This window comes from Macaca thibetana, chromosome 11 (assembly GCF_024542745.1).
Source record: "Macaca thibetana thibetana isolate TM-01 chromosome 11, ASM2454274v1, whole genome shotgun sequence".
Taxonomy (NCBI): Eukaryota; Metazoa; Chordata; class Mammalia; order Primates; family Cercopithecidae; genus Macaca; species Macaca thibetana.
This window is the reverse complement of record NC_065588.1, coordinates 87,480,650-87,549,687: the sequence shown is the minus strand read 5'-3', so window position 1 is coordinate 87,549,687 and position 69,038 is coordinate 87,480,650. Positions and strand designations below refer to the sequence as shown.

Sequence of the window (69,038 nt, the reverse complement as noted above, 5' to 3'; positions counted from 1 at the left end):
AGTGAATCCAGAATTTCTGTATAGAAGGAGTGTTAAAGTTTTAGGAGATCACAAATTCAACTCATCTTGAATATAGACCACTGCCCAAGGAAATAAGAGAGGACATAAATAAATGGGAAAACATTCCATGCTCATGGATAGGAAGAATCAATATCATGAAAATGGCCATACTGCCCAAAGTAATTTATAGATTAAATGCTATCTCCCATCAAGCTACCATTGACTTTCTTCACAGAATTGAAAAAAACTACTTCAAAACTCTTTAAAAAGAGCCAACATAGCCAAGATAATTATAAGCAAAAAGAACAAAGCTGAAGGCATCACACTATCTGACTTCCAACTATACTACAAGGCTACAGTAATCAAAACAGCATGGTACTGGTACCAAAACAGATAAATAGACCAACGGAACAGAACAGGGGTCTCCAAAATAACAATGCATGTCTACAACCATCTGATCTTTGACAAACCTGACAAAAATAAGCAATAGGGAAAAGATTCCCTATTTAATAAATAATGTTGAGAAAACTGGCTAGCCATATGCAGAAAACTGAAACTGGACCTCTTCCTTACACCTTATACAAAAATTAACTGAAGATCAATTACAGATTTAAATGTAAGACCTAAAACCATAAAAATCCTAGAAGAAAATCTAGGAAATACCATTCAGGACATAGGCATGGGCAAATACTTCATGTCTAAACACCAAAAGCAATGGCAACAAAAGCCAAAATAGACAGGTGGGATCTAATTAAACTAAAGAGCTTCTGCACAGCAAAAGAAACTATCAGCAGAGCAAACAGGCAACCTACAGAATGGGAGAAAATTTTTGCAATCTATCCATCTGAAAAAGGGCTAATATCCAGAATCTACAAAGAACTTAAACAAATTTACAAGAAAAAAACCAAAAGGCCCATCAAAAAGTGGGCAAAGGATGTGAACAGACATTTCTCAAAAGAAGACATGTATGTAGCCAATGAACATATGAAAAAAAGCTCATCATCACTCATCATTAGAGAAATGCAAATCAAAACCACAATGAGATACCATCTCACGACTGTTAGAAAGGTGGTCATTAAAACGTCAGGAAACAACAGATGCTGCAGAGGATGTGAAGAAATAGGAACGCTTTTACACTGTTGGTGGGAGTGTAAATTAGTTCAACCATTGTGGAAGATAGTGTGGCAATTCCTCAAGAATCTAGAACCAGAAATACCATTTGAGCCAGCAATCCCATTACTGTGTATATACCCAAAGGATTATAAATCATTCTACTATACATACACATGCGCACATATGTTTATTGCAGTACTATTCCCAATAGCAAAGACTTGGAACCAACCCAAATGCCCATCAATAATAGACTGGATAAAGAAAATATGGCACATATACACCATGGAATACTATGCAGCCATAAAAAGGATGAGTTCATGTCCTTTGCAGGGACATGGATGATGCTGGAAACCATCATTCCTAGCAAACTAACACATGAACAGAAAACCAAACACTGCATGTTCCCACTCATAAATGGGAGTTGAGCAATGAGAACACTTGTACGCAGGGAGGGAAACATCACACACCAGGGCCTGCTGGAGGGTGGGGATCTAGGGGGAGAGGTAGCATTAGGAGAAATACCTAATGTAGATGACAGGTTGGTAGGTGCAGCAAACCACCATGGCACATGTATACCTATGTAACAAACCTGCACATTCTGAACATGTACCCAGAACTTAAAGTATAATAATAATAATAAATAAAAGAAAGTGATGGAACATACATGTCAGATTTATTGTCAATAAAACTTAGATTGGAAGATGTGGCTTAAGTGAATGACCAGTTAGGTTTGAGAATACTCTCTGTTTGTTATATCCATTCCTATTCCCACTTTAGGTGTTAGAAAAGCCCACTCAAGAAAAAGTTTGAAATTTGTAGAGGACTAACACATTTACCAATGATCACTGCCTCCTCCAGTTCTGAGGTAAAGAGGGAAGGAAATATGATGAAATAAATAGAGAAGCACTCTCAGTGCATATACACTCAAAATACTTGAATTCCTCCTAACTTTGCACAATGCCAGGAACACATTTAATATGTGGTAGTTGCTATTACTACAAGGCACAAATGTTCTAATTTTTCTATTCAGAAAACTATGTCTTCAATAGATAATGTGATTTGTCCAAGTATCAGATAAATAAGGATTCAAATCTGGATCAGACTCTGGTAGGCACACAAATGGTCTCCCTAAAGATACCTATGCTCTAATCCCTAGAAACTGAATATATTACATTACATAGCAAAGGGGAAATAAGGTAGCAGATGAAATTAAGATTGCTAACTAGCTGACTTCAAAACAGGAAGCATATCTAGGTGGACTCAATGTAATCACAAGGATTCTTTAGTGTAGAAGAAAGGGGCACATGAATCAATGTCACAGCAATGTTCAGTGAGAAAGACGACATCAACTGTCACTGACTTTGAAGAAGGATGAGGGCTATGAGCCACAAAATGTAGGTAGCCTATAGAAGCTGGAAAAGGCAAGAAGACCGATTCTACTTTAGTTTCCAGAAAGGAATGCAGTCCTGCCCACACCTTCATTTTAGACCAGTGACAGATTTCTGACCTCTAGGACTGTAAGATAATAAATTTGTGTTGTTTCAAGTTACTTAGTTTATGGGGGAATAGAAAACTAATAAAGACTGCAAAGACAAACACTTCTTCCCCAACACTGCACTGTCTCCCTGTATCCAAATGGACAAGGATTGAATCAAAGGCTCAGATCTAAGGACTGGATTAGAAAGTGAGGAGGTGGCAGAAATCCTCGATGTTGTGGAGGAATGGAAGGTAATTTGCTACAGATACACTTTGAAAAATAGAACACAGGAGACTTTGATGACAGAAGTATGAATAAGTGAACCCTCTTACGTCAGTGAAATGCCTGCTTTTGGAGAAATTGAATAAAATGGCAAAGAAAGAACATTTCTATAACATTTTTTCATGAACACATTTTGCTTCACAATCTTAAACCACACAGTCATTCTGTGGCTCCCTCAGTAAAAACTGGTTACAAAAATAAAGATTACTCCAAAACAATGTATCATGTCCATTTAACTCTACCTTTCAATCTAACACTAAACCAAACCATTTTTTGAAAAAAAAAAAAAAATCCAAAATTAAGACTAACTTGTTCTATTTTAGAAACTAGTAAAAATGGCTATTAGCAGTTTAGGTTAATTATGGCCTTTGGGACAGAAGCAGTCCTTCTGAATTGGAGGGCCTTATGCACACCGATTTCACTTTGTATTAGATTAGGTTAGTGCAAAAGTAATTGTGGTTTTTGCTATTACTTTTAATGTAAATTGGGCCTTTTATTTGGGGTCTACCTGGCAAGGGAACCAGTGCCAACCAGAGGATGTGAAGTGCCATGGATTTCAAGTGGGGGGGCATTAGGAAATTGTAAATAATTTTGATCAGCCTTTGTTTTATTCATGGTAATATATGGTAATGTATTCTATGTTTGTATTCTATGACACTTTTTTTTTTTCATTACTTTTTAAGAACCAGTTTATGGAAGATGGCATACTATGCTTTGACCCAGAATTCTGGATGCTCAGAACACATCTTGTCTGCTCACTTACTCGCATCTGACCACCATTGTCTCTCCTTTGTGTCTGAGGTTAGAACTTTCGCAGAATTCAAAAGAGCTTCTGTCCCCTAAGACCACTACCATCACCTTCAGTCAGGACGTGGGGTCCTGAGGTGGCGACTTAAGAGTCTGAGATTTGTTTCCCTACCAATGTTTCTAAGAGAAGCAATTTATAAAACACATGTGGAACACACTCTTCTATGAAATGCACATTCCCTGAAGTGAGTGCATGTGATCAGCAATAAATATTTTCCTATGCATTCATTCACTGAGTCGCTTCAAAAAATTGGAGCAATCATCCAGGAAAAACACATGCAGCATAAATAAAGGTGGTATTAATAAACAGAAGAGGTTGTTTTCACAAAATTGCAGCTATTTCTGAAGAACTGAAATTTAAATATGGTCTCCTGGCTCCAGGAAAGCCTTACTCAGACCAGGCACATTGGGTATTTCAAGGTTTTCTTAAACATGGGCTTTGTATTTTAAAATCTTTAACTTGCAGATTTCCTTCTATGTAAATGAAATCTCTTTACATACAGGCAAAGGGCCTTTTCTCTGACAGTAATCACTAACTCTACTGGCAACAAACCCTCTGTTCTTGTATTGCCCAGTTTCAGAGAACATAGCTTTTCAGATCACTTTGCAAGCTTTTACAGATTTTTTTTTTCCTAATTGAAGTAAATGAAGAATGCTGAGAGCCAGTTGTCTCAGAATTAAATTTTATTTTATTTTAATAATAGCGTAATACCCTAATTTTGTCTAGACTTACCTAAAATATTCACCTTTTTTTCTTTTTAATAGAGCCATAAGTTGCTTTATGAGCAGTAGTAGTATCATGTTCAGTACTGGCACAAGGCTTTGTGAAGGGAGCTGTGGTGGGAAATCAAAAGGAGTTCATTTTAGGTAGGTGAATTAGAGGGGAAAAAAATACCCTGTGGGCTGATAAAGGCAGATTCTCTCACCCATGTATAGACACCCTGAGCCAGCACCTAAACTGTCCAAATGCAACCAGAAGCTTTGCTAAGTAAACCCTCAGGAAGTACTTTATTTGCTTTCCTTTCTTAAAAGGACTTTTGAGAAGTACTTGCTTTGTTCTTTTGTCATGTAAACAGAAGTTGTTATATGCTGGTAAGCCTCTGGCTGAAGGAAAGGCAATAAATGTAAAGTATTATGTAAATAAGAAAATACAAAAACACCTCAGTAATTAGAGATAAGTGTTGGTAGCCTTGGTGAACCATAGGGGCCTACTAAAAGTGCTATGAAGAACAGCAGTAATCAATGACTCCTGTGAAGCACTTTATTTATAAAAACCTTTCCCTCTGTGGTCACTGTATCACTAGATCTTCCTAATAATTGTAGGAAGGAGTTGTTGCTTTCTCATTTTTCAAGTGCAGACTCTAAGACACAAAATACGCACGCTGGTAATAGTATATACAAAGGCAAAGTTCAGACTTTGCAAACTGGTGGACTATGTGGCATATGTTCCCAGTGTTATGTTTTGTTTAGACTTTCAAGTGTACCCCAAGAATTTTAAGCAAAAATGTTAAGTTGGCAAATTGTATATAAAAATTCAGATATTTATGTTTGTTATTTTTAAAAAGTGCCAGAGTGTTGGAGCTGAGTAGTAGCGACTCTTTTAGAAAACATGTGTCTCTTTCAGGTGGCCACAGTCTCTGCAATTAACTCAACAGAGGCAAATGCATCTACATCAGCCATCTTCAAGCAAAAAGATGGTCCCACCAGTCCCCTTTTCTCTAATTCTGGAAATTAAAATTTTCTCTGATTCACTTACCCAATATATATATGTGTATTGAATGCCTATTACGTACATCATTTTGAGCCTGGGATAGAGGAATAATCAAGGCAGAACATGTTTCTGCCCTCATGGAGATGTACATTGTAGTTTGTGGAGGTTTTCGTGGGGCTTAAGAGATTCTTCTATTCTATTTCACTGTAAAGGCCACATGCAATCATACTGAAATATATTCATTCATTTAATACACCGTGGCGTTTGGGACTATTAATGAATTATGATATTTCAGGTGCTAGGCACATCTATCTAAATGTCTAAGCCCAACAATAATTCTCTGGGATGGGGTATTAGTTTCTTTATTTTAAGCATAATTTTACAAACCAAATCTCAGAGAGGAAAACTTGCTCACAGCGTCTCAGCTGTGAAGCAGTGAAACTATGATTCATATTCAGGTCTGATAAACACAAAATACCATCTTTCTTGTAGTAACTAATCATAAGCTGCATAAAGCCATTAGCTCTTGCTTCAACATTTTGCCCGGAAGTCAACTTCCCAAATCTGTAAGTTCATTGGGTCCATTTACCATCTTCCAATTTATAGCAGTAAATTTTGATTAGAAGTGGGTAACATAGTTTGCCATTTTTCTAGCTTCCTGTATTATTATCTCTTCCATTTTTGAGCTTTTTAAAATCTGTTTTTTTTGGCTACCACTATTTAGTCCCAAATTCAATACCCAGTATTTTAGTCATTTGTTATAACAATAACATTTGCCCAAGTCCTGCCCCCTCCAATAAAGAATTTACCTAGAAAATTTCTGCTTTATCACAGAAACTGTCCCTCATTAGCCATGTAAAACCAATGTACACATACTTGCAGTGGTTAAAAGAGAGTAAGGAAACAGATACAAAATCAGATTTAATAACCTTGAGTGATTAATGAATATTACCTTCATTGATAATGTTAACCATGCCATGTAGAATATGTAGCTGTCAACAGATTTTGCTTTAAATGAATGAATGCGAGAATAATTAGACTCTAAAGAAATTAATTTCCAAGACAGTAAACTTAATTAAGTGTCTGGCAGAGCTGTTTTATGGCTGTTGCAATTTCTTATGTTCATAGATGGAAATTCTCTTAAAACAAATGAATTACTTTCTGCAAGCTATTTTTTTCTTAAGAATAAAAATTACTTCTGAATGCTAATCTTCATCCACACTATAAATCAAGGAATTTTGTGTTTTCATGTCAACCAGAAAAAAGCAGCTTGAATAATATTTACAGTTATCTTCGGGGTATAATTTAATACAAGTGAAAACATGAAGTAATGCATTCCTCCAAATACATAAATTATGTGTCTTTATGATTCATAGCTCTATATTCCATGCAACATTATAAGAAAATGAATTTCTTTTAGAGAACAACCAGGTTTTATCAATAATTACATACAAAAAACAATGAGGGGTAAAAAAGCGATCAAATGATAATCTATTTTGGAGATCTTAGATTACAATGACAACTGTTCAAAACAGTACTATGAAACACCTGAACCCATCTATTCTTACATTCTCTCACTAAAACCTATAAAAGTTTCAAAAAATACAAATTGTACATGTACAAAGATGAATATATTCCTTTTCCTCTATGTTTCCATGTATGATAATCAAGGTCTACCACGGAGGCCACTTGTAGTAGGAACATTTAACACTGAATTTGAGATTCACAGTTTCCCAAATCTCAACTCTTACCATGATCTCCAAATAATCTCTCATATATATAGTCACAGAGATACACTGGTAGAATTCAAAAGAAACTATAATCACACCTCTCCATCAACACAACTAATTTCAAATTTTATTTTTATATATCCTATAAAATGAAAGAGATACTGTTATCTATCAAACTTTTAGAAACTCTGATAATATGGCTTTTATTTAATGGAGTTCATTTTACTTTATTTTAGTTTTAGAATAGATATTGGTAAGATCATGTAACCAGTTTTCAAACTGATTAGCATCAGAGTCCTAACTGTCTATGTGTTGGTTTATTCCACATATACTTGTTTAGTACTTATAGAGTACCCACTGTGCTAGGTAATAAAGGTAATAGTGCACTATCGTTATTCTTGAGAAGTGTATTAAGTGCACTCTCTTTTAATAAGAGAGAGACATATGAATAAACAAACACAATGGAATGTCATAGTTGATTTGAGACAATTCTGTGTTAAGAACCTGATGGTGTAAATGACAAAAAGGAGTAACGGCTACTTGTAAAGATCAAGACAATGACGAACATCAAATTAGTCTTTATAGAGAAGTTATTTTTAAATGAGTATTAAAAACCAAGTGAATTTCATTAATTGATGGAAGAGAAAAACATGAGCTAGGAGGAAGTACGAAACTGTGATGCATTTGGGACATTTCAGGTGGTTCACTATGACCAGTGAGTTACATAGGACATGGAAGAACATAGTAAGAAATAAGACAAAAAACCTAAGCAAACTAACATTAATCTCATATTCCAAGTAGTGTGGTTTGTTTCAGTATTGTCCAATAAGGTAACCACTAGCCACATGTATCCACTCAAATTTAAATGTTAATTAATTAAAGTTAAATATAATAAAACACTAAATTTGCAATCACCTTAATCACAGTTTAGGTGATTAAGTGGCAAGTGATCACATTTGGGGCAGTAAAATGTCAATCACTTCCATTATTGGAGAAAGTTCTATTTAATAGCACTGAATCACATAGAATGGGAATCCCAAATTTTAATGCTTACAGAGATCAGATGAGTAATAAAAAATGAGTAAATCTGAATTGACTTAAATTTTAAGAGTAGGAACATTTTTAAGCAAATAAATATATAACTATTGGGTCATTGTGAGATCTTCCAATTGCTCAAGAAATTAGATAAATTAAAATCATTGAGCCAAAGGTTATATCCAAAGTTTAGCCTCTATTTATGATCTTTGTACAGCATTTCAAGAATTTTAAGCAATAAATATCATAAGAACAGTCTTTTTTCTTTTTCTTTTTTTTTTTTTCTTTTGACAGAGTCTTGCTCTGTCACCCAGGCAGGCTGCAGTGCAGTGACACAATCATGGCTCACTGCAACCTCCACCTCCCAGGTTCAAGTGATTCTCCTCCCTTAGCCTCCTGAGTAGCTGAGATTACAGGTGTGTGCCACCACACCACATCTGGCTAATTTTTGTATTTTTAGTAGAGACAGGATTTCACCATGTTGGTCAGACTGGTCTCAAACTTCTGACCTGAAATGATCCACCCGCCTCGGACACCCAAAGTGCTGGGATTACAGGCATGAGGCACCATGCTTGGTCTATGAAGACATTAATAAGTCACACATTTCACTCTGGTAGCTTTATGGATGATGGAGTGGGGGAAGATAACATTGGAGGCATATTATAACAACAGTTTATTCGAGACATAGTGACAGAGAACTTCAGTCAAGGGAGTGCCAATGGGAATAAAGAAGAGATAATAGACAAATATCACATGAAGAATCCTCAGGCCACTGAGAAAGAACAAGGTTGAAGGCATCACACTTCCTGATTTCAAAATATATTACAAAGTTACAGTAATTAAAACAGTATGATATTGGCATAAAAACAGACATATAAACCAATGAAACGTAATAGAGAGTACAAAAATAAATCCATATAAATAAGTTAAATTGATCTTTGATAAAGATGCCAAGAATGCAGAATGGGGAAAAAAACTGGCCTTGGAAAAACTATGTACCCACATTCAAAAGGATGAAATAAGACCCATTATCTTATACAGTATACAAAAATCAACTCCAAATTGTTTAAAGACTTAAATATAAGACCTGAAACTCTTGTCTTGAAGAAAACACGGGGAAAAGCTTCATGACATTGGTCTTAACAATGATTCTGGGATATGACAAAAAAGCACAGGCAACAAAAGCAAATATGTACAAGTGGTATAGCATAAAACTAAAAATCTTCTGCACAGCAAAGGAGATAATTAATGGAGTGAAAGGACAACCTATGAAGTCAGAAAAAAATATCTGCAAACTACATATCTGATAACATGTTACTATTAAAAATATATAAGGAACTCTTCCAACTCAATAGTAAGAAAACAAATAACTGATTTAAAAATGAGCAAAGGACTTGAATAGCCATTTCCCAAAGAAAATATACAGATGTCCAATGGATACATGAAAAGATGCTCAACATCATTAATCATCAAGAAAATCTATATCAATACCACAATATTATTAGGTTCATGCAAAAGAAATTGTGGTTATATTATTACTTTTAATGGCAAAACCGCAATAACTTTTGCACCAACCTAATACTTCACACTTGTTAGGGTGGTTGTTGCCAAAAAAACAAAACATAACAAATTTTGGCAAGCATGTGAAGAAATTGGAACCTTTGTGTACTGTATTTGCATTCCTATGTTCATTGCAGTATTATTTAAAATAACGGAATGTGAAAATAACCTAAATGCTCATTGACAGATGAGTGGGTAAAGAAGATGTGGTATACATATGCAATGAAATATTATTCAACTTTAAAAATGAAGGAAATCTTGCCATATCCAACAACACAGACGAACCTTGAGAATATTATGGTATGTGAAACAGTTCAGACATAGGAGATAAATACTGCTTGATTCCATATATATGAGGTGCCTAAAGTAATCAAATTCTGTGAAACAGAAAGTAGAATTGTGGTTTTCTGGAGGCAGTTGGAGGCAGAAATGGCGAGTTGCTATACAAGAGATATAAGTTTCAGTTATGCTAGGTGATTAATTCCTAGAGATCTGCTTACAATGTTGTGCCTATAGTTAGTAATTCTGTACTGTACACATAAAAATCTGTTGAGAGTAGATCTCATATTACATGTTCTTACCACTATATCTATGTAATCTGTATTTATATCTGTATCATCTATCTGTTGATCTAAGAATAATGAAAAGAGAAAAGGAGACTATAGCAATAGAATTTTGGAATCTAAAAAGGAAAAGTTCACCAATTTAAAATAAATGGCATTTATGGTTTCAGCAACAGCATGTAAAGAACTTGGAAGTCATTTCCATCCTTATCATTTTAAAAATCTAAACAAACTGAAATACCAATAATCTTTCTTGGCTCCAGTAGAAAACTTAAGTTTCAAGGCAAAATGCCACATAAAATATAGATAGATAAGTGAATTTGAAGAGTCACCCTGAGATCTGCTTAACTGGAGCAAAAGTCACTGGAGTCCTACCTGGGTATAAACACTTCCATGGTAATTTTGATTGGTTGCTGGAAGTTGAATGTGGACTAACGTGAAAATGAGAAACTCCTGGGTTCTGTAGTCTTAGGGGGGAGACTACACTTTCATGACTTTTTCCTTTAGAAACTTTACCAAGTTCTCAAGTTGAAGATGTAAGTAAGTGTCCCACACGGCTCTGGAATGGGCAGAGGTCATTGTATAAAAAGTCTGGAGTGTTCTCTGTAACAAAGAACTACTATCCAGTGGAGAAGTCGTTACCAGGGTTGTATCCTAGCTGAGGGTAGTGGTTTTCTGCCACTCGAGCTCCTTTAGCCTTCCTGTTTCATCAAGGAGGTAGGAAGCTATACCAGGAGAAACATACTTGAAAAGACCAGTAAAACTAAAAATTAATTGAGAAGAGAATGACTTATCTTCCCTATTTCTTATTAGGCTCAACAGTGGATTACAGCTGTAAGCTCTGTGAAGCACATACCCTCTCTGAGGAGGAGTATTTAAGGAAAGTCAAGGCCAAGCAGGGAGACAAAACAAGGACAGTAGGGGAATTTAAGACTTTGTCACTTAAAGTCAAATCAAATATTGATACAGTTCAATACCTAAGAAAATTTACATATATCCTCACACTTAAAACCTATTTACCTTCATTCCTATCAGTCAATAAAAAATGCTTAGTTTTTAATAAAAAATGACAAGGCAGAAGCAAAAAACAAAATGCCTAAAGAGGCAAGTAAACATCAGAACCAAACTCAGACATGACACATATGTTGGAATTTTTTTTCAGACAGGGAATTTTTAAAAAGCTATGATAATGTTACAAGCTCTACTGGAAAACATAGACAATATGCAAGGACAGTTAGGTAATGTAAGCAGAGAGATGGAAACCTTGAGAAAGAATCCAAAAGAAATGTTAGAAATTGCAAACACTGTAACGGAAATGAATGTCTGTGACACATTCATCAGTAGACTAGATACATCTGGGGAAAGAATCAGTGAGCTTGAAAATGGGTCTACAGAAAATTCCTAACCTGCAATTCAATGAGAAAAAAGAATTGAGGAGAAAAAACAATAAGTGAGTTTCAAAATGTGGACAATTTTTAAAGGTGTAACATACACATAATTGGAGTACCAGAAGAAAAAAGAAATATTTGAAGTGATAATACCTGAGAACCTTCTAAAATTAATGATAGACACCAAATCATAAATTCAGGTAACTCAGAGAATATTAGACAGGCTAGATACCAAAACAAAACCAAAAACAAATCTAGGCAAATCATATTCAACTTTGAACCCCTACTTCCCCCTATAAAAGACAGAGAAGAAAATATATCTTAAAACAATTGAGAGGAACGTGCTGCATCCTACCTACAGAGGAACAAGAGTACAGTGGAATTCTTGTCCCAAAGCAGGTGATATGGTTTGACTGTGTCCCCACCCAAATCTCACCTTGAACTGTAGTAATCCCCACGTGTCAGGGCCGGGTGGAGACAGTTGGATCATGGGGGCAGTTTCCCCTGTAATGTTCTCATGTTAGTAAATAAGCCTCATGAGATCTGATGTTTTAATAAATGGAAGTTGCCCTGCACAAACTCTTTTGCCTGCCATGTAAGATGTTCCTTTGCTTTTCCTTTGTCTTCCACCACTATTTTGAGGCTTCCCCAGCCATGTAGAACTGTGAGTCCACTAAACCTCTTTCCTTTATAAATTACCCAGTCTCAGGTATGTATTAGCAGCACGAGGATGGACTAATTCAGCAGGCAAGGAAGAATGTAGTGGGATAAATATTTAAAGCATTGAAAGAAGAAGAAAAAGGTCAGACAATAATTCTACATCCAGCATAATTATCCTTCAAAGTGAATGAGAGAGAAAGACTTTCTCAGCCAAAGAAAGATTTAAAGAACCCATGGTCAACACACCTGCATGCAAAAAATGTTAAAATTTTTCTTTAGGCAGAAATAAAATTATATGAGTCACAAACTTTGATTAAATACACAAAAGAAGAGCCTCAGAGATAACAAAAAAGATAAAATATTTTATTTTTCTTATTTTCATTTGATCTAAAATTAACCATTCCTTAAAAATAGTAATAGGCATAAGTTATTGTGTGATTATAGCATATGGGAAAGTGCAATGAATGAATATCATAGGGAGAGGAAGAAGGAGTTGGGAATAATCTGTTATAAGGAACCTGTACTGCAAGTGAAGTGTCATAGTGTTATTGAATGAAAATTTGATTAGTTAAAAAGTATGTTGGAATCTCTAAGGTAATCATCAAATATATATACATATATATTCTAAGACAGGAGATTAAGTGGAATTATATAAGATGCTCACTTAAAACCAGAGAAAGTGGGAAAGGAGAAAAAGAAAAAAAATGCAACAAAAAGGACAAAGTTACAAACATATTAGATCTTAACCCAACTATATTAATAATAATTCTCAATATGAATGGTCAAAACACCACGTAAAATACAGATTGTCAGAGTGGATAAAAAAGCAAGAGCTAACTTTTGGTTGTGTAATATAAACCAAATTTAAAAATAAATAGATCGGTTCAAAGTATAGGCAAGGTTGAAGACACATCAATGCTAACAATAATCAAAGGAAAGCTAAGGTAGCTGATTTAATTTCTAACAAAGTATACTTAAGAACAAGGAAAATTATCATGGATAAATGAGGGCATTATATAATGGTAGAGTCCATTCTAATTTTTTCTAAATGTGTATATGTCCCAAAACAGTGTCAAAAAACATGAGGCAAAAGCTGACAAAACTGACCAATCTACTATTATAGCAGAAAAATCTACTATTATAGCAGAAACTTTCAACACTTCTCTCTTAATAACTGATAGATCATCAAGCAGAAAATCAGAATATATTTAAGGTGAACATCACCATCAATCAACTTGGGCTAATTGACATTTATAGAATACTCCAATCACCAATAGCAGAGTATACATTCTTCTCAAGCTCACATGGAACATTAATCAAGATTGACCACATTCTGGAACATAAAATATGCTTTAACATGTTTAAAAGATTAGATGACATGCAAAGTATTTTCTCAGACCCAATGGGATTAAAATGGAACTGAAACAGAAACATAGTTGTCAAATTTCCAAATATTTGGAATTAGACAACACACTCTGAGTAACACTTGGGTCAGAGAAGATATCTAAAGAGAAAATTTAATAAATATTGGAAGTATTGAAATCTGAATGAAAATACAACATATAAAAATCTGTGGGATGCAGTGAAAGTGGTGCTAAGAAGGACATTTGTAGTATGAAATGCTTAATGAGAAAATAAGAAATATCTCCCTTTAATAGCCTTAATTTTGCTTGAGGAAACTAGAAAAATTGCTTCTTTAAGAGTCAAATAAAAATAAATTGACATGTTAAATGTAATTTTATACATTTTTGTTTATATATTCTATTTTATATTGCATCCCTTCCTTCAGAGATGTTTATAAATGTGAGAAATTCATATATGCTTTCTTCATATGCATATTATAAAATGACTGTTGAGAACTATTATATTTTTATAGACCTTTTCTTAGTGGTAGGAGGTTTGGGTAAGTATCAGCTACATTTTCACTCAACCCTCAAAGGGTAGCATGTTTAAAAACCCCTACAATATATCACACTTCATTATACTTTATAACAAAATGCTATAATATAGTCCATTTGGCATTTATATCCTATGAAAAATATATAAACATTCAAGTATAAATCTGTTAGCCAAGTCTATTATTTCGATATACTATCAATACAATGTAATTTGATAGTATATTGAATATAAGATGAGTTCCAATTTGAGATGAGTTCATTTCCAGATCAAAAGGTAGAGCGGACCAACTGTGAGATGAGAAAGCATCATGTATTTCTTTTTGTCCAGATTTCCCATCTGAGCTTTGGGAGGCTTTTCTACTATCTCCTGCTAGTTCTGAATATTTCCCTTGGATCTTCGCACCCTCAGAGCAGTGCTCCTCTAAGGGATGCTCCTCTTTGTACAGAAGATTTGTCATTTTGCAACCTAGATGGACCAGGTTATGCAGAGGGAAGTGGGATGGTGGGAGGGCACTAGACGTTTTGTTTTATTTTAATTTATATTATTTTAATTTATAGATTATAATTCCATACATTTTGTGGTGTGATGTGATGTTTTCACTATGAATAAAATGTGAATGATTGAATTAAATGAATTAACATATCTATCACCTCACTTTTGTGGGGAGACACCTGAAATTTACTCTCTTAGCTATTTTGAAAAATGTAATACATTATTGACTATAGTCACACTGCTGTGCAATATAGCTCAAAAGCGTAGTCCTCAATTGAAATTTTGTGCCATTTGACCAGCATCCCTCCATTGCCTCCTCCCCACAACCTGCACCCCCAGCCTCTGATGACCACAGTTGTACTCTCTACTTCTACGAATTTAACATTTTTTATTCCACATACAAATGAGACTATGCAGTATTTGTCTTTCTGTTTCTGGAGCATTTCACTTACCATAATGTCTTCCATGTTCATGCATGTTGTCACGAATGACAAGATTTTCTTCTTTTTTAAGGCTCAATATTACTCCTTTGTGTATATATACCATTTTATTTATTTATCTGTTGATGAAAAATTACATTGATTCTGTATCTTCCATACTTATAGTGTTGTAATGAACATGAGAATACAGACATTTTTTTGACACACTGATTTCAATTCCTTTGGATATATACCCAGAAGTGGGAGTGCTGGATTGTATGGTAGTTCTATTTTTAGATTTTGATAAACCTCTATACGATTTTGAGAAGTTTGAATGTTCGGGGTCCATATGTAGTAGAAGTAACACATAAGACATAAGGTTAGTAAAACCTTTAGATGACTGTTTGTATTAGGCTATTCTTGCATTGCTTCAAAGAAATACCTGAGACTGGGTAATTTATAAAGAAAAGAGGATTAATTGGCTTACAGTTCTGCAGGCTTTCCACGAAGCATGATGCTGGAGTCTTCTTGGCTCATGGGGAGGCCTCAGGAAGCTTACAATCATATAATCACTGTAGGAGGTGAAGAGGTAGCAAGCACTTTGCATGGCTGGAATAGGAGCAAGAGTGAGAGATGCGGGTGGCAGGGGAGATGTCACATGCTTATAAATGAGCAGATCTCAAGAGAACTCATTCACTATGGCAAAGACAGAACCAAACCATGAGGGATTCACTTCCGTGATCCAAACAGCTCCTACCAAGCCCCACCTCCAGGATCAGAGATTACATTTTAACATGAAATTTGGGTGGGAACAAATATCCAAACTATATCACTGTTATTAGGAATGTTTTGTGACATTAAAGACAGAAGTTTGAACGACCTCACAAGGTTGGCAAACTAAGAATATGTGTCTGATATGATCCCAACAAACTAACGGGGTCTTCAGATAGAAATCTTCCAAATATCTATATGCCTGATGTCTTTTAGGAATTAATTGTTACCAATGTTAAGTTAAATACAATGTCTTGGAATTTGGTTTTAAAAGCATCAGGTTAAAGGATGTTAAATATTTTTCAAAAAAAGTAAAATCTATACAATTGGTAGTAGGCAACATGAATTTAGATGATACATGGATAAATAGTTTCATAATAATTACACATGTATTTTAACATATCACGTAAAATATAACTACTTTATAATGATATGATTTTGCAGATTTTATCATCATTTAGAATACTTGAAAAAGGTTACGAAGTTGTTAATCAACTGACTGCATTTTGAGGATTACCCAGTTTTGGGGAAATCCTGCCTCTGGCAAAAGCCTTGAGATATGGAAATAAAGTGGAGAGGCAACAGGAAGTACAGACAAGTAGGGTTTTGCAATTTAATTTGTGGGTGCCTGGGGGATCATTTGTGAAACTTTGAGCAGAGCCAGTTGGGATGGTGAAATCTCAACTCTGGAACCTGGCAGGGCACTGGATGGACTGAGACATCAAAAATTACCATTCTGAAGGGATATTCAGCTTGAGTAGAGCTTGGACTTGAACCAGTGCCAAGCCAACAGGCTTTTGCCAGCAAAGGCAGATTCTTCTAGCTGCTTAATGGGATGTAACATGGAAACATGGAATGTATATGCCTTGGGGTTTGAAGAATCTTGACCCCTACAGGGCTAATAATCAACAGCTATTTATTTAGGTTTACCATGTGCCATGCCTGTTTTAGGCATGCAAAATACAAAAGTGAACCAAAGTGACAATATCCTTGCTTTTATGGAGTTTGCATTCTGGGAGTCATATCTAGGATGCCTTAGCATGATTTAACTGTGGGGTGAGCTAAATTACGGTTTTAAAACTGCAAATGAAAGTAACCTTAGGCAACTTTTGTCTTGTACTGAGTTTTTTTTCTAAAACTCTTTACATAATATTTAAATTATTTCTGTTACTTAAATTTAGACATTTAAGTCATTTGTTTTTAATTTCAAAGTACTCAGTATTTTAAAAATAAAAACAACACTGTACAGTAATAGATATTATTATTTTAGGAAGATATTAAGTTGTTCCATAAAAATAGTTGTTTTTTCAGAAAATATTTCTCATAAGACCAAGATTAAAGCTTCTATTTGATTATGACAAGTTAGTTAAACTGTATTTTATAGTCACAAGATATATCCTCTCCTTTTTTTTCATAAAACTACTGTGACAAGACAGGTATGTTACTGAAGCCCTATTGTCAATACTGATTAGAGAACTTAAAATAGGGCCTGTTAATAGGGAGTCAGTATCATCCCTCCAAATACCTTAGTTGTTCTCCAAATTATGTCCACAGTGGATATTTTGTAAATAAATATTTGGTGACATTAAAGCTTATTTGATGAATTATTTTTACAGAAAAGTTGTACATTTTAATTGCTGTGTTTCTGTTTGGTACTGATTTTTATAATAAAAAAAAAATGTTAAGCCTCTCCAAATTGCACCTTTGAAGAATCACAGCAAATTCCCAGTGCTTATTGACTAAAGCCATGCCTGTCTTCCTAGAAATCTTTCCCTTGAAGCCTCATAGTGCTGTCTCCTCCTTTGCCTCTGATAGTTTCTTCCCATTTCACTCTCCTCCCACTTAAATTAAAAAAAAAAAAAAAAAATCTAGCACAAAACAAAGAAACAAATATAGAAGGCTTATTTTGTTTCTAAATTGAAAACTTGTATGATTTTACTCATATAGGGTACCTGAAATGGGCAAATTTATGAAGACAGAAAGTAGAATAGAGGGTATAAGTGGTTGGAGGTGGAGACAAAGGAAATCTGAGGTTATTGTTTCATTGATGCAGAGTCTTTGGGATGTAGTGAAGCTTTTGGAAATATATAGTGATGATGGTTGCATGACGTTGTAAATATACTTAACTCCACTAACATGAACACTTAAATATAAAATGGTAAAGTTCATGTTATGTATATTTTTACCACAGTGAAAAGCGTACATACACAAAGGAGTCATTTAAACCACCGCATTTGCAATGGCATCATTAAACACGAGTTAATGTAACATTGGTACTACCACGTTTTAATTGTCAGCTAGCAGCAGTCAAGATTTGCAACTATATGGAATAAAAACAAAAAACCTTCACAGTATTTCCTGTAATCTCTCAGCAGCTTTCCCTATGTGGTTTTACTTTCCAGTGACAGGCACATAATGTTCTTATCATTCATAGGGTTAACAAATCACCTATTTGGAGAGTGTTTTGATAGCACAGACTTCTATGGTTCTTGGCCCATGGAAAGAATTAAATACTCTGTTTCTAGTTGGATTTGAATTGTCATGGACGATGAGTAATGCTAGAAAAGTTATTGAAACTGGCCTCCAGGAATGAAGATGTTTCATAAGAAGCCAATCTTTTGATGAAGAAAGCTCCAAAGAGATTTAAACCTGAAACACTAAATGTGATCATGCCCCAGTTTTCTCTTGTTGCCCCCACAGGCTCATAATTATAAAGTAAGCTTGCATATTGGTGATTTACTGCTTTTATAAATGATAAGCTCAGACATTATTCTAAAAAGAATGGGCACATAAATTATTTTCAAGCAGTCTATTTTCGCAGGTAGTGGAAATGGATTTATACAAGATACAGGATTGTTTCAAAACATAAAAACACTCATGATTCAAACAGCATGTTTTACTTTGTTGTCATGTTAATATATATCTGCATCAAAAATCATGTCATGAATTATTAAAGAAATAATCTCAAAAAGGCAAATTGCAAGGGATGAATTATTGCCTTTGAAGGAGCAACTTGAATCAAATCAAATAGTTCTCAAGGGGCTGAAACTATCTCAGAAAAAGTTGCTAAACTAAGTCATTATTTTGTAGTACCAACATTAGAATAAAACTTTTCATTCATTTGCCTACTTAAATTCTGCAAGGCTGTACCCTGTGGTGGAGCATTTACTTTTCCTAGGATACCGGGTAAATTGCAAGGAGAATATTTACACACCAAATAGGGGCTCTACAGTAAATACACGCTGCACAGACATGACCTGCATTTGAATGCTCCAAACTAAACAGGACATAACTTTCAGGTTAGAGTATGAATAAAAGTCAAGTAGAAAAAGAAAACAATCTCTTAAAATCTTCAATCCATTCTGAAATTTTCTTTATGTGTCATTAACTTAACAGAGTTTGTCTTATATGACAGTTCTGTTCTAAACCTTTACATACACTGACTCATCTTATTCTCATCTGAAGCAGGTACTATCCATGGAGAAGTTCCCTAAGGTCACACAGATAGCCAGTGGCAGAGTTGAGAATCAAACATAAGCAATCTGGCCCCAGGTCTGCATGCTGAACTGCTGCATTATGCTACTTTCCTGAAAAACTAGTGAAGAGATCTTTGTTGAAGGAAATAACAAATACAGGGTCTTTGTTGTTTTCCATATGTCAGGCATTCCACACTATTCTATTATATCGTATCTTGTGCTTGGCCTCAACTTCTGACTTCACACAGGTCATTTTTCTTCATTGGAAAAGGAGGTAGAGCATTGTTAAAGGGTCTATTTTGGCAGGTATATGGTAGCAGGCCTGGTTTCAGCAGCATATTCAACTAATATGCAAAAAAGCAGGAGCAGGGCCCGGGAAGGAGTCTTCCAGGTAATGTCTGGCTTTTATCATTCTCTTTTGTAGTTTTCCCTCACTCCCAGTACACACAGTTCCAAAGATCATCTAATCTATAAAATGTCAAAATTTTTGCCATCACTCAGTGCAAGAAGCTTTCAATAAACACAAGGTCCTTTCCCATGTGAAAAGCCAGCCAATCAGGGGAAAATTCCACATGAATCTTTCCTTCTTTCTGTCATTCTATAATTCAGATTGTGTGATTCTCCAACATTGCTCAGACTAGAGTCCCTTTCAAGATGATACATTATTTTAGTACCCTAAAAGTAAAGTTGAATTCACATAGCATGAGTAATTTCTTATAATTTTCACATACATCAAGAACTTTAGTTAACGTAATCATTTTTGTTTGTTCTTCCTCTCCATTGGAAGCATATTCTCCTTGGAGATGAAAATGCAAACAAAGCAGTCAACTGCTCGTGCTATCGCTTACAATGGCAGAAGTGTTGGTTAGAGTGGTGCAGAGGGCAGTGTTCAGAGTGCGTGGCCTCATCACACATTATTTGTGCTTTTAAAATTGACTATGTACCATGATGCCTGGTGCAGAATGAGTGTTCCAGACTTTTCTTTTTAATGTATTACATCATCTTCCTGAGAAGTAGCTTTATTTTCACCATGCTTATCTATCTTCCTTTCCCTTACTAAGGTATTAATATACTGAAACTAAAACTATAACCTTCTAACTAGTTTCCTTGACTCTAGTTTCACCACCCTACCTGTACTTGCTAGATTTGATTTTCTAAAATAATAATTGGATCATGTTATTACCTCATTCAATTACCTTTGATAACATTAAGATTCAAGCATAATAATTGGCACATATTCATCACCAAATTAATATTTGATGAACAAATGAATGAATAAATGGAAAAGTGCTCCATGGGAGAATTTCAAGTCCTTCCACAGTTAGACCTTACCTTCATTTATTTCATTATCTCCCTTTAGTTATTTCCATAAACATGGGACATTCATTTATTGTGTGACTTTGACATGTCAGATACCATGAGAGTTACTGAATATTCAAAGAAATAAAGGAGCTCACGGCTTCTTTGAAAGAAAGTATCTGCTTAAGCCACATTGATTTATTTATTGACCTCTGCTTTCCCATTGCCAAGGTTTGTTAGTGCCATTTTGCCAGCATAAAAAGACATTTCTTTCTTTTCTCTCCATGTACATTCTTTTCATCCCTCAGGATTTAGCTCAAATTGTACCTTGTTCATTATAAACACTTACCTAACCACTCAAATGTAAAGTGATCCCTCCCTGAAGCCCTCCTCTGACTTTCTAAGACAATTATTTTAATTACATCATACTTTACTTTGGCCAGGAATTATACATTATAAGTTTTCTGGTATGCTGAAACTAAAATATTATTATAGAAATCTATAGTTTATGCCATATCTCCTTATGCAACCTATTTCCCTTGAGGCTATGCTATGCCCTTCACTTTGTACTTTGTATTTCTTGGTATCTTCCATGGGGCCTGGTATTAACACTTCTTCCCACAGTGGTTCCTCCGTCTATATTTGTTGATTAATTGATTGATGAGTTATTGTAAATTTCCTTGTATTTTACAGAGAGGTATGTACCTTGTGCAGACTAATGGATATTCAATAAATGTTGATTTACTGTCCAAGTACGAACTAATCAATATTATGGAAATAATAATTAATCTTTTAATTGATTACAACTGACAAAAGAAGATGCCCCAGAGCATTCAAGAAGAGTCAGCAAATTAAGGAACTGAATATCTCCTTGATACTTTTTAATCTATTTTAATTCATTACTTATCCTGTCCCTGTCTCTATTCTCATTTCTAGTTTACTGTTCAGAGTAGAAATTCTTAACCTGAAGTCTGTTTCCTTATGAAGTCCATGAATGGATTTCAGCTGGACTTGGAGCCCAATAAAATGTTATGCATAAAGAAAACCAGGCTGTTATTTAACAATACAAAGTCAAGGCTTAAACCAAAGCTTATCTAACTCCAAACTATATCATAGCTTAACTGATTTCTTGTGTTGTTAGGCGGAAAACCCATTGGACTATAAAAGACGTGCAGTCTGGTTATTGTACTGGAGTGTCCAAGGTAAGGTTTGTAATAACAAAAACCACAAGAGAAGCAGCAGCAGAAGCAACAACAAATGCTCATGTGTTGTTTGAGATGTGTCAGGCACAGTTCTAAATGTTTTATGTATTGAACTTCTTTGAACCTCACTATAAACCTATGAAGGAGATATCAGTGTGGCTATTCACATTTTATAGGTTAAAAACCTGGAGAACAAAGAGGTTAAGTTACTTGTACAAGGTACCAGGACACAGAACACAATGGTGAGGGATGGAGGAATAGAGGCATGGGAAGATAGCCAAGCTAAAAGTTTTCTACACCAAATTTTCTTTAAAGCGATTCTGTATTCAAAGTGCCCTCAGTTCCACCCTAGCCATCTTTCTCAGCTAGGGAAGAACTCTGTCTACAGTGGCAAGTATAAAGCCAGACAATTCACACCAGACCCAGATCTGACTTTGAAGAATCAATCCACAGACAAATCAGTCACATCAAGATTGTGAAGATAATCACTTGCCTCCAGACCTCTTAGAAAGGAAAGGGGTGTCAGAAGGAGACCTTTCTAAGCTCTGGCATTCTTCATATCCTTAATGATCAAGTACAATTAAATACTTTGTATGTGATGTCAATGAGAGAGAATGGTCCTGAGATGAACTTCGACAATGTGCAGAATACAGTTAACCCTATTAGCTAGTGGGTTGACAGTAGAAACCAAAGTTTAAGTAGTTCTAACAGTAGATGTGGGATGTGCTCTGAATTGGAATATTTCACATATCTACATGACAGTTAGGGATTCAGGGAATCCTACCCCAAACATTCCAAGCCAGAATGAGTTTAAGCAATCTGTGCACAGTGCTGTTTCTAACCTTAAAATGGTTCCACTGCATGTTGGATTGCAAGAGGCCTGGTTTCTGGTCATGGTGTCACGACCTCTTGGTGACTTAACTGCATATGACTTTGTTGGGACATAGTTTCTTCTACTGAAAAATTAGTATGACAATAGATGTAACTTATGATTAAAGATGCAGCTTTTAAATATGATGATGTTTGGTAAAATGCTTGAGATTTTGGAGGTGAGTTTCTTTCCAAACAACAACAACAAAAAGGAAATTTTTATTTGTTCCTGAACAAATTAAATAAAGTTTTAAAAGCAGTGTAACTTGGTCATGGTTTGTAAAATAGTCTGAAAAGATGTTATCGCAAAACTTTGATAATTAATTTTCTATACAATAAGACTTTGCTTGCTCTTTCTTAAGATATATTACAGTTTAGTAATGAAAACTGGATTACATGTGAGAAGACCTGGATACTAGTTTCTGCTTTGCTTCTTGCCAGCTCTGTGAACTTGGGCAAGCCATTGGGCTTCCCTTTTCTCATTTGTAAAACAGAAATAGTAAATATGACTTATCTTTTCTAACTCAAAGGATTGTTTTGAAATATATCAGAACATAATAAAAGCTAGCATTTATGGAGATTTTCACTTATAAGGATTAAGTTCTGAGTAAAGTGTTTTATATATATGGCCTTATTTAACCTCTACTCCAGCACTATGAGTTAGGTAAGAACTTCTATCCATTTTTCAGATACGGAAACTGAAATTCAGAGAGGTTAAGTAAGTTGCCTGAGTTCATACAGCTTACTATGGTGGGGGAAGGAACAAGATCTAAATCTTAACCATAATGGTCCTGCTTTTATAAAAGTAAAATTATCTACATAAAAAGGCATTATGTCTTTTTTTTCTCCTCCTCCTTATTCTTCTTCTACCTTTTCTTCAATACTTCCTTTTCTCTCTTTCTCTGTCTTGTAATAATGATTGCCATAATTTGTCATATACACTTTGGTGGGGTTTTGATACACACTTTAGTTAAGTTTTGATAAATAGTAAACCAGGATCGGGGCAAAACACCAGTCTGGGTATGGTCCGTAGCCAATCATTTGATTGTCTTTACTAATTTAGTAAATGTGTCTTGGTAACTTAGTATATACCATGGTTATTCTGGGTGCAGGGATTCTACAAACATGAGCACAATGTCATTCCTCCCTTGGAGTAAGACATGTACATAAATAATTACAATGTGAGGCAGGAGTGATTATATGTCATCAAAAAGAGATAAATGCCATATAAGGAGAGTTCAGAAAGGAAATTAATAAATTCCAGGTAAGGGGATCATGAACTTTCGCACCAATGTCCAGGGACAGTAGTGCTTGCCTTTGTCTAAACTATCAGAATAACTAGATATGTGGTTATTAAATATTAAAGAGATGGAGAGTAGGGTAAATTGTTTACCTGGGAGACTAAGCTTTGGAAATAAGGCAAACTATAACGTGGTAACACCCCTCCCCCTCCTTAGACACCCACTCAACAATTTAATTTCTCTAAGTTTTATTGAGGGAAAAGAATATTTACTGTGGAAGAATATACTTTGATGGCTGGAGGAGGGAAGGAAGGCTGGAGGATGGGAGGGAGATCCTCTCGTGTTTCACAGCTGTTGATTTCTAGTTTCCACCTGGTAAGAGCCTAGGGGACAGAGCAAAATGATACAAGTCAAAACACAGAGATCTACACAGAGACAACTAACAGCATCCAGCAAGGGAATTATAAAAGCTCAAAAAATATTTCCAGTGGCTAAATAAATACTTTCCTTGTAGTTGCAGTTTTTTTTTTTTTTCATTACTGAAATTTGGAAAGACACATAGATTCTATTGCCCTTTCAAAGTTCTAGTTTTCATAAAAGTATAATCTATGAAAATCATAGATGACGAAACTATGTTGTGATCAACTACTAGTTTTCTATGTATTTCATTTAAAAACTGGTGGACAATGAGAAAGATTTTAAACTATGATTAATGAAAGTGATAGATGACATACTTTTCGTATAAAAACCATGGCTTTCTTTCAGGACACTTTAGAAATATGTCCAAAATACACAGAGAAACTCCACAGCATAGTGCTTGAATTTACACAAACACTCCAAGGCAAGTAAGAATCCGAATGAGTAGTTTCACATAAGGCTACTCATTTATTTTTGCAGTCCGCATTTAAAACAACTACAAGATTAATTTCATTCCATTTTTCTGGACTTACACATCCTGAAAGCAAGAAAAAAAATGCCATTTTGGAAGTATATTAAATGCTACTTGTAAACAAGGCTAGAAAGGGTGGAGAGTGAAATGGGATGGGGGTGGGGAAGCAAACCCTTTAGTTACAATATCTTAGGGAAATGAATCTACAATAAGACAAATTTCAAATCAAGTTGTTCCACTATACTACATAAGCAGTTTAGAATTTTAAGCAGATGCAAAAAGAATAAAGCAAATGGGAGGGAAAAAAAGGGCCGATAAAGTTTCTGGCTACAATACAAGAGACATATCATTACCATATGATCTAATGTGGGTGTCAGCCGGATTGTGTTCATTGAGGGAAACCTTATTTTTTAACTGTGCTATGGAGTAGAAGCAGGAGGTTTTCAACCTAGTGACAGTCACAGAGCAGCACCTACCCCCTCCTCCTTTCCACACCTGCAAACTCTTTTACTTGAGCTGAATATTTAGTGTAATTACATCTCAGCTTTGAGGGCTCCTGTGGCAAATTCCCGGATTAAAAGGTATGGTTTTCAATAATTGTCCTGAACTCTGCTACAGACTAATAAAACTTCGGTCAAGTTGAGAGCAGAAGGGATTATTTGGTGAGAAAAAGAAAAGGAAAAAAAAACTTAAACTTTTATAGTCTTTATGCAACATTTTAAACAAGTATTATTTGAAAACAGAAGTTAAATATTTGATAAAATGATTGAATGTATTGTTTTATTTCTTTCTCTTCTGTATTTACAAAGATGCTTCTTAAAAAACTGTAACCTAACACCATGACTTTCTGTATTAATGTTTTTGTGTTTGTATTAATGAATGTTTAGCTCTTTAAGAGGTGGTAACCGAAAAGTGTTCTAAAGTAGCACATTTGTAATTGAGCTGTATATTTAAAAATGTATTTTTCTCCTGAATTTTTGTCTGCTTTAAGAACTTTCAAAAGCCCAGAAGAACTGAACTCTGGTGATTAGCTGAAGATACCTAACGTATATTTCTTCAACCCCAGAAATCAATAGAAATTATCACCAGAGAAGTGAAAATAAACATTGAAAATATTTATGTTCTTAAATGCCTAAGATATTAAAGAAGCTGTATAATTTCTTAAATGTAAAGTGTCCCAATCAGTATCTTCACTGCAAGTGAAATTTTAAGATACATTCACTATAAAATGAGGATGTGGGTTAATTTTCTAATTTTAAAACAGGGTAACACAGTGACCACTGGTTAAGTGGGCTGCCAGTGATGTAAATACCTGTGGCTTTTTTTTCCTGTTGCTGTTTCTAACCAGAAAAAGAGCCAAATGCCCCCTATAGTAACCCTTGCTTGTGGATAAATGTTGCTTTTATTCTTTATTTTAAAATTTTTTATATATATATATTATTGAAAATTTTAATCATCTAGTGCTGTAGGATTTTAATTTTGCTTTTGCATTTACAGCTTCACTTACCTCTTGAGGGTTAAATTTTGTCTTTGAAAGTGACACTAAAGGCACAGATGACATAATGCAAATGTTGATCTGAATGATATAGTTCATTTAATGGGCTTAAGTAGTTTTAGGAACCAGAAATTATTATTTTTGGTAAAACATTTGTAAACTATGGCAACTAGCTTTAGTGGAGTAGTGATATTACATTAGTAATTAGCATCTTGGAGAGTGTCATGCATTTTCAGACTACTTAAAACAGTTTCAATAAAATTTAAACAGCATATCATCTCAATAACAATCTCCTTGGTTTCTACTTGGACAGCTGCTCTTTGCTCTTTATATTTCTGATTAATTAAGGAAAGAAGGAAATGACTAAAGGATTTATCAGTATTGACAACCCACATGAAATGTTTTAAGATGTTGGGTCTTCAAGTACCATGACACTAATTTAAAACAGATGATTTTATGGAGGATTTTGCACAAAGTTTCTGGACATGCTATTATTTTTTCACAGTACAGTCAGGGTTAAATGCACACACACACACACTCTCTCACACACACATGCAGACACACACACAGCAAATGAAAGTGAAATAAAAATCGGTGATTGAAGTTATAAGCTGGCTGTCTATATTCAGCTTCAATCAAAAAGAATATTGTTTGGAGAATTTGTGCCATTTTAGCAGAAGTAAACAAACATAAATTATAATACTATTTCTCTCAGCTAATACTCAACACTTTCTTTTTGTGGGTTGTTAGTGAAAAAACCAGGCATGTTCTGCTCTGGAGAAAAGATTACAAAGCGACATCTGCATTAACTGTCGTTGCTATTTATTAAATCTGCAATTACTTGGCTTCATTTTTCTTTTAAGCTTGTAAGACATTAAATATGCAAGGCTAGCAAGCCTGTGGTAAACCATAAACATTGCATTTTTAATGGGAAACAGATACAAAACCACTCCCTCAGATACAATTCAAGGGAACAGGCTGCCAAAACAAGAGTCTTCTCTTAAAGGGAAACTCAGTAACCGAGTGGGAGTGGGCTCCTAGAAAAAGCTTAATGTTGAACTTAAAGTGGCAGTGTGAAGAATAATCTTTATGATATTTTGTTAAACCAAAAGCCACAAGCCTGTATTCAACATGTGCTGCCTTAGACACATATCAGTAGTAAATATAAACTAAGAACAAAAATGTAAGAAACTGAAAAACATTTGTTTCTTCTCTAGAGAATCTAGGCAAAAATTTCCATAATATACCTTAAGGTTAGAACATACAAAGATCTTTCTTTTTTATTTTCTTTTCTCTCTCTCCTTTTCTTTCTTTCTTTCTTTCTTTCTTTCTTTCTTTCTTTTTCTTTCTTTCTTTCTTTCCTTTCTTTATTTTCCTTTTTTTAAAATACGCTACAATTGGATAATGACTCAAAACAGTTCTAAATATCTACTTACAAACATACAGCTTTAATATGGATTCATCTAAGTGTACAATTCAAGGTAGAGATGATCGGACTAATTATCTACTATGATGGGACTAAATATCTGCTAAATATCTGCTATGTTTTGGAGATATCAGAATAGTTTCAATGCGATTTAAAAAATATTTTGTCTCCCAAATGACTTTGTTTCTATATAATCAAGTACCTTTTGTTATTCAGATTTATTACGATTTTGTCACTCAGATTTATTTAGTGCACTTCAGTTGATTTAACAACATAGATTCGTGCTTGTGGAATGAATGGATAAATATGGAATACATTTATCAAAAGAATACTTAGTTTTTTACAAAATGCCCTGTTAGCAAAATGAGATCATATATACAGCATATAAAAATCAGTTAGAATTTTCCATATGTGTGTATTAGCTTATTAAAAATAATGTTTGAGAAACTAGGAAATTGATTTATTTTTTTAAAGCCGATCTTGCTTATACCAAGTTGAGGTTTTCAATCCGCTAACTGTTTTATATCAGAAATTCGATATTGAAAAAAAGCTAATTTTGTGTTTTAAAAAATCAGACTGATTGCTTGGAACAAATGGAGTAAATCGTCTTGTCAATAAAGTGATGGTCAATTGAGTCATTTGTGTGCAAAATATTGTGCAAGGCCCGGGTACAGAACAAGGAATAATAAGACACGCCCTGAAGGAGTACATCGACTAGTGGAGGGACAGACCAAGCACGCAAAACAAATTGCAATATAATGTGATAAGTTCTTTAAAAGAGGTAAGAGCAACGTGCTTTGGGAGCAGAGAAGAGGGAGAAAGCAGTATCCTGCCTGGATGAGCCAGGGGACACAGAAGACAAGCCCACTATCTCATTTAATCTTTACAACACTCTTGCAAGGTCGGTATTCTACATGGCAAGTAGTTTTGATTGTCAGGGTTCAGGTGAGGACTGGGAATGGTGTGACAATGAAAGGAATGTGGCTAGAGCTATTAATTCATACCAATTTGTGAGTGGTCTGACATATAGCACAGGGACTGTGGGCAGTATTGATAGGTCAAAGGAAGTTAATAAATGGTTTGTAGTAGAAATTAATAAGATGAAATTGAATTTTTAGAGGATGATTCGGGCAGCAAAGTGGGAGATGGACTGAAATAGAGGAAATATGCAAGGCAGAGACGAATTGGAAGCTCTTGTAGTAGTTTAGGGAGAGATGAGAAAGGCCTGGACCAAAATAAATGTGATAGGATGGAAAGATGTGACTGGCTTCCAGAGATATTTCTGAAGCAGAAATTGGAGATCTCCTATATGTATAGAGAGAATTTTATTTGACCATGGCAAGGCTTGTGTTAAGTGAGCATTGAAAAGTCCAACATGATTTATTATCGTGACAATTTTGCCAACAATTTGAATATATAGTATACATCTTAATTTATACCGAAAATTCAAAACAAGCAGATTTAAATAATATTTGGATTTCTCATCCTAAGTAAATAGCTGTGCAAATGATACTATAATGTACCCGATCATCTTTCAATACATTCTTAATGCACTGCTTCCTGATAATAAATGAAATATTATATTGCACCTTTTCTCTGTGCTCACTCTATTGTGGCATACTATATAAGAAACAACACACAGATTAGGCAGTGCTACTCTTCTTCAAACTCTCATTTGTTTCCTAGGTTCCCTGGTTGTGAAAATACATGAGATAAGTCATGAAGGTCACTATCATCCTCCTTCTGCTTGCACAAGTTTCCTGGGCCGGACCGTTTCAACAGAGAGGCTTATTTGACTTTATGCTAGAAGATGAGGCTTCTGGGATAGGCCCAGAACTTCCTGATGACCGCGACTATGAGCCCCCTCTAGGCCCAGTGTGCCCCTTCCGCTGTCAATGCCATCTTCGAGTGGTCCAGTGTTCTGACTTGGGTGAGTGGGATGCAGTTTCTCTTTACCTACCTTATTTGTTTTGTTCTTGGGAATGGCAACTCTGAGAGTTTAGCATTTTCAGTTTTAATCTCTCCAAATGTGAGACACAGTGCCACCTAATGAGGAATAAAGGAAGCAGAACAGGATAGAAAGAAAAGTGGCGTTGTGGTTCTCTCTCTCTCTCTCTCTCTCTCCCCGCCCCCACCCGTCCCTCTTCCTTTTGTCCTCCATTACTTTGCAATCTTGGGAAAATCACTTTAAAAAATATTTCTGAGCTTCATATCCCTTCTTCTACAAAATAAAATTTTGAAGAAAACAGTGTCTTATGTTCTAAAATTTCAGAGTGATGGTTTAATCTTAATTCTATAACGTGGTTTTATAAAATATTAGATATTAAGAAAATCAGGTCAGTCTCTCTACTCTTCACTTAGCCCAGACAACAGAGTTTCAGCATTACTAAATTGTAAAATATGCAGTTATCAAAAGCAAAACTTGTCAAATTTTATGACAAAATCTTATCTTTCAATTATCAAAATACTCCCTTCATCTCTGAGCCTTAGTTTTGTCTGTACTTTTGACATTTTGTAATCCAGCTGCTTATATTCTTTAGAAAGTTTCAAAGGAAATATTTATCACTAAGGTATGGTGTAAATAAACAATATAATCATGTTACAGATATCTTTAGCCTAACACCCTAAAGACAGTTTGATTTATCATCTTTTCAGAAAAATTTGGTCTGGAAATTCCAAGAGCATTACACTTAGAAGATAAATCTCCAGAAAGATTGAAGCTCAGTGGATGGGCCAAAGGGGAATGAACTCAGTTTACATGGCAGCTGATTCACATTCCTCATTTGGAAGGGGTGTATTTTCTTATTGGAGATGAAAAGAAAAAAAAAAATCTTTATATCATGATTCTGCCATGTGTACTTCCTTCTAGAGGAAATCCCATATTATGATCAGGCACTTCTTTCAGAAGTCCTATATTTACTCAGAACACGCTTTCTAGCAGCAGTCTGCAGAAGAAAAGTGCCACTAGCTTCTACAATTGGAATAAACTACCTCTAGGAACCTGGAAAAACATAAAGTATATTCAGCAGTAACAACTGAAAAACACTCGAAATAGCTTCTTCAACACATATATTGTATAGCCATTTACAACCCAAATACAAATGTTATGTAAAGGCTTTCAAAAGGCCACAGAATAATTCCAGTGGATTGATTGGTTCACTCATTCAGAAGCTATACTGGGAACCCATCATGGATGAACTCTGCTCTAGGCATGGGGAGGAAAGGATGAGGAAGACAAATATGGCCCTAGTTCCTGTGGATCTTATATTCTAGTGGTGGTGACTATTACTTTTTGAACTGTGTATTCACCACAGGGGAGATTGGATTACTCTTCAGAAACTTTGTAAGTATCTAGAGATGACCTGCATTATTGTCTTGGGCAGGAAAATTACAGGGTTGAAAAAAATCTGGACAAAGAAATCACCAGTTGATGGATATACACAGGATAATCTTTTCTGAAGTTACTAAAATGGCGAAGTTCCCCAAAAATGTGATGCGAGTTAAATTTCACTTTGCCTCTGAGAACAAGTTAAAAGAGTGTACTATTACTTTCACTACATATATTATCAAAAATGAAGGGTTGATGTTTTTAAGGAAAGCAGAGTTGGCCAGTCACTTTAGTGAAGTTTTATTTTTTCATAAATATAGTTTGCCTTTGCTTCCATGAAAAATAGTTCATAAAGCTTGACCCTGATGAAAGCACTGGGCATAAGTCTATTGTTCAACAACAGCAACAAAATGTAGTCTTAGGAAGCAGCAAGTTCACTGACTTGGGATCTTTGTGATCATTTTGTTGTTGCTGTTGATATTGTTTTGTTTATTTTGTTTTGTTTTTAGATGAGAAAGTTTTCTACATGTTATCTCTTTTCTAGGAGCTCAAAGTGTACATCATCCCTTTATTATGGCTAGGTTTACTGACTCATATACTAAGGAAGTAGCTAAAATTATAAAAATAATTTGTCTTTAAAACCATATTTAACTAAGAGAACTAAGTTCCAATGAGCAGTGGTCTCATGCGATGTATTTTCAATATCTTAAAATTTAAAGGTGAATATTTAAATATATTATAAATTTTAAAATCAGATATCTCTAAGAAAATACATTTCTTAAAGGGAAATGAAATTCGCTTGACTTTAAATAAAACCAAATGAACTCATTTCATATTTTTAACTATTATCTAACTCTTTCTTACTTTATGATGCTGGCAAGCTGTTGAGAGCCTTGACATCTTCATTGGTAGAAAAATCACAGTCTTAGAAATCCTATTAATTGTATGAGGTACCTATGTCATAGTAGCAGCTTCAAGCAGTTTTAAAATAATATGATTACATGCAGTAACAGATTAAGAAAAAAGAAAGCAAGCAGGGAGAAATGGACCACCTAATTCACCGTAAATGCAATATAGTTGATTTTTTATTTGTTTTATGTCCCCTAGTGATCTAAGCATGAAGGTTGAATTATTATAAAAAAGAAAATAAATGCAGTGCAGTTGGGGATGAAAATGTTAATGCTTATCTGTATCAAAGACTAATGTTGTCTTCAGGATTATCCTTGATGGATTATCCTCTGCAGACATTTAATGAGCAGAGAGAAGCTACAGTGTTGAAGGACAAAAGTCCTTTGTCATCTTATTATCTAAATAATGTTTAATACAAATAAATTTTTTAAATTAAAATGTTTGACTACTTTTTCCCACTAAGAAATATTCTTGGCAAAATTAAATATCAAAATTTTAAACAATTCTTTCAAAGCTAAGAAGTCAAAAACTGTGAAATTAAAATTATGTAATTACTCTGTAGGGTAATTTGAGGCCTCTGGAAAATGCATGGACTGTTTTAGTCCCTAATTCTAATTTATCAGAGTAGTATTAAAATGTGGTTTTTTTTCTTTTTCTTTCTTCTTCTTTTTTTTTTTTTTTTTTTAGAGGATAAGGGATTGAGACAGTAAACATGAATTCCCCATAGATATTGGCCAAGTTGTTTCGTTGAATTTGTTGCAACTTACCTTGTAATTGGAACCACAATTTTATGAGACCCATATCTTGTCTTCTTTTATGTCTATTAAGACATAAATCAGTTCCCTCTTAATTACAGCATTTATTTCAAAAAGTAATATTATAAATAAATGTAGAGTAAGCAAATTCAGAAGTCTTTCAGTTACTTTATAATAATAAATCCACAAGGTAACTTAGTCTTTTAAAAATCAAAAATTTTTTAAATGTTCTGATTTTGATTGGATTTTCTATTTTATATGTTTGGCATCCTGTAGGAAGACAGCTTCCCTTACTTAGGTACTCTGACTCAGCCATTCATCTTTGGATCAAGAGTCATCAGGTAGTATAATTTGGTATGGACTAACACCTCATTATTGAAATGCAAATCAGTCTTGACAAGTCAAATAAGAACAAGTATTGTCTTTTGACTAGTCTCCGAAATTAAAATTATAATTCTTGATATATTTCTTATAAACAAATTTTAAGAGTTGAAATGTCTCTTAAAACTATTTAGTAGTGGAAAGAACTTGGGCTGTACAGTTAAACACCTCTGATCTCAAATTCTGCTTTGCTGTTTACTACCTGTAACCTTGAAACTTTCAAAACTTTGTTTCCTCATTTGATGAATGGAAATATATCTTATTTCACTGGGTAGGAATAGAAAAATATATGTACAAATGCTTATTATAGTAACTGGTACATTTCACTTACCATTTCAGGCAAAGTTGGCTAAGAACATGAGGCTGTTTCTGGTATTTCCTTTCATTTTTATTTATCTTTGAGAATAATAGGTATAGGCCATATACTTAATAGAGACTGTCAATGACTTATACTTATTATTCTCAATTCAAATTATATCATATTATACTAATTGAAAATAAGCCATACACTTATTAGAGACTTATTAAGAGTCTTTAATAAGTATATGGGTTGTCAAGCTAGAGACAAAATAGTACCATCTCTCTCCACCTCTCTAAAGAGGACCACATCATCTCCAAGTGTAAACAGACAAGAATAAAAAAAATGTGCATTTACTAAGCAATTCAATGTTCTCCAAACCAATATTCCTTTGAACAAAATGAGTTTGTTTGATTTGAGAACAATGAAGGATTTGACTATTTTATAATCATAAATGATTCACACCCCCACACACTTAGCCCTCTAGAAATGGTGCCAGAAGATGAAACACATTTAATTTTGCCATATGGAAGCATTACAAATAACTACTGGTTTCTAATAATGTACGTTATAATGCAAATAATGTTTTAATTTTTAAAAAACTCAGAAAAAGTACAACTTTTTAAATTATATAGTTGCTTCTTATTCATACTCATTTTTCTTGAACTAGTGAAAAATTTTGTCAGAGGTTACCACTTGGGATGTATTGTACTACAGCTTCTCGCTTGGCTGAGGAAACTGGTTTTCCAGAAGCAGACCTTATACAAGAGATAAATGAACCATTACACTTCTGCCATGAAATCAACCCAGAAAAATAAATTAGGACAGTTTTGTAGAGGGGCAGACAGATGCTCAGTTGCCTTTATCATTTATGTCTGGCTCTGCAGCAGCAGGGGTGTGGGGTGTTCCTCATTCAGGGTTTCTAATGCACCAAAAGGGTGTTTCCAAAACATGATATGGGAAGGAGGCTGTGCACAGAGTATGCCCACTGGATTGCCTAAATTGACATTGGGTAGGAGTGGAGTATGCTTCAGATGAAGCAAGAGTAATGCTCAATGTGACCCAAAGTCTCCTGAATCAAGGGGTTAAAAGATGGAGAGGAGGAAGAGAGGGAGTCAAGAAGGCCAAAGGAAGCGTCTGTCTCCTTAACCTGACTGACAACTAACATAGCCCTGGTTTCCTTCTCAGTCCCCAGGAGGGAGAGAGAGGCAGCTGTGTGGGATCAAGGCATTTTGTGAGACTGCAGCTGTGATTCATTTTCCTTTGGAAGAACATCCCTAGCTCCAGGGGATATGGTGGGAATTGGTTAGCTAAAATATCAATTCCCTGGGTAAAAGAGGAAAACTATGAGACCTCTAATCTTAATTTTTCTCCTTCAAAAGAGTGGAAAAAGATTACATAGTTCCTCAGAAATAAAAAAAAAAAAATGAGTTTGCAATTCAGTCTTAATAAAAAGAGAAAGCCTTTAGCATATATACTGTAACACTCAAGACCCAGTTACTCTTGACTTAGTCTGTGGACTGCTTTAACTTTTGTAGCTTGCCTACTTCTGCCTTTTTACTGTAATCTACATTTGCTTTGATTATTCTATACTAATCAATTATATATACGTATCTATGATTATACAATATCTTTTAATTATCTTTTTATATATCTATTTTATTGTTTTCTTCACTAGAAAAGAAGTATTGCAATAATTTATCTTTGTACAACCTCTACACAATAAATTGCCTTATACTTTCTAGACTCTTTAAATATCAATCAATGATTGATGAATGAATACACGAACATATGCGTGGCTTGGTTCTTGAATTAATGCTTGGATGAATATTCTACAATATTCCTCACTCTAGCAAGCTGCAAAGAGAAGGGAACATGTCTGATTGAGAAACAGAAGTGATTTCTTAGTGCATCCTTGCTCCTTCCCTTTAAGGATAACTGTAAAACCAGGAAGCTTAGAAATTCCTTGAGTTTGACTAGAAAGAGAATAGAATTAAAGAGAAGAATTGTTTATGTCTGAAGCCTGGTCTAACTGATAATACAGTCAGATTGCCATTTTTAAGATGGAAAGAGGGAAACATGTCTGCCTTGAGCAGAAAAGTTTTTTTTGCTGGGGCTGGAGCTTCTAAATATTATTTTGGTCATTTGCCCAAAAACTGAAGTACACCACCAATGTCCCAATTATGAAGTTGAATGCAGAATTATAAAAAAAATTGTTGAAAGTCAGTAAAAACAAATTTTAGAATTTGGACTCCTGCCACATGGCAAAAAAAGCATGATGTTTTAAGACGACCTGGCCTTTGTCCAACATGATGTTTACCAGATCGCTGACATTTGCTAACAGAACAATGCTATTCATCACTGGGACAACCAAAAGAAGGGAAGAAAAAAAAAAAGAAGAAGTCTATTTCTTACTAGTCTTTATTCAGAAATGATTTTTTGGTAATGTCTTAAGTAGTATCTTATTTGCTTTAATAAATAACTAGATTTTAAAGAAGACAAAACTCCTTATAAAAAACTGGGAGAGCAAATATCTAATCCAGGCTACCTTGAAAATAGGGTGTTTTAATGGAAAATTTAGAATTATGTTAAATAAAGGCTGCTCAATGAAAAATAAATGTAGGAAACCACTATGCTCCTGTTGCTACAGCTGAATGAATTTTACCCCAAAACATAGTGGCTTAAAAATAATTTAATTTGTTCATGACTTGAGGTATGGAAAATTTGGCAAGGGCTCTGAAGGGCTGTTCTCACTTGGGGTCACTCTTGCACTTGTAGTCAAATGTTATCCGAGATTATAGTCATAAGAAGGCTAGCCTGGGCTGGACACCTGAGACAGTTCACTGTCATAACTGACAGTTGCTGCCACTATCGCCCACAAGCTTGACTGTTCTATCCTCTGGATTGCCTCAGGCGGCTTCTCTTTTTTTCTATGGCCCCTGGCTGTCCCAGAGCAAGCGTCCCAGAAGAAGTGGGTAGCAGCTATACAATCTTTTCTGACCTTGTCTCAAATGTCATGGTGTTTCAGTCTATTGATTCCTAGAGGCATCAAAAGATCATCCTACATTCAAAGGGAAAAGAGAGGAATTAGATGCTACCTTCTAATGGTAATGGGACAAATGCTTATTGTAGAAGAGGATGTAGGATAAAAAATTTAATGTATGGCATCTTTGGAAAATGTAATCATCTGCATATATACTTAGATTTATATATATTTCTAATGAGAAGTTTGAGCATAGTTATATATTATGTAGAGAAAGCTCACAGATATTACATGTCCCCCATGAAGGTCATTATTTAATAATTACAAACTACATTAAGATGTTAAATAATTATAACTAAATTAATTTATAAATTAACTTCATAGTTACTTAATTCTTCTACTTAAGATTGTAAGAAAAGTATTAAGTCATATCCTGATTACTTTGTTTTCATTATGGAACATTTTTTGGACGTAAATTGAACCTGGCTAAATGATACATATAATTTAAAATGCCAACATTTTACTTTCTATATTATTTTCTGAATAACCATAAAATTCATCACTATCAATAGGAATTATTTAGTTAAAAATCACATACAATTAATACAATCAGATATGCTTAAAGGCAGAATTTAAATTTATTTAAAAGTTTAAAAAATTAAGGTAGGATAACTGTTTCATAGAATACTATTGGTTTTTATATTTTTTGAAGATTAGGTTTACTTCAAATAAGCATTTTTCATCATCAAAAATAATCTTTAGTCCTAGTGTATTTCTACCACAATTTACTTCAGGCTTGGTGTTTTCAGATGAGGAAATGGAGCCTGAGGAATGCTAACTTAGAGATTCTGGTCATCTCTCCTTAATAGCCGAGTTGATTTTAACCCAAGCCATTCTGACTCTAATGATGTACAAACAAAGAGTAATATTTTACAGATTTGCAAGAGTGTAGCATTTGCCACCATTAAAATAGGGTTAAATTGACAAGGAGCAGTTTTTGAGGGGTCTAATTATTCAGTGGGGATCGGATCATGTGCTTCCTAAACTGAAGGCTTATCCAAAGGCAGAGATAGGACGACAAGCACCCCAAAGGCCCTGAACTTCATGGGAACAATGATGAATGCAGGAAATAACTGTAAAGAAAAAAACATTTGAGGACCAAGATCTTTAGATGAACACCTCGTGTTTGACATACCTGAAAAACAGATTTCAGTCTCTAGGATGATATGCATGGTGATTGTACAGAAAAAAAGGAGTTACAGATGAATAATCAGAAAGATTATTCAGAAAGATAATGAGAGCAACACCCTCTATTTTGCTTATTATAATAATCATAGGTAGCAATACTTGAGACGCTGCTATGCACTATGGTAGGAGATTATTTTGTAGCATAGCTTATTGAATTTTCACAAAAATTCTGTGAAAGACTTAAGAAAACTGAGGACAGAGGGTTTAACGAATATGTCTTCTAATTTTTTTTTTTTTTTTTTTTTTTTTTGAGACAGTGTCTCTCTGTGTCGCCTAGGCTGGAGAGCAGTGGCACGTTCTTGGCTCACTGCAAGCTCCGCCTCCCAGGTTCACACCATTCTCCTGCCTCAGCCTCCCTGGTAGCTGGGACTACAGGCGCCCACCACCACGCCCGGCTAATTTTGTTGTATTTTCAGTAGAGACAGGGTTTCACCATGTTAGCCAGGATGGTCTCGATCTCCTGACCTCGTAATCCGCCCGTCTCAGCCTCCCAAAGTGCTGGGATTACAGGCGTGAGCCACCATGCCCGACCTCAATATGTCTTCTAATCTTAAAGATCAAGAAGAGGAACCAGAATTGAAATTCACATAACAGTCTTATAAAAAATTGTTATTATAGGAGCATGTTTAAATATGAAAATTCTACAGAATAAAATGACCCCATTGTGTACCCACAACAGAGCTTCAATCAATGTCAACTAATGCCACTATTTTTCTATCTCCACCCACTTCCATATCATTTTAAAGCAAATTCCAGATATATGATTTTATCTATCAATACACGTCAGTATGTTTCTCTGAAAAATAAAGCTCTCAAATAAAATAGCTATATTTTATAGTTTATTTATATGAATCAGGATCCAGATGAAGTACATACATTGCTTTTTAAAAAATAGCTTTTTAAAATTTTGTTTTTGTTTTTGAGACAGGATCTCACTCTGTTGCCTAGGCTGGAGTGCGTGGTACGATCACAGCTCACTGTAGCCTCAACCTCTCCTCCCTCCCGAGCAGCTGGGACTACAGGCTTGTGCCACCATGCCCAGCTAATTTTTTGTAAAGATGGGGTCTTGCCATGTTGCCCAGGCTGGTGTTGAACTCAGAGGCTCAAGCAATCCACTTGCCTGAGCTTCCCAAATTTCTAGAATTAGAGGCAAGAGACACAGCACCCAGCTGAAACGTCTCTTAACTCTCCTTTAAACTACAGACTCACAATTTCTTCATTTTCTTTTGGAATTTAGAGGATTAATCAGATTCGGGATTAATTGTTTTTGACAATACAAACCTATGAATGGGGATTTGATTCTTCATTTAGAAGCTTCTAATTGATCCTTTCCCAGGAGAAATATATGCCATGTAGAGGAACTCTTACTGCTGGAGTAGTCACCCTGTAAGACAGAAAAATCAGTCTTCTTTAGATATTTATGTGACAAAAGGTGCTTCACAAATATGGCAAAGACACTGAAGAAAGTGAGAGCAATTTTCAGGTGCAGATAATGGGAATGACATATTTGACAGTAAGTAGCATTCATTTATAAAATGTTCCTGGCCAACTGAGAATCGGGAAAAAATATGTAATCATTATAACCAGTTGTATCCTAATACTTCTGAGGAAAAATAAAAATTCCTATGATAGCAGGTTATAGGGAGATGGTTACAACAGAACACGGCAGAAATGATCTCAAAGCCATACTCATAAACTTTTCATCATGGGACAGCAAGGCAGATAGACTTGAAAATTAATTAATCAGAAAGGCTCTTCCTGTTTTCAAAGCAGCCAGAGCAAATTGCTGATGTGAAACAATAATTAGTCCTCCTTACCAGGAAAAAATTAAATAAATACACTAACAAAACAAACAAAGACCCTGAAATACAGGACAGTATAGTTTAAACTTATAAATCTATAGCCTATAAGAAGTTCAGCGGTGCAAGATTACTGTTATACAGGGGTAGTCAGGATGAATATTACAGAGGTGAGGAGATAACGGATGTGCTTCAAGGCATTGTTAGAATGGAAATAGAAATAAATGAATAAGTGGAGTTTACATAAAATATGCATTGTATGAACAAAAATGAGTAGCTAGGAATGAGTATAATATGCTCAAGGAATAGCTGTAGATCAACATTAGAAAATATGCACAATGATCAATTGCATGAATAAATGGCAAACCACGGCCAGGCACGGAGGCTCACACCTGTAATCCCAGCACTTTGGGAGGCCGAGGCTGTCAGATCATGAGGTCAGGAGATCAAGACTATCCTGGCTAACACGGTGAAACCCCATCTCTACTAAAAATACAAAAAATTAGCCAGGCGTTGGTGGCACACGCCTGTAGTCCCAGCTATTCGGGAGAATCTCTTGAATCCAGGATGTGGAGGTTTCAGTGAGCTGAGATGACACCACTGCATTCTAGTCTGAGCGACAGAGCAAGACACTGTCTCACAACAATAACAACAACAAAAACAAACAAACAAACAAAAAACAAAAAACAAAAAACCCCACATACTTCTGGAGTGAGGACTCAGACTATCCTGGTTCTTGGTCTACTTTAGCCATGAGGCACCTTCGATAAGCTATTTAATTTATTTGGGTTTCTGTTTCTTTACCTATGAAATCAGAAGATTAGACTGGCTTGAAATTCTCTGATTTCTGGGATAAGTAAACTTTTTTGAATGTTGAACATGCTAATTTCTCATTAAGGTCAATACCAAACCTAACAAAAGAAGAGCCTGCCATCTGCTATCATAATCATTTTTTAAAGAATGTGTATTTAAAAGTAGAAATGGAAGTGAAGGCAGGAACTGGTCTCAGATGGTCTCAGAAATTGTGTGTGTGTGTGTGTGTGTGTGTGTGTGTGTGTGTGTGTGTGTGTGTGTGTTGAGTGTCTGTGTGTGTGTGAGATAATTTAAACTAACCACACTGCTCTTATTGATTTTTTTTAAATTTTGATATAGATTGCTAAAAACTTCATCACAGAGTCTGCCTAATCAGCATTTGGGAACCATAGACTAGCTGATATTTAAGGGCCCTTCCCTTTATGACATTCAGAGAACTCATAATAACTAGGGTAAATTCTCCATTATAGTCTGCCTCTTGTCTTTGAGCAAGCTAGTTAACACTCCAATGCGTTATCTACCCCTTACAGGTACAGCATATTACGGGGTCTGATGTCAGAACAATTATTTCAGGGGATACAGATAGGTATGCCAGAAAAAAAAGTCATGCTGGAAGCCAGGAGAGTTGTCATCTAATCCACATTTTGTCATTCCTAACTAGATAAATTTGTTCATGTTATGAAACTTCTTAAAAGAATTGTCTGAAAGTATGAGATTACCATACTGCCTTACCTCTCTCATCGGGTTGTTGTAAGGTAAATAATAACATATTTTCATTTTAAAAAATAAACTCTAAAACTAAATTATTAATAAAAAAATACCAATATGTGAAATCCCCCAAATAAACATAAATTTACTAATTCAGAGCAGGTTGTGGAACTATGATTTTAATCATTGAAATGGCTTTCCAAGAACTAAAATACAAGAATTAGAATCCTGAGGATGGTATTCCTTTTTTCTGAATCTCTAGAAATAAGATGTATATAAATTACCTTAAGTAGCTCCTATTGTTACAAAATTTTAGGATGACAATGTAATCAAAAGTGTCAGCCACCAGGGACATCATTCTTTCCCTACACATTTGAAATTTTATCTGCAGTTTCGCATTGACAAAATGTTGAGAGTCACTAGAATTTAAGTTCACCCGTGAATAAAAGTAAGCATAAGTGGAAATTAGGACTTCAATGAAGGTGCCCAAGAAGGAATGATAAAATGTAGTAACTACCTTCCAAATGAAAAGAAGTTTGTCTTTTCTGGGTTGGAGAACACTAATTATCAAAGATTTGGCAGAAGTCTACTATTCCTAATTGCATGAAATTAGCAAATTGACATTTCTGAAAATGGCAGTGATTACAACTGTACAGTGTCATTAAACAACCTCCTACAAGGTAACTGTTCTCGTATTTTACTGTTCATCACTGAAAACACTTAACTCTTGTTATTTTGATGGGAACTCTGTCTATAAAAGTTATACATTGATGTAACATATATACATAAGCTCAGAATTACCTGCATTTTGATACTTAAATTTATGAAGATAGGTGGTCACTGAATTAAGAACACGATTCTACCCGCAACCCCAACTATCGATGAAGTAGTGATATTGTAAAGAAAAAATTACTTAGAAAAGACTCACAAATTGGTAGCTTCAGGTATGTTTTCTGTAATTTTCATGGAAGAAATGAAGACAGTCAAAATATGGCTACCATGGTGGTTTACAAGTATGTTTACATAAAACTCAAAATTGAAAAGTGATTTTTTCAACATAGCAGTTATTATACCCTGTTGTAATTTTATTTTACTTGAAAATGGTAAACTGAATTATATTTTTATGAAGTCATGGGCAATATCTGCTTTGGTCTTGCTATATTCCCAGGATCTAATAAATTTAGGCTGCCCAGGAGGTATTCAATAAAGGCTTGTTGAATTGATGAAAAAATAACCTTCAGTACTTCCAGTTTCAGATATGACGGAGAGATTGCTTCTACCAAAGGTTAAAAAATATTTCTGATTTATGTCATGCAGTCTTAAAATACAGAAATGATCACATTAATTTGAGTTAATAGAACATCAAATTTTTACACTTAATGTCCTACTTCAATATGAAACAATGGAAAAATGAAAAGCAAACGGCCTTTTAAAATATTTTTCTCCGTTATGATTCTCAATGATTTATTCAAAATAATTGCCTTTTGTATAACTCTGGTTCATCCTTATATGACTAGCTGAATGACTATTAAAATATTTCTTAATACCATGGACCATTTGATTATTCAATGAATTTACATTTGCAACCTAAAAACAATAATTCAGTCAGTTAGACCAAAATCTAAAGTCCAAAAGTAATGCTTCATAAAATTAATGTAAGATATGTCATACTACCAAATTTATTTCATTCTAAGTAGCCATATATCTATTGGTCATAAAATATTAACTGAAATTAACATTATTTTGGCATTCTAATGAAAACTAAAAGAACCATTATCCCAAAATGTTGGATAAATTTTCAAGATCCTGCCACAAGTTGATTATACATTTATATAATTTTAACTGTAGATCTGTGACAGGGTTAGGTTTATCAAAAAGATCTTTATTACTGATGATTTGGCTACAGTAATTATTGACACGTTATTTATGTAAAAATGTATTGATTTACAAATCACTTATGCTGACTACTTATTAAAATAACTACTTTTCAGTACAACAAGAAAGAGGTAAAATATATAGATTTGAGCCACACCCTAATGAAACACAAATGTTCCCCTAATGCAGAGGAGTAATTCCGTGAGGAAAATATCATGTTGAGTTTATTATTAAATACAAAAAGTCATTTGACTTGATTGCAAAAGATAAAGCAAAAATTTTACCCTACAATAAATGCAATTCTTAGAAGAAGAATTGTTGTTGTTAATATGATCATCACAACATTAATTTTTTGGTAAATGTATACTGTGTGATTCTGTAGCCATGTGTCCCTTCAACTCACCACACACTCCTATTACTCTTATGCCAGGTCTGGACAAAGTGCCAAAGGATCTTCCCCCTGACACAACTCTGCTAGACCTGCAAAACAACAAAATAACTGAAATCAAAGATGGAGACTTTAAGAACCTGAAGAGCCTTCACGTAAGAACTATTTATTTTTGAATCACAATAAGATTGGACTCAAGGTATTTTTCAAAGCACCACCTAGATAAGGCCAAGAGTACTATGCACCAACAAAGAAGCACATTAGTGTTTATTAACCTCACATTTTTAGCAGTGGTAGGGAAGCAAAGCATCATATTCATTAACCACTAACAATTTACCCAGCCTTTTATACATATACCCCATATATCTTAGGTATTTTATTCATAAAAATACTTTAGATCTTAATTCTCTCTCACGTTTTCAGGAATAAAAATTGTCTTTCAAATTAAATTGTATTTTAATAGTGGAACAAAACACAAAATGGATTGATCCTAGTATTATTTTATTTCTTTGTTTCTTTTGTCTGTTTACATGCATTTTCTAAGAGAGGTATGAATCATGTTCTAAAATCTCAAAGATTGGAATCAAGTGAAAAAAAGATAATTATTCATATTTTATTTAGTAAAATATAATTCTGTCTTCATATGTATGTTTCTTGCTTTATAGTTAGGATTATGCATGCTGTGTCCTTATCTGTATGTTTATTTTAGTTTTCTCTTACCTCTCTACCCTATCATAATATTCAGTCTATCAGTCAGGATTTCATTAGAAAAGAGAAGCCACTCACGAAGGGGTTTCATGGAAGGGATGTTATTGAAACCTCTATTTGCAAAGGGGCGTGGGAACCCAACAAGGCACTGTGAGGCACCCAGTCCCACAAAGATCTAGAAGAATTTGAGGGTCTCAGAGCCATGGGAGAGGTGGGGAGCTATAGTTTCACTTCTTAATTTCCTGCCTGTGTCCCCTATGATTGAATCTACTTCGGATGGAAAGACAACGGCATTTGATTAATGCATTCCCCAGAGGTCAGCTTCCCAGGACATGAGGAAGGGCCAAAAAGTGCAAAGAATGAATATAGTGGTAGTTGGGAGAGGATATACTATACAAGGGAAATGACCAACCCAATAAAATAGAGATAAGCCTTGCTAAGACAACCTTCTGTAAGAGTAAATGCATCGTTTATTCACATCGAACACCAGAATCACTATAAAATGCATTTTCTTACCGAGCTCTCTATCTGTAGGATGAGTGTGACATGGTCTTCCCTCAAAACATGAGGGCACATGAAATATAACTAAACCAGACCTCAATGTCCAAAATAGATACTCTAGAAATCTCACCGTGTCTACTTCCATTCTGGTAGACCACTCTAAAGTACTGAGTCTGGTTCTTGGCATTTTAAGAAATGCATTAAAGAACATCTAGAGAAGGACGACCATGGAGGTAAAGAATCTAGAAATTAGGTCTCACAGGCACAGTGGATGGAGAGGTGGATGTCTAAACTGAGTGTGGAGGGTCACTAATGGCACATTTGAAGGGCCATGTTGAACAAAAATGATTGTATTTACTTGCTTCAACTGCCAGATGACAGAATCGTCCTAGTGAGCAGAAATTTTAGAGAAGCAGATTTTTATTCAACATTAAAAATAAAATTTAAAGAATCAGAATTTTCAGAAAATAGAGAGACTTACCTAATGATTTTTTACCTGCCTGTGAAGATTAGAGTTCACAGCTTCATATAATGAATGTCATAGGAATACATTCTTAATGTTGGGAACATAGACATACCAAACTGTAATTTCATATCTAGTTATTTATTTTAGTCATTACAGAAGATAATTGAGGAGGATATATCATGAGAATAGGCACTACTTAGTAAAGTATAAATATAAATCATCTGATATACATAAGCATAAAAAATATAGATACAAGGGAAATAACATAATATAAAATAGAATAAACTTGTCATAATTATTACAGTTAGTATAATGAAGATACCATTTAGTACAAACTTTCCAACAACCAAGATGGGAAAAGCAGTTAACATTTAGCCATTAGAAGAAAATATACCAGATTTTTTTAAAGGAAGAAAATTTTTTGTTTCTAAAATTTTAAGACTCTACAAGGAATCATTTAAAAAATGCAGAAAGGCTGGGCACAGTGGCTCACACCTGTAATCCCAGCACTTTGGGAGGCCAAGGTGGGCGGATCACAAGGTCAAGAGATCAAGACCATTCTGGCCAACTTGGTGAAACCCCGTCTCCACTAAAAATAAAAAATTAGCTGGGCATGGTGGCGCACTCTTGTATTCCAAGCTACTCGGGAGTCCGAGGCAGGAGAATCACTTGAATCCGGGAGGCGGAGGTTGCAGTGAGTCGAGATCGCGCCACTGCACTCCAGCCTGGACGACAGAGTGAGACTTCATCTCAGAAAAAAAAAAAAAAAAAAATTGATAGATAAAACAGTGCCATGATCAATTTATTGATGTGTCCAACAATATAAGCACAATATGATATAAGTAGTGAGTGTTAAAGACATAAAGTAAAAGGAAAAATTAGGCATCATTATTTATCCAATTACCAGACACAGTTTTGAGAGAATATGCGAGGAAGGAATGTTAGATGATCAGCAGAAGTTTGAAAGGCAAAGAGAAAAGGACTTTCTGTACAAGAAGAAAGCAAAGGCAGAAGAAAATAAGCAGATAAATAAAAATACAAGTTGGCTAGAGTGAAAGAAACAGCTGAAACAATGGAGGAAAAGGACAAACTGGAGGTTGCAACCTTTGGGTCTCTCCGCCGATTAGAAACTTATTCACTAATTCCCTGCCTTCACCTTAAGGTTTCACTGGGAATGAGCTGATGGTGAAACCAGCAAAGTTTGTCAATGACTGTTTAAGCTACTGTTGACATAAGTTTAAAAAGGAGGCCATAAAAAATGAATATTACTAAATTTAGATTACTAAAATATTTTTAAAACTTTTATTTGCGTAAGTTTGCCGTTTAGCTACTTTTTTAAAGGATGAAACATTCTTACTCTCATCTCAACTTCCTGTACATTTAAGTATAATCTGAATATTTAAAAAAACCCCTTTATATCCTTAAATAAGTGACATCTAGTGTCCGTGACATTCTTATTAAATCTGGCATTTGTAATAATGTGTTCTTTCTTTTCCCAAGTCTCCTTCTATGTTTTTAAGCAGCCATCATCTTGACAATCTCTTTCTTTCTACTTCAAAGTATACATCAGATGAATAAAGAGAGTTCATTAGAGCCTTCAACCATTCAGAGGATGTTAAACAGCTATTTTTCTCTTACTCTTTCATTCACGATCCTTTCTGTCCTTGTTATTTTGCAAATAAACATCATAATTTCAGCTAGCAAAGCCACACTTAAGGAAGGAGAGAAATGAAAATTTAGCAAGGATTAAAATAGAAAGAATTTAACAGAATCATGTTCCCTGTATGTGCTTCATTATGAGTGGTACATGTTGCATAAGAGTAATTTTATACCTATATATAGTAGGAAAAGCTACATAATTGTTCTATAAAATGATGGAAAATTAAGTGTGGCAACGCCAACATTTACTATATTTTCTTTGAATTGAAGCTTAATAAGTTGAGTAAGGAACTTTTCTTAATTAAAAATCAACAGAAATTGTCAAAGACTGAGCAAAAGCAAACACTTGTTTAGCAGTTACTATATATACTAGGCACTGTTCTTAGTACCTTATATACATTAACTTATTTAATTCTTATAACTATTCTTATGAGGTAGTCACACTTGATATGTCCTTTAAATGGGCACAGAAAGGTTAAGTTACTTGCTCATAGTCACAGGCCAAGTAAGACTCAGAGCTTGAGATTCTAAACTCAGAATTCTGGCTTGAGTATGTGCACTAATAATCACCTATAAATATAACAGTCACCAAAAAAGACCTTAGAACAATATTTGGTACAGTGTAATCCCTACATAAATGACTTTGGAGAAAAAAAAAAATGATATTAAAAGTCAGATTTTAAAAACATTTAACATAATACAGATTTTTCAGATCATGTTTAATACATTTAATTACATCACACTTTCAAAATTTTCCTCCATGGATAAGAATTGAATATCTCCTTTGCGATTTTCATTAGGCATCCACAATTTTGAATGTCTTGTAATGATATATGTCACCTCACTCCACTCAGCTTGCACTGGCTTTTCCCTGATTTGTGTTTATTAATGTCAACTGTTTTATGACCTTAACTCCCACAGGTTTTTGAACTTTTGGTTATTAATTGCAACGTGTTAGGATTTTGTATCAATCAACCAGTGTATCTTTCAGCATTAGTTAAAAGATTATATTACTTAATAAGAATGTTTAATTCATTGAGTAATGTGGACTATATGAGGAGATACATACATTAATTAATCAGCTATTACCTTTAGAAAACATTCTTGCATTTCTGAGACTAAAAATACTCGCTTTCCTGTTACAGGTCCCCTTCTGCCCCTCCACATTCTGATATATGTAAAACATATGCTACAATTGAAAATGTAAATTTCGACCTTAATAAGTTATTTTAAGTTCCTCATAATTAGTTAACAAAGTGGCTTGAATCATAAGTGGTTTTCTTAGACATACAGATAATTGAAAAAGAATAAAATAGTCCAAAAATAGGCCTAACAATTGTTATAAGCATAGTAACAATAAATTAGAGGTAATTTCTTATATAAGGAGAACTCAGAAATAAAAATAAATAATTACCCAAAATATTAACTTATTTGTCATATAAAATCTTTACACATAAAAAAGGCAAAAAAAAAAAAAAAAATCAGGAGAAAAATATGTTAAGGCTCTCTGTGTCATATTGACCATATCTTTATTCTCTAAATCAATTATTAAAATATATTAAAATTTAATAAACGAGAAGTATTTCTGATCAAGCAATCTCCTCTCTCCAAAAAATACAATAAATGGTAGGAAAATAAAAAAAATAGCTTAACGTTTTTAAAGGACAAGGAAATAGAAAAGCAATGAACTACAGCATGATATTATTTTGGTCATACTCTTAAGAAAGATAATATCAAATATTGCAAGGCTGCAGAAGAAGTTTAGTTCCTTGCATTGCTGATGATAGCATAAATTGGTATCATCCTTTTGTTGCGGAATCCGTGATCACAATCAATGAAGATGGACTTTTAGATTTAAAACCTGACTGCGGGATGGATGTCTGTGGCATTGATTATTTTCAGGTATCTTGGGTCATTTCAATTGTTAGGAGTATTTATTATTTAAAAATTACATACATATATACATGTACATATACATACGTACATGTCTGTGTGTGTAGGGTGCATGTATGCTTATGGACATATTATACATCTTATTACATTTCCCTCCTCTTCATTCCTGATTTTCAGGTCCTGATATTATACTTTTTTTTTTTTTTTGAGATAGTCTCTCCCCGTCACCAAGGCTGGAGGGCAGTGGTGCGATCTCGGCTCATTGCAACCTCTGCCTCCCAGGCTCAAGCGATCCTCCTGTCTCAGCCTCCCAAGTAGCTGAGACTACAGGCACACACCACCACGCCCAGCTAATTTTTGTATTTTTGGTACAGATGGGGTTTTGCCATGCTGGCCAGGCTTGTCTCGAACTCCTGGCCTCAAGTGATCCGTCCACCTTGGCCTCCCAAAGTGCTGGGATTACAGGTGTGAGCCACCACATCTGGCCTATACACTTCTTAAGTAAAGAACTAATACTTACTTAATTTTTTCTCCGATTTCTTGCAATTTTTTAGATTTCTCTGCTATCCCTAATGAATGGAATGAACAAACATGCACTCATTTTACATGTATGTGGAAGGTTTTGGATCTAAGATGTTTTTCTTCACTATCTACAGGCATTGATTCTTGTCAACAATAAAATTAGCAAAATTAGCCCTGGAGCATTTACACCTTTGGTGAAGTTGGAACGACTTTATCTGTCCAAGAATCAGCTGAAGGAATTGCCAGAAAAAATGCCCAAAACTCTTCAGGAGCTGCGTGCCCATGAGAATGAGATCACCAAAGTGCGAAAAACTACTTTCAATGGACTGAACCAGATGATTGTCATAGGTACAGACATTTTTATAACTTTAAGACCAAAACTCACGTTTTACTTTAAGAGATTTCAACTGGGTTTTAGGTGCAGTAAGGTAAATCAGCTATGACCTACACGCCTGGAGCCTATGTGATTTTTAAGAGCAGGGACAAGAGAAATTGGGATTTTGAATCTGGACCTTACAGTGATGCTTTTATATCTGTCCTTGAGTATCTGAGAATACGGAGAAAACTCTAGGGCTGAAGTTACCCTACCACACGCACAATATGCAAAAATGAGTTTAAATGGTGCTTAACTAGAGATATTTTTAGATACCTTTTCATTTTGGGGACCTGTTGTATTCTAAACACTCATAAATCATTTGCTTTAAAAATATGTTATGGCTGGGTGTGGTGGCTCACGCCTGTAGTCCCAGCACTTTGGAAAGCTGGAGCAGGCGGATCACGAGGTCAGGAGATCGAGACCATCCTGGCTAACACGGTGAAAACCCGTCTCTACTACAAATACAAAAAATTAGTGATTGCGGGGGCCTGTAGTTCCAGCTACTAGGGAGGCAGAGGCAGGAGAATTGCGTGAACCCGGTAGGCGGAGCTTGCAGTGAGCTGAGATCGCGCCACTGTACTCCAGCCTGGGCGACAGAGCAAAACTACGTCTCAAAACAAAACGAAACAAAACAAAAGTTATAATGTTTCACTAAACATATAGTAAAAATTGTAATTTTATTATTGACTTATAAAATGCTAGATTGAAATTCTTTAACAAAATTTTAAAATACCTTAGGAAAGTAATAACATAAGATGGGAATTGTAAACTTGCTTTAGTTGATTTCTGGGCAAACCTGTGTATTCATCTTAAATAATTTTATTGTTATTGCTTTCACTGATAGTCTTTTTCATAAGCCATTGTTGGTTTGGCTTTTGTTTGTTTTAATAAGGGAAATTTTTATCCCATTTTGCTATTCTCCTGAGGAGCATACCCTTTAATTTCACTTTTGTTTTTTTAGTCAAGTTGATATTAATCCCTATTTCTTTATAGATTGCTTGCTGAAACAGATACTACAGTGACCTACAGTGACTAGTGATATCCTAGAATTTCCTCTAAAAACCTTCCTCTTATTACATTTGTAGAACTGGGCACCAATCCGCTGAAGAGCTCAGGAATTGAAAATGGGGCTTTCCAGGGAATGAAGAAGCTCTCCTACATCCGCATTGCTGATACCAATATCACCAGCATTCCTCAAGGTGATAGAAGATTCTCCAAAACATTGAAAAATTTAAATTCAAAGACTTTAATTAAAAAAAAAAAAATCTTGTGGAAACTTGAATTGTCACTTAAGGGACCAACCTTATTTCCAACAAATTATCTATTACTGTTAGTGTTTCATCCAGTGTTTACATTTCCAGCAAATTCTCTATTACTGCTAGTGTTACATCCAGTGATTCAGTCTGGGGCTACTGGGCCATCCAGGCTCACTGTAGAGATGGGTAGACTCCTGTTAATGTCTACTCTAAGACACAGCTTAATGCACAGTGATTTTACAATATTGTGAAATCACAAAGAAAAAGTATATTTATTTAAAAAATTAACATGCCTTGGTGTTTGTAAAAAAAAAAAAAAGATATATGGGAGTACCTCTGAAATTAATCCAATTTTCACCTTGGGTCTGCAATACCTTAGGGAATTTTTTTTCCAGTTATTAATACCTGAATGATAGTGGTAGTTGTGTCTTGTGAAGAGTGTAGATTTTGGAGTCAGTTTGCTGGAGCCCAAATCATCATCAAATTGTTCAAAGACTTTGAAAAAGTTATTCATTTGTACTCTATCTCTTTATCTGTCAAGTGGAAATAATACTGCTGTCCACTTCATCAAGTTGTTTTAAAGTTAAATAAATAATTAGAGAAATATTTGGGATATAGATAAGTAGGGAATTAATATAACTCTCTATTATGAATTAAAAATGTTCTGAACAATCAGTATGTGTAGGCGATGTACCACACACTTAAGACAGGGAAGGGAATAGGATATGCTACATGCCTTTAGGAGCTTACTATCTAAAACCAAGCCAGACAAATACACAGCAATGACCACATAGCCACAAGGGTAATTTCATTGTTCCAAGGGATTCCCAGGAGAGGCACAAAAACCAGTCTTTGTGAATTAGAAAAGGCATCAAACCACCAATAAAAAAATTCCTCTAACTTGCACATCATCCCTACTCTTGGTTTTTCAGTCTCACAAAAGCCCTCTATATTCTCTAGTTTTACCCTCAATCTGTCCCTTTCTCAACTTAGATGCCTTGTTCTTGAGTGCCTACAAAAATGTAGGCATTTGGCCACAGAAAACATCAGTTGTGCTTTATTGTTCTTTTATAGAAATTCTGACTCCTGAAAGTACATATTCCATAGGATGCTTTCTTACCACCCCTTGCCCTATCCCTAGTCTTTTGAATACAGAGCATGCTTTTGACTTCCTTAGTAGCAACTACTGGGATAGGTAGATACATAGATGATAAAGACTGATTTATAATTTATAAAGCACTTTCATGTTGAATCTCCAATTTGTTGCATGTAACAAGTGATCTTTTGCTATCCCCAGTGCAGGAATGAAATATTTATATCTCAGATAGATATAAATTGGGGATTTAGAGAGAGAGAGAGAGATTAGATAGATAGATCTTGCTAAAATTCTTGCTGAAATTTATTTCATGCAGCCAGATGACATACATTTAGCACAGTCTCAGACTTTGCTGTCCCTCTTAATGCATGCTCCAAAATATCCTTCACTCATACCTTTTATCACTTCATGATCTCTTTTCCTTTACTTTGCTGTGTCTTCTATCTATCCCAGGTATTCTTTCCTCATCATTTATAGCTTGCTTTTATTTACCACCACTTAATAGAAAAGTTAAGTAACTACAATTTATTAAGCATGTATTTAGTTCCGTGTATCATGCCAAATGCTTGTCATGGAGTCTTTTATATGATTCTTACAACATCCCTATATAGTAGTGTTATCATTCCCGTTTCATAAAAGTGGAAAATGAGGCTTAAACAGGTAAAGACAATTATAATTAAGTTCTTAGAGTTAGGAAGTGGCAGAGATGGAATTGTGTGGTGCTGATGTCAGAACTCGTGTGTTTAACTATTTCGCTGTGTTGGCATATTAAGTCCTCCATTCTATTCATCGTTAACGCCTACCTAATACATGATTCCACCTTGCTTAGGCTGGGATACTTATGCCTGAATATCAGCAACCTCCTGGTGATATTTTCTCCCATCACTCATGGAAATGGAAAGGCAGTAGAAAGTAGTGTAGAGACTATAAAAATCATACTCTTAGACCAACCTGGGTGAGAGACCTAACTCAGTCATTTAGTTGTACTGTGACTTTAGGATAATTATTCTGCATTTCTATAACCTCAGGTTTGTTGTCTGTTACATGGACCTATTAATAACACCTATCTACTAGGATTATTGTGAGGATTACTATGTAGACGTAAGGCTTGTAATGTACACGCAAGTACTTGGCCCAATATAAACCTCAATATATTTTATCTTAAAAAAGGAAAAGAAAAAAGAAAATTTAAAATAAATGAATAAATAAATAAAAGAACTAGAGTATGGGTTCTTTAACTCAATGCTACAGTGGCAGAAGCTAATGATGCACTTTATAAATTTGTCTATCTCAAACCTTGGCAAAGTTTTCTCCCATGGTCAAACTTCTTCCTAACTATAACTTTACATTTGAGAAACTGACATCCCAAAAAGGGAGCCACTTCGAAACTAAGTAAGGGTGATGGATGTTATAGCAATTGGTGTCCTAGAGGCAATGCATTAAAAAATACACATATCTTCATGGTGATAGAGAAGAAAGGGCGTGTGTTAAACTTGCTCTGTTATATACACACTTGCTCTACTATGGGGGTATTTAAAAGCATATTTGTTTATTCTCAGGAGAATCAAGTGGTTGAAATCCCTCATTCCCAGAGTGATTGTGATTTCCTAATATTTATTTATAAGAAAAATGTACTTGTTATTTCATTTCCTCCAGTTAAGAACATGCTATTTTAACTTCTTTTTTGCCATCTATAAGCATATTACATTCCCTACCTAATAGAAAGATAATCTACAAAATTTGTAACTTTGAGTCTTATTTCTTTATCTGTGAAAGGGGATGAGTGACCAATAGTTTATATTTTGAGAGGCTTAAAGGATTTGAGGTAGGGAAAGTGCCAAGGTCAATGTTCGGTGAGTAACAGACATACAATAAATAGATGTTCCTTTTCATAGCAGCTACCACACAAAATATGCTACCATAGGAAACTAAGAAACATTTTCAAGTCAAATATGGACTAAACTATTCTATTAAATGGACAGTGTTAACAGAATTCAGTGTGATGTGATAAAAATTTTAGAGAAAATGAAACCTACGGTTTTTCAATTCTGTGTCTTTATAGACAAATAGCCAAGACTTTCTGCCAATCAGATGCTCTTTCTACACGTAACCAATTTGCTATTTTCTCTGTATCTATTGCTATTAAGTGGAACAATATGCTATTTTAAAAGCTGTATAAAATATAATACATCCTCAGATGCTAGGAGGAAACGAAAATAAAATATTTAAACTTTTATATTTATAATACTCAATCTTTGGAAATTACAGCCATGCAAGTACTATCTAGAGGTTTAGTGGGTACTTTGGATCTGAAATTATTCCCCCAAGTGTTCCACATATGGTAGATCACTTGATTATAGACCTCTCCTTTCCTCCTGCATAAACATTCTGGATTTAATAGGCATGAGTAAATGTTAGCTGTTTCTACACAGACATTTTGCAGAGGTATTTGATGTTTTTATGGAAAAGTTAATTAAGGCTAAGAGCAGCACAGCATATCAGTGTTAATTTTTAATGATGCTCATTAATGAAATAGACAATTCAGTTTGTATATGGGTTTGATTTATACGTAATCTCTTCATTACGGTTCGAATAGTGACCTTACCACTCTACAGTTACTATCTTTTATCAATGTCAATTTTAGCCCATTAACAAAGGTAGAAGAGAATAATGAGACTCAGCATTGACTTCAGTTCTTCTATTCCAAGAACAAAAATCGACTACGTGATAAAAATAATCCAGATTTTTGTTAAAGTCAACCTAGAGAAAAATAGTAAGGGTTTCCACTCCTTCCAAAAGCACACATTATTATAAAAGGGATGAAAGAAAAGATAAGTAAAACTGATTCTTTGAAACCGTGTATCTTTTAGAAAATTGATGGCATATGTCTTCTTTAAGTCTGTCCACATTCCATACTTACAATGTTTATCTGCTAATTTAACATCTTCAACTTCACATTCCAGGTCTTCCTCCTTCCCTTACTGAATTACATCTTGATGGCAACAAAATCAGCAGAGTTGATGCAGCTAGCCTGAAAGGACTGAATAATTTGGCTAAGTAATAATCTTTCATTACATTCTATCAGAACAATGGCTAGGTATATTAGTGCTTATATGATAAGAATTACAAATATGGTGACTGATTTTTGACTGTACTATATTTTCGCTGCTGCTGTTTTTTCTAATAATCTCAAACTTCAGCATATCTAATGATTTCTTGAGAAGAAGCCCATGAAATAGTACACTTACTAAAACCACCAAAATCAGCTTCACATTTTATTAATACTACACTGTTTATAGATTAGTTATGTTTTATACACAAAGTGTGTGATTAAATCAGTATGCTGCATTTAATATGTTCTAACTTAGTTGCATCAAACAGAAGGTTAAGTAAATTATAACACAGTTTCCAGAATTTGAAAATACATTAAAATGAAATCTACCAAGACAGAGAAATATTGAGCATCACACAAATTACTATTTTAATAGTTATGAGATTCTCTAACCCTCTCTTCTCTGAAAAGTTTAAAATAAAATATCTCTGGACATTTAATGTAGGTCAACAAAAGAAAAGCTTTTGTTGTTGTTGTTTTTGCTGGCCCTTCTTAATGATTTTTTAAAAAAATAAATGATACTAGTACTTGTCCTGGTTTCAAACATAACTTCAATCTGGCAAATGTTTTCATTTGTCTTCAAGGAACACTATGTTATTTTTTATGTGTATATATTGCTGACTGTCCCTACAGAGAAGCACAGTATCATGCCAGATTTACTCACTCCTGTTTTAATATACACATTTCATGGTGGATAAATAAATATAAAATATATCTTTGAATATATATATTTATATATATGCGTGTGTGTGTGTGTATAATCAACTCCTTTACTAGGTAAAATATTCTTTGATGGGAAAAGTGGTTTTTGATCCATGAGACCTCTGTCCCTCACAGTGCCTAACATAATATCATGCACATAATAAGTTTTCAAGAACATTTGTTTATTAAATATTTACAAATAAATATTTGAATAAGTGAACGGTTTTAAAAAATAAATTATTAGGAATATTATGTTCTAATAATATTAATAACTTAGGATATTGTAAGGAATAGGAGACTATGTCCAATCACGTTCTGTCAGATGAATCTCAAAGAGAGTGACTTCGAGCCGAGACTTTAACAATACATGGGCTTTGTCCGGGCTCAGAGAGGTTGGAGAAAGCACTCCAAGAACTGGGAACAGTTAAGTACAGAAACAAAAAATGTCCTTTCCTATAGACTTGATTAATTACACAATGCAGGTAAGAAAGGCATCCATGTGTGGTGTTTGCTTTCATTTCTGCTTTCTGTTGCAGGTTGGGATTGAGTTTCAACAGCATCTCTGTTGTCGACAATGGCTCTCTGGCCAACACGCCTCATCTGAGGGAGCTTCACTTGGACAACAACAAGCTTACCAGAGTACCTGGTGGGCTGGCAGAGCATAAGTACATCCAGGTAATGCAAAGCCACTGCTTATGTGAGGAATATCCAGAGAGCAAGACTCCTACCCCACTTATAGGATGCTAGGAGGCAGGAAGCTCTTCTTAGAATTTCTTTTTCAGAGTGTCTTAGTTAGAATTTCTATGACAAAATACCATAAAAAATTAAATCAAGAAGCACAACTTACATTAGCTAGATTTCAATAAAGTTTTTGATTTAAAAATATGGAGATGAAACTTAGAGTCTTTTGTAATGCTGATTTTTTTCAGTAGGGGTGGTGGTGGTGGTGGTGCCATAGTGAGTAGGGGGAATTTGAAGCCACAAGTAAAATCAAATTTTTTTTTTTCACCATCATTATTAATTTTAGTTTTCAAATTATTCAAGAATTGACTGGGAAGAGCTTCTATGGTCTAGTTCCTGCCTCTTTTTAGCATGGCCTCATCATTTTTCTTTATTTCCTCTAAAAAAAGAGATACATTTACAGAATGTGCAAGTTTGTTACACAGGTATACATGTGCCATGGTGGTTTGCTGCCCCTATTGACCTGTCCTCTAAGTTCCCCCCATCACCCCCTACACCCTATTGTGTGTTTTGTTACCCTCTGTGTCCGTGTGTTCTCAATGTTCAACTTCCACTGATGAGTGAGAACATGCAATATTTAGTTTTCTGTTCCTGTGTTAGTTTGCTGAGGATAATGGCTTTTAGTTTCATTCATGTCCCTGCAAAGGACATGATCTCATTCCTTTTTATGACTGCATAGTATTCCATGGTGTATATGTATCACATTTTCTTTATCCAGTCTATCATTGATGGACATTTGCATTGGTTCCATGTTTTTGCTATTGTAAATAGTGCTGCAATAAATATATGTGTGCATGTGTCTTTATAGTAGAATGATTTATATTCCTTTGGGTATATACCCAGTAACGGGATTGCTGGGTCAAATGGTATTTCTTGTTCTAGATCCTTGAGGTATTGCTACACTGTCTTTCACAATGGTTGAACTAATTTACACTCTCACTAACAATGTAAAAGCATTCCTATTTCTCCACAGCCGCATCAGCATCTACTGTTTCCTGACTTTTTAATAATCACCATACTGACTGGTGTGAGATAATATGTCATCTCCAGCCACAGGGAATCATTAATCTATTTTATCATTTTTGTTTGTTTCATAGACCACAGTTTTGTGTAGATTCTGAGAATTCTTTAACATCTATAAATTTTATAATTTTATAAAACTTTGGTTTTATAATCTAATTTTGAGATAATCCTAGTATATGATATGAGTCTAATTCATTTTCTGTATGTGGATAGCAATTGTCCCAATGTCATTTGCTGGAAATAATATTCTTTCTCCAATGAATTGTCTTATCTGTTGAAAATCACTTGATCATAAATGTAAGGGTTTATTTCTGGACTTTCAGTTCTATTACATTTATCTATATGTCTAGTCATATGACAGTATTATACCTTTCAATTACTGTAGCTTTTGGTTAAGTTTTGAAATTAGAAAATGTAGGTTCTCCAACTTTTTTCTTTTTTTTCAGTTATTTTGGCTATTTTGGTTCCTTTGCATTCCGTATCAATTTTATGATCAACTTTTTCATTTCTGGAAAAATATTCTTGTAAAGCTTTGAAAGGTATTGTTTTGAATCTACAGATCATTGGAAAGAATTACTATCTTAATAATAATTGAGTCTTCCAAGTTACAAACAAGGGTTATTTACATCTTCTTTTCTTTTTCTCAACAGTTTTTGTCATCTTTAGCATACATGTCTTGCAATTCTTTTACTACATTCATTTTTTTCATTCTTTTTGATGCTGTTTTGAATTGCTTTTTGTTTGTTTGTTTGTTTTTTGTTTTGAGATGGAGTCTCGCTCTGTCGCCCAGGCTGGAGTGCAGTGGCGCGATCTCCGCTCACTGCAAGCTTCGCCTCCCGGGTTTACGCCATTCTCCTGCCTCAGCCTCCCGAGTAGCTGGGACTACAGGCGCCTGCCACCACGCCCGGCTAATTTTTTTTTGTATTTTAGTAGAAATGGGGTTTCACCGTGTTAGCCAGGATGGTCTCGATTTCCTGACCTCGTGATCTGCCCGTCTCGGCCTCCCAAAGTGCTGGGATTACAGGCGTGAGCCACCGCGCCCAGCCTGTTTTGCGTTGTTAATCTTTTTTATTTGTTTGCTGCTAATGTATAAAAATACATTGATGTTTATATATTGAGCTATCCTGGTACTATCCCAAATTTGTTTTTAGTTGCAGTAATTTCTGTGAGTTCCTTTGGATATTCTATATTTAGGATATATTATTTGCAAATAGACAGCTTTAGTTATTTTATTTGGATTCTTTTAGGTCCCCCCTCCCCTACAACCCACCCATTGCATTGGCTGGAATCTCCAGCGCAATGTTGCATAAAGGTGATGAAATTAAACATCTTTGCCCTATTTGTTAGTTTAGGAGGAGGGGGCATTCGTTTTACCATTAGTTACGATGTTAGCCACAGGTCTTCTGTAGATGCTCTTTATCAAGTTGAGGAAGTTCTCTTCTATTTCTAGTTTACTGAAAACATTTATTATGAATTTCTTTTTTTCTTACATGTTTTTCCTGCATCTATTGAGATAATCATGCGAGTTTTGGCCTTCATATTTTTGATATAGTGTATTACATTGATATTACTTTGATTTTCATATGTTAAACCAATTTTACAACCCTGAGATAAATCATTTTTGGTCGCATAGTATAAAATCATTTTATATGTTGTGAAATGTAGCTTCCTAACATTTTGTTAGAGATTTTTCGTCCATATTCATGAGAGATTTGATTACAATTTTTTTCTTATGATGAATTTTGTGTGGCTTTGGTCTTAGAAAATATTGACCCCATAGAATGAGTTTGGAATCTACTTCTATTTTGCCCTACACAGACTAATACTTATGTCTTGATATTTTCTTCTCTCACTTTCAAGATTAACCATAAATGCTCACCAAACACCCCTTCCTTTAGTTGTTAATCACTACTGGAATATAGAAGATGGTAAATGACAACAAGAAACTTCCAAAAGATGAGAATCACAAACCATGCATATAAGTGTTGCTTTCACTTTAATATTCCTTGTTTTCCTGTTTTTATATGACATCTACTTTTAAGCCCTTACAGAAACAAAGCCATTTTCACCAGTACATGAATGTGAATGTCCTAGTGGGTAGAGCAAATATTTCAGATTTTTTGTTTGTTTGTTTGAGACAGAGTCTCGCTCTGTCACCTAGGCTGGACTGCATGCAATGGCACGATCTCAGCTCACTGCAACCTCCGCCTCTCAGGTTCAAGCAATTCTCCTGCATCAGCCTCCCGAGTAGCTGAGATTATAGGCATGCGCCGCCATGCCTGGCTAATTTTTGTATTTTTAGTAGAAACGAGGTTTCACCATGTTGGTCAGGCTGGTCTTGAACTCCTGACCTTGTGATCCACCCGCCTCAACCTCCCAAAGTGCTGAGATTACAGACATAAGCCACCACGCCTAGACTTTCAAGTTATTTTTTTAAGGGAGTACTTCATAGGTTTCATAGCTCACTTAAGACCTTGTTGTCTTAGTGTTATATTTTAACCTCGCTTGTATGATTTCAGAGAAGTTGCTTCTTGACCTACAGAACTTATATCCACAAAGTGAAGTGTAAACTCATTTCTAACATTCTTTGTATAAGTCTGGTATTTAGTGAGCCTAAGAAAATCTATGGACAAATTACCATTATCTTAAACATGATTGTAAAACATAATTCAGAAAAAAATCTTTGATTGATTTTATTGCACTGTATTCATCAAGTAAAATGTATTATGTAGAATACATGTTTGTTAAAACTTCCTAGGTCTATTTATTCTAAATGCTGTGATATTTAAATATTTCAGAATTTCTTGGAATTCCTGATTCTTTATTTCAATTCCTGTACTTTACGCTCTCTTTTTCTTTTTCACTACACAGCACTTTCTTGTTCTATATAATTTTGTTAAAAGGTTTATATATTTTTTTGCCCTGAAAACATAATATTTCATGTAGACCCAATATAGTCATGTAGATCTGATATATGAAATAACATTTATTCCTTCAACACATATTTATTGAACACCTGCTCTGTTCTAGTACTGGAGATACAGCCATAAATGAGAAGAACCATTCCTGTCTCATGGAGCTTTTACTCTAGAGGAGAGAAACAAACAATAGTAAATCAGCATAATATGCTATATATTGATAATGCTATGAAGAAAAATGCAGAAATGTAATTCTGCCGCAGAGAATGACAGAATGGGGTGGTCAGGGAAGGTCTGTCTGGTAAGAAAAAGTGAATTACATGAGGCAGGAAGCCTTGCAGACACCTTAGAAATTATGCCAGGTTGAGTTAATGGTGTTGACAACTTAAGAAGAGATCATGCTTTGTGCATTAGAAGAGCAGCAAGTAGACCAGATGATTGACTTGTACAGTAAGAGAAGAGGAGGTCAGAGTAGAAGGATGTCAGACCATGTAGGATTTGTAGACCCCTTTGAGAACTTTAGATTTTATTATTCTGCATGAGATGGGAAACCACTGGAGTTCTGAGGCAAAGAACATATAATTTGGTTTACTTTTTAAAGCAATTGCTCTTAGAGCTTAAAAAAAAAAGGATAAAATTTCGGAAGGCAAAAGGGGAAGCAGGAAGAATAATCAGGGCAACTTCAATCATTTGGAAAGAAACAATGGTGACTTGGACAAGGCTGTAGGAGTAGACATGGAGAGAAGAACTAGATTAAGTGTACATTTTGAAGGCTGAGCTAGCAAGATTTGTTGTTGATTATGTAAAGAGCATAAGGGAACTGGAGCTCAAGGATAATGACAATGTATACAGCCTGAGCATCTGAAATGATTGGCATGCAATTTACTGAGATGAGGAAGACAAGACCAAAGAAGGGAAAAACAAATTTTCAAAAGGAAGGGAGAAATCAAAAGTTTAATCTGAGAAGTAGTCAGTTATTCAAAGTGGGGCCGGTTGCAGTGGCTCATGCCTGTAATCCAAGCACTTTGGGAGGCTGAGGTGACTGGATCACTTGAAGTCAGAAGTTCGAGACCAGCCTGGCCAACATGGTAAAAACCCATCTCTACTAAAAACAAAAATTAGCCAGTCATGGTGGTGTGTGCCTGTAGTCCCAGCCACTCAGGAGGCTGAGGCAGGAGAATAGCTTCAACCTGGGAGGCAGAGGCTGCAAGGCACTGAGGTCACGCCACTGCACTCCAGCCTGGGTGACAAAGCAAGACTCCATCTCAAAAAAAAAGTGAAGGATTAAAAAATAATAAAAAAAAATAAAATATTTACCTGAAGGGCCTCAACATATTTAGAGAATGATAACTATCTTCTGTTGTTTCATGTTGTAGGTTGTCTACCTTCATAACAACAATATCTCTGTAGTTGGATCAAGTGACTTCTGCCCACCTGGACACAATACCAAAAAGGCTTCTTATTCGGGTGTGAGTCTTTTCAGCAACCCGGTCCAGTACTGGGAGATACAGCCATCCACCTTCAGATGTGTCTACGTGCGCTCTGCCATTCAACTCGGAAACTATAAGTAATTCTCAAGAAAGCCCTCATTTTTATAACCTGGCAAAATCTTGTTAATGTCATTGCTAAAAAATAAATAAAAGCTAGATACTGGAAACCTAACTGCAATGTGGATGTTTTACCCACATGACTTATTATGCATAAAGCCAAATTTCCAGTTTAAGTAATTGCCTACAATAAAAAGAAATTTTGCCTGCCATTTTCAGATCATCTTTTGAAGCTTTCTGTTGATGTTAACTGAGCTATTAGAGATATTCTTATTTCACTAAATGTAAAATTTGGAGTAAATATATATGTCAATATTTAGTAAAGCTTTTCTTTTTGAATTTCCGGAAAAAAATAAAAAGAGTATGAGTCTTCTGTAATTCATTGAGCAGTTAGCTCCTTTGAGATAAAGTCAAATGCCAAACACTAGCTCTGTATTAATCCCCATTATTACTGGTAAGCCTCATTTGAATGTGTGAATTCAATACAGGCTATGTAAAATTTTTGGTAATGTCATTATTTTGAAAAAATAAATTTAAAAATACATTCAAAATTACTATTGTATACAAGCTTAATTGTTAATATTCCCTAAACACAATTTTATGAAGAGAGAAGACATTGCTTTGTTGACAATAACAGTATATCTTTTCAAGTTCTCAGCTATTTCTTCTACCTCTCTCTGTCTTACATTTGAGTATGGTAACTTACATCATCTATGTTCAATGTAAGCTTATAAAGCACAAAGCATACATTTCCTGATTGGTCTAGAGAACTGATGTTTCAATTTACTCCTCTGCTAAATAAATATTAAAACTATGATGTGACTTCATGTAATCAGACTGAACATTTCTACAATTACTAGATGTATTAGACATAAGTATTTTCTTTAGTTAAACCACCAATGTTAGAAATGTTTTCTGTAGAATTTAGAAACAGCTACCAATGTAGACAATTTAATAAGTCTAGGGATGATTTACTTCGAGTAGACATTTATCAAATTGTACATTTGTGCTATCAACAATTAATAAGCAAATATGTGGAAATAGTTTTTGTCTTCTATGAAGTTGGATATTTGATGGTTAAAGGCCCTATAAATCATAGTTTCATATGGGAAAAATAATTGAAATACTACAGGATAAATTTAAATAATTTATTAAATGCAGCAAATAATTTATATATGGTAGAATAAATTTTATCACAGAAATATATGCAAGTTACAGTAGAGGTTCACATGAGGGGTAATCAATTCCGCTAATAGCAGAATGAGTGCAGTGGAACACGAACAACTTGAGGAGATAACAGTTGAGGTGGGTTTCCGTAGATGCATAATAGTCCAAGAGCAAGATTGGATGTGGAGGCACTATTCAAGACAGGGACTAAGTTCCAAATCCAAGAGGTATGCCTGGATACATCTCTGACAGGTTGGCATAAAGGAAGCTTAATCAAACTCTTTTTCTTCTTCTGAAACAGAAGCAATAATTTTCATTTACATTTGATGTATCTCGAGCTAATATTAACATTAGGGAAAGTTACTCTTTTCCATCTTTCCACATTCTTGCAGGACCATAAAATTGGAATTTTCCAGTATGTTTAATAAGAGGGGGGAAACCTCTCTTTTTCTTCTCTTTTTCATCTCCCAAGAAATCCTCCTGTCATGACTACAGTTGAAGAGGTGGTTTCTACTGGAACATGTTCAGGAATTCAAGGTGCATGTCCGTCAGTGGACATTTTGTTGTTCAGAGCTGGACCTTGAATGATGCATCCTTCTCTCTGTTGGAACCGTGAATAATGCACCCTTCATGTTATAGCCCTTAACGATTCACCCTTCTTATTGTAACCTTGACTGATTAACCCATTATGGTGTAGCCTTGAGTGATGCACCCTTCATGTTGTAGCCTTCAATGATGCACACTCCATGTTATAGCCTTGAACAGTACACCCTTTATGTTACAGCCTTTCTCTTATGGGGAAAAGCCTGCAGTTATCTTGCTGCTTAATTGACAACTGTGGTGAGAAATAAGTAGAAATCTAAGGATGGGAAGACCATTTTGGACACTTATCTGTAAGGCAGATTTAGCACACTTTTCCAGTAGTCAAGCTATTTCTAATTTGGTTCAATATCAAAATGAGAGACAGTCCTGATTCTCCAGTACTCTTAAGTGTCAACACAACTTCCCCCCCATATATATATATTTATATATATACACACACATATATATATCTTTATATATCTTTTTGTATATACACATATATATGTATCTTTATTTCCTTTGAAATAAAGATAAATATAGCTCATTTCTTTGACTTCTACACTTACTATTTGCATGACTAAGGGAAGTTAGTTAACCTTTCTGTGACTCATTTCCTTGTCCATAAAATGGGAATATTAATTGTACATGTCTTATGGATTGCTATGTAAATTCAGTTAGCTAGTGTAGAGTATAACTTTTAGATAAACGTAGAGTAAATGGAAAGGGCTCAACTGTGGTTGTTGCTACTGCCATTGTTATTACAGGCACACAGTTGGAGCTATAATAATCTCAAGGGAAATTCTTACGTGTCAGGTCTGGATTGAGGTCTGAGATTCTGCATTTCAAACAAACTTCCAGCAATGCTGCTGCTTCTTGGTCCACACTTGGAGAAATAAGTCAGCCGAGAGTCCTCTCATTTCCTATTGTACCATGTCTGTCTTTTGTCTCCTGCTTTTTGGCCTCTTTAAGGAACTCACAGCTGCTATAATAAAGTACCAAAAACTGGGTGGCTTAAAACAACAGAAACTTATTCTCTCACAATTCTGGAGGCTAAAAATTCAAAATCAAGGTGTCAGCAGGGTCAGGTTCCTTCCAAAGCCTTTAGAAGAGGACCTTTCCTTGCTCCTCCTAGGCTTCTGGTTAGATTGAGTTGTTCTTTGCCTTATGGCAGCATGACTCTAATTTCTGCCTCCATCTTCATCCTCACATGGCCTTCTCGCTCATGTGTTTGTGTCTTTTCTCTTCTTCTTCTATGAACATGAGTTATATTGGATTAAGGCTCACCCTGATTTAGTATGAACACATCTTAACTTGATTATATCTGCAAAGACTCTATTTCCAAATGAAGTCAGACTCACAGGTATTGGGGGTTCAATCTTGAATATATCTTCTGGGAGGAATATTTGTTCAACTGAATCATTCATATCCACTTTCTTTTTTCCTTCTTAAATGTTTAATTATCTTTTTGTTTTAATAAAACTGTTATTCGATTATGTGTGGTTCACATAAAAGGTTGAAAACTTATTAATTTGTCTCTGACCCCCCCTGGTTGGAAAAGCCTCTGTTGTACATTTATGCTAGCCTAGGCCATACCACTTTCTGTCTTCAGGACAGCCATCTTAGTTTATCAAGTGACACAGATTTTCCGGAACACAGAATTCATGTTCTTTTAAAGCATTTCTCGTCAAAGACTTTGATCTGGCAATAAATGTTACTATGTAATTCTCATGACATAAATTAGACACAAGTTGGATCTCCTCTTCTTCTGCTCATTCATTTGTCTGAATCATCACTATTATCTTTTTTATTTTCCTTTACCCTTCTCCATAACGCTCTTCCAAGAAACCATTTTATTCCACAATTTTATTGCAGAAGCAGCTGCAGGATGTCATAATCTTATCTTTATACAAAGGAAGAAATGCCTAATCTCTCAAGTAAACTAAAAATGTTGTATAAAGTCATTTCTCATTCATCCAATGTTCCAGGCAGTCCTGGTCCAAGACTGCCCCTTCACACACACAACAACTCTTCACAAGACTTCATTGTCCTTCAGACTCTCCTGCAGCACAGACAGTCGAGGTTGCTGAGTCGGCATTGCAGTCGTTTCACTCTTGATTTTGTGGCTCAATTTTAAATTCCCACACTTATTGCTAAAACATTCCTTCTAGTGGATCTGCTTATGTATTCAAGCACACCATCTGTCACAATTACTTCAAATCACAGGTCTGTGACAGACTGTCAATTTCACACTACAAAATATAATAGTGGAAAACAAAGTAAAATCAAGAAAGGGAGAACACTAAACTTGTTAAAACCATATACAAGCACAAACATTCAGGAAAGCAAAACAACCTTCAATGAAGTTGAACAATTTTGAACCAAGAGAAAGGCCATATGCACACACTACCCCAGTATAAGATAACCAGACAAGGACTGGGTGAGTTGCCTCCTGAGTATTATGACCGCCATCAATCACTTAGACATTGGAGATCAGGAGACTCTTCCCAGGCCACACATTCTGTAGGGACTGTGAGGGCTGAAAGAATGCTTCCAGGCTATCAGGAACAAGCACAAAAACACAAATCAATTTTAAAATACACTCAAAAATGTCAAAACAATCCAACTTTTTTGTCTTGATCAGACATATCTACTAACACATATTACTTCATTTATTCAGCCAATATTTATTAATAACCTACTGTGTGCTTGACACTGTTCTAGTGGCAGAGACACAGCAGTGCATAATGCCCTGCTCTCTGCAGCAGATGTTGCAGCAGGAGGAGACATTCCAGGACATGACAATTAAAGTGGAGGAATGTCAAGCAGAACTGGGGAATAAGGGATGTGAAGGGGGTGAGACTTGCTATTTTATATAGGATGGTCAGAAAAAGACCTTATCAGGAGTAACATTTGAGCAGAGAGATGAAGAACTGAAGGGAGCAAGCAAAAAAAATGGGCCCTGAATTTGGAAAACATACATGACAGTTTCCAACAAGACCAGAGAGGACAAATGTGAGAAGAGTAAAGTGAATAAGGAGAGATAATATATGATACAAGGCCAGAAAGGTAATGACAACTGCATCCTGTAGGACTCTTTAGGCCATTGTAAAGATGAGTTTTTACTCTGAGTAAGACAGGGAGCTATTAGAGGGATCTCAGCAGAGGAGTGACCTGATTCAACTGTCTTGAGAGGATCCCTTTGCATGTATAGACTGTAAGGTAACAGGAACAGGCCAAGAGAGAGTATTTCGGATACTAGTCCAACAATCAGGTGAGAGATGAGGAAGACTTTGACCTGGATAATAGTAGAAAAACTGTTGAGAAGGGATCAAAATATGGGTTTGTTTTTATGGTAGAGAGGCCAGGGATGGCTGAATGATCAGATGGGGCATGAAAAAGAAAGAGAAGAGACAGAGATGACTTCAGGAATTTTGGCATGGGCCACTGGAAGGATGAAGTCACCATTTACTGAGATGGGAATGACTGGGAGGTTGAGTTGGAAGAACTGAGAATCAAATATCTGGTTTTGAATCTGTTCTTTTTGAGATGCATATTCAACTTCCATATGGATGTGTCAAGAAGGATTTAGATCTAGAATTTTGGAGTTCAAGGGAAAGGGTTGAGCTGTAGACATAAATTCTAGAGATGCCAGAATATAGATTATGATCCTTCTTTATCAGCACAGAAATGACTTGACTTTATCCAAACTAAGCTATCGTACTGTACATGTTAGCAACACATTTTACAGGGCCAATTTGGCCTTTTGCAATGTTCTGTGGTTTCTAAGATAAATAAACATATTATATGTTTCCCTCTGGATGCCTTTGCTATGATTCTGTCAGCATTTCCAAAACAGTTCTTGCTTGAACACCACCCAGGAAAGAAAAAAGCCTTTTGAGAAAGAAATCATTGTTTTTTTTGTTTTGTTTTGTTTTGTTTTTAAATCGCTGTGTTTAGACTTATGAGTTTAAAACTTATAAAAACAGTCTAGTTTCTGTTCTCTTCAAGAATTCACATTAACAATAGTGTGGCTTGGTGCCTGTATTGAATGTGAGTTGATAACTTGCTGGTGGTTTGACAGTTATAAACAAACAGTCTTATAATGTAAAGAAAGCATATTCCTGAAACTGCAGGAGGTCTCAGTGAGCCTCAGACATTATACCAGCATGTTTAACTAGAAAATTATGAAAACACATACAACTTCTATAGCTAAGGCAATTTTTACGTGGAATTGCAGCATGAAATGACTTCATCCACTTCCGTAAATGTTTATATTGATGACTATAAAGCACCCATATTGCCACTTGGTCTGACAATGATATGTGAACAACATAAAAAAAGTCTTGAAATAATTTATTTTTCCTCCTCTTTCCACAAAACCAAGTATGTGTGTGTGTTAACATCTAAACATATTTATATGAGAGAAAATAAAATTTCAATTTAACTTTTAATTCATTTACTCCACTAGTTCACATATTTATTGAGGACTTAGACTATGACAGAAACTATGCTAGGTCTAGAGAAAATAGAAACAAAAAATGTATATTTTCTTCCCTCTAGTAGATGACTTTGGAATGTGAAAGTGAGGTATTTCAATAAACTTCAAAACTGAACAAAAAGACAATATCTGAGAAGGTTCTGAAAGGAAATGAAAGTCAAAAGTATTACATACTCATTCATGATTAAAAATTATAATGTTAAACAAATTTCCTGTGGCTGTCCTGACTTCAGGAAAAACATCTGGAAAATTGTAAGAAATACCAGGCCACCTACAAATCACAGACAAAGCTTTTACTGAGGTTCAGGAAATGATAAACAAAGCTTATGGGACCAGATGTTTCTGGATGCTGTTATTTTGACTAAGATGATTCTTCATTTCACACCATCTGGATTGATAGATTTAAAAAATCATTCCTTCCTAGCTTCAGTGACTCCTATTGACAAGAATACTAGAGATAGATCTACCTAAGATAAATGCTAGTAGTACTAGAGTTAATAGTTTTTTGAAAGGGAAAGTTAGTGCAAAAACTCAAACGACTCATGAATGACTGTACAATTTAGTCCAGGTTTAAAAATTACTGTCATATTCACAGAGCCTACATTTTTTCCCAGATACTAACATCCACTTTTAAATTCCTTTCCCGGAAAGAATGTCTTAGGCGTAGTTGGCAAAAAATGAAAATCAGGTAATAAAATGTAAAAGCAATCTTTTCATAGGTTTCGAGGGCACCTTAATCTTGGTCCTTTGTGACTCTCAGAAATAGCAAACTTATTTCACTTTTGTGTGCATTCTCTGAGTTTCTTTCAGTACCAATAGTAACAACAATGGCAATGTTACTTTGCACTTATATGGCAGCTTTTGGTTTACAAGCGTATTCACTGATATAATCTCATTGCTATTTCACAATCAACAGTGCAATAGGGTTATATTATGATAAGAAAAAGAGACAAGGAATAAATAATTTAAGAAGTATTTGAT

General features: G+C 34.8%; 1 protein-coding gene across 3 annotated transcripts; it reads left to right on the top strand.

Annotated features, from left to right (window-relative positions):
* Positions 1-24,994: 24,994 nt before the first annotated feature.
* On the top strand, positions 24,995-62,364 carry DCN (decorin). 3 transcript variants are annotated; one of them, XM_050750077.1, is made up of 8 exons: positions 24,995-25,465; positions 29,492-29,735; positions 43,333-43,445; positions 49,174-49,387; positions 50,501-50,614; positions 54,731-54,824; positions 56,118-56,256; positions 61,640-62,364. In XM_050750077.1, the coding sequence occupies exons 2-8, from the start codon at positions 29,525-29,527 to the stop codon at positions 61,832-61,834; spliced, it is 1,080 nt and encodes a 359-aa protein (XP_050606034.1). In that variant the 5' UTR covers positions 24,995-25,465; positions 29,492-29,524; the 3' UTR covers positions 61,835-62,364. The 3 variants fall into 3 exon arrangements, with proteins under 3 accessions (XP_050606034.1, XP_050606035.1, XP_050606033.1); XM_050750078.1 differs by lacking the exon at positions 24,995-25,465 and adding an exon at positions 25,494-25,546; XM_050750076.1 differs by lacking the exon at positions 24,995-25,465 and adding an exon at positions 28,386-28,706.
* Positions 62,365-69,038: the final 6,674 nt, after the last annotated feature.

Excerpts from the sequence above, each read along its gene's own strand:
- DCN (XM_050750077.1), top strand. The coding sequence starts at position 29,525 with ATGAAGGTCACTATCATCCTCCTTCTGCTTGCACAAGTTTCCTGGGCC. Across the intron at positions 29,736-43,332 it reads GGTCCAGTGTTCTGACTTGG|GTCTGGACAAAGTGCCAAAG; the intron begins GTGAGTGGGATG and ends CTCTTATGCCAG. Across the intron at positions 43,446-49,173 it reads AGAACCTGAAGAGCCTTCAC|GCATTGATTCTTGTCAACAA; the intron begins GTAAGAACTATT and ends CACTATCTACAG.